We start from the raw sequence: 72,089 nt of genomic DNA on the forward strand, positions 1-72,089 counted from the left end.
CAATGAAGGAGCCACACACGGCGAGCTTTAAGGCATTTAATCCAGGGATTACATCAGCCAGGCACTCTCAGCATAGATGCAAGCCAGACGCGTTTCGGGCATACCACCGCCCTTGGTCACTGGCACAGGAAACAGCAACGAGAGTGAACCACCTACGCGAATTTAAATGTCCCGCCCAAGTGGGCGTCTGCGAAGTGGAATGCTGGTACTTGTGGTTCACTCATAATCCAAACCCAAGTGGGTGCCGCCGTCACTGAAAATGTTCAATCTCACCCCAGTGGGTATGCAGAGAGTAGTCCAGATTGACCTTTTGACACCCTCCATGGATCGCACTCGTCGTTCCTGTAGCGTATCTTTATCCTTCACGCTACGGACCCGCTCAATTAGCAGTGGGGCTCCCTCGCGGCTTGGACGAGCCGCTATATCAAAAAACACAAGTTGCCACAATGAAGGAGCCACACACGGCGAGCTTTAAGGCATTTAATCCAGGGATTACATCAGCCAGGCACTCTCAGCATAGATGCAAGCCAGACGCGTTTCGGGCATACCACCGCCCTTGGTCACTGGCACAGGAAACAGCAACGAGAGTGAACCACCTACGCAAATTTAAATGTCCCGCCCAAGTGGGCGTCTGCGAAGTGGAATGCTGGTACTTGTGGTTCACTCATAATCCAAACCCAAGTGGGTGCCGCCGTCACTGAAAATGTTCAATCTCACCCCAGTGGGTATGCAGAGAGTAGTCCAGATTGACCTTTTGACACCCTCCATGGATCGCACTCGTCGTTCCTGTAGCGTATCTTTATCCTTCACGCTACGGACCCGCTCAATTAGCAGTGGGGCTCCCTCGCGGCTTGGACGAGCCGCTATATCAAAAAACACAAGTTGCCACAATGAAGGAGCCACACACGGCGAGCTTTAAGGCATTTAATCCAGGGATTACATCAGCCAGGCACTCTCAGCATAGATGCAAGCCAGACGCGTTTCGGGCATACCTTTGGATTATGAGTGAACCACAAGTACCAGCATTCCACTTCGCAGACGCCCACTTGGGCGGGACATTTAAATTTGCGTAGGTGGTTCACTCTCGTTGCTGTTTCCTGTGCCAGTGACCAAGGGCGGTGGTATGCCCGAAACGCGTCTGGCTTGCATCTATGCTGAGAGTGCCTGGCTGATGTAATCCCTGGATTAAATGCCTTAAAGCTCGCCGTGTGTGGCTCCTTCATTGTGGCAACTTGTGTTTTTTGATATAGCGGCTCGTCCAAGCCGCGAGGGAGCCCCACTGCTAATTGAGCGGGTCCGTAGCGTGAAGGATAAAGATACGCTACAGGAACGACGAGTGCGATCCATGGAGGGTGTCAAAAGGTCAATCTGGACTACTCTCTGCATACCCACTGGGGTGAGATTGAACATTTTCAGTGACGGCGGCACCCACTTGGGTTTGGATTATGAGTGAACCACAAGTACCAGCATTCCACTTCGCAGACGCCCACTTGGGCGGGACATTTAAATTTGCGTAGGTGGTTCACTCTCGTTGCTGTTTCCTGTGCCAGTGACCAAGGGCGGTGGTATGCCCGAAACGCGTCTGGCTTGCATCTATGCTGAGAGTGCCTGGCTGATGTAATCCCTGGATTAAATGCCTTAAAGCTCGCCGTGTGTGGCTCCTTCATTGTGGCAACTTGTGTTTTTTGATATAGCGGCTCGTCCAAGCCGCGAGGGAGCCCCACTGCTAATTGAGCGGGTCCGTAGCGTGAAGGATAAAGATACGCTACAGGAACGACGAGTGCGATCCATGGAGGGTGTCAAAAGGTCAATCTGGACTACTCTCTGCATACCCACTGGGGTGAGATTGAACATTTTCAGTGACGGCGGCACCCACTTGGGTTTGGATTATGAGTGAACCACAAGTACCAGCATTCCACTTCGCAGACGCCCACTTGGGCGGGACATTTAAATTTGCGTAGGTGGTTCACTCTCGTTGCTGTTTCCTGTGCCAGTGACCAAGGGCGGTGGTATGCCCGAAACGCGTCTGGCTTGCATCTATGCTGAGAGTGCCTGGCTGATGTAATCCCTGGATTAAATGCCTTAAAGCTCGCCGTGTGTGGCTCCTTCATTGTGGCAACTTGTGTTTTTTGATATAGCGGCTCGTCCAAGCCGCGAGGGAGCCCCACTGCTAATTGAGCGGGTCCGTAGCGTGAAGGATAAAGATACGCTACAGGAACGACGAGTGCGATCCATGGAGGGTGTCAAAAGGTCAATCTGGACTACTCTCTGCATACCCACTGGGGTGAGATTGAACATTTTCAGTGACGGCGGCACCCACTTGGGTTTGGATTATGAGTGAACCACAAGTACCAGCATTCCACTTCGCAGACGCCCACTTGGGCGGGACATTTAAATTTGCGTAGGTGGTTCACTCTCGTTGCTGTTTCCTGTGCCAGTGACCAAGGGCGGTGGTATGCCCGAAACGCGTCTGGCTTGCATCTATGCTGAGAGTGCCTGGCTGATGTAATCCCTGGATTAAATGCCTTAAAGCTCGCCGTGTGTGGCTCCTTCATTGTGGCAACTTGTGTTTTTTTATATATATATATATATATATATATATATATATATATATATATATATATATATATATATATATATATATATATATATATATATATATAATTCCAATTGCACGTAAACAAAGCACACTCAGAGTCACGGGTATTCCAAAGTGGCAGTAGTTTATTCTTCGCTACGCGGTTCGACACGCAGAGTGTCTTGATCACACGAATCTACGAACGTTTTGAATAGATTTAAATAAAGTTCATTGAAGTGATTTCACCCAGAGCATGATAATAGAAGTGGGACTATCCCCTCAATTGGTCTTATCAGATGTTCTAGTGCGGCAGACATATTGGAAAGTCCAAAACAACGTTTTCAAAATTAAAAAATATAGTCATACTACATTTGTTTAGCAATTTGCTAAATAGACACCCTATTTGTTTGTGGTCAATGGGAACACAAATTCAATATGCATATAATTACACATTTCCAGTATTTACATTAGCGAATACATTGCTGTATATTCTTTTGGTTCAATTTCATTCTTGTCATATTTCAAGGCTAAATAGCCAATGTCGATCTAGTAATCATTCTGTTTGCCAATATGTAATCGACACATTTTAGTACGAGTGTAAGTTGGCCCCAGTGTGTCTTTGACACGCATTTGTATCCAATCGCTCTAGTGGCAAAACAAAGTAAATAAAGGGTCTATTGTTCATACATTTTATCGGTCTAGTGCCGAAGAGAGACTATATATCTAAACATTACATTGATTTGGCATTGATCAAATACTATTTGCAACATCATACGAGACTAAAATCAGTTTGCAGGTTAATGTCCCAACTCCATCCATGACACCATCAAATGTGCAAAACAAACAAAAACCAAAAACAAAAAAACGAAACCAATTCTATTTCCAAATAGATAGAAATTTGTAAACATTCTCTTATCTGTGTACAGTGTAGTCCCGAGCCCGGGGAAGAAAAGGTTAGGGAACACGTGAGAAGTCAGACACGAAATGGGCCCCTTCCTTTCCTCCTGTAAAAAACACAAATAAGAGATATACAGCCATTAAATTCTTGAAGAGAAAAAAGGACAAAGTATCCAAAAAGAAACAGCACATTCATTAGATTTCTCATAATGCAGTCGTAGTATTAGATATTAACTCTAGTTGTTTATTCTATATGAAGATGTGAGGCTAGTTCCTCGTCCAGATTATGACCTCCCGGGAATCTAGTTTCCAACTCAAGTATCCATTTTGATTCCTGTTGTCTCAATCTGAGGTCTCTGTTACCGCCTCGTGGATTCGAGACTATTTGTTCGATGGCAAAGTACCGTAACAGGGAATTATTAGATTGATGAAATTCCCAAAAATGCCTAGCAATTGGGTATTGTACATTTACGTTGGTAATCGCACGGAGATGTTCCATCACACGTTTCTTTACCATGCAAATCGTACTCCCCACATATCTACGTTTGCAGGGACATTCAAGTACATATACAATACAATTACTGCTACATGTTAGAAATTGGTTGATTCTCCACTTTTTGTTTCTCCCCGGAATGTCAAATTCTTTCACAGAGTGACTGAATTTGCAGGCTCTACAGTGCCCACAGGGGAAGAACCCTTTAAGATCATGGAAATTATGGCTTTTGTGTTCAGTGATATCCCCTCTTACCAATATATCCTTTAGACTTTTGCCCCTCTTATAGGTGATCAGGGGTCTTTTTCCTATTTCTTTCCCTATAATGGCATCAGTCTGGAGAATCTTCCAATTCTCGGTGAGCATTTTACACACTTTTCCTGATCTGTTGTTGTATGTAGTTACAAGTCTGATGTTATTGTCTGTGTCTCCAGGATCATTAGTTCTTTGTTCTAGTGCTTTGGTTCTACTTACACTTTCGATTTTATGTACTGCATTATTGAGGACCCATTCAGGATATCCTCTCTGACGAAATCTTTCAAGCATGTTGTTTTTTTCTTCTGCAAATTTGTTGTCTGTGCTGCAATTTCTCCTTGCCCTAAGTAGTTCCCCATATGGGATACTCCACTTCAAAGGTTCTGGGTGGCCATTTAGGGCATGGAGCAGGCTATTCCCAGCTGTGTCTTTCCTATATAGACTCGTTACAAGTTTCCCATCAATGACCTCAATATGGGTATCTAGGAACTCCACCTCCCTTTTGCTGATGTTAGATGCAAGTCTAATATTGTATGGGTTTGTGTTGAGTTCATTAATGAACTCGACAGCTTCTTGTTTATCACCACTCCATACAATGAATAGATCGTCGATATACCTGAGCCATACAGCTACTGACTCAAAATATTTCGTTAGGGATGGATTTGATCGAATTTCTTCTTCGACCCCCTGGACGTGGTCTATTATAGTATATAATGAGTTCATTATATACTATAATAGACCACGTCCAGGGGGTCGAAGCCTGTATGCACTTTTTAGGCACTAGAGCCATCACTTATCTTGAACATACACGCATGTTGGCTGACATGATGATGATATGTCTAAAAAATAACATCTTCATGTTTGATGGGGTACTCTACAGGCAGGTGCGAGGCACGGCTATGGGAACGTGCTTCGCACCTGGATTTGCAAACCTTTTCCTAGGAAAATGGGAAGAAGAAATTCGATCAAATCCATCCCTAACGAAATATTTTGAGTCAGTAGCTGTATGGCTCAGGTATATCGACGATCTATTCATTGTATGGAGTGGTGATAAACAAGAAGCTGTCGAGTTCATTAATGAACTCAACACAAACCCATACAATATTAGACTTACATCTAACATCAGCAAAAGGGAGGTGGAGTTCCTAGATACCCATATTGAGGTCATTGATGGGAAACTTGTAACGAGTCTATATAGGAAAGACACAGCTGGGAATAGCCTGCTCCATGCCCTAAGTGGCCACCCAGAACCTTTGAAGTGGAGTATCCCATATGGGGAACTACTTAGGGCAAGGAGAAATTGCAGCACAGACAACAAATTTGCAGAAGAAAAAAACAACATGCTTGAAAGATTTCGTCAGAGAGGATATCCTGAATGGGTCCTCAATAATGCAGTACATAAAATCGAAAGTGTAAGTAGAACCAAAGCACTAGAACAAAGAACTAATGATCCTGGAGACACAGACAATAACATCAGACTTGTAACTACATACAACAACAGATCAGGAAAAGTGTGTAAAATGCTCACCGAGAATTGGAAGATTCTCCAGACTGATGCCATTATAGGGAAAGAAATAGGAAAAAGACCCCTGATCACCTATAAGAGGGGCAAAAGTCTAAAGGATATATTGGTAAGAGGGGATATCACTGAAAACAAAAGCCATAATTTCCATGATCTTAAAGGGTTCTTCCCCTGTGGGCACTGTAGAGCCTGCAAATTCAGTCACTCTGTGAAAGAATTTGACATTCCGGGGAGAAACAAAAAGTGGAGAATCAACCAATTTCTAACATGTAGCAGTAATTGTATTGTATATGTACTTGAATGTCCCTGCAAACGTAGATATGTGGGGAGTACGATTTGCATGGTAAAGAAACGTGTGATGGAACATCTCCGTGCGATTACCAACGTAAATGTACAATACCCAATTGCTAGGCATTTTTGGGAATTTCATCAATCTAATAATTCCCTGTTACGGTACTTTGCCATCGAACAAATAGTCTCGAATCCACGAGGCGGTAACAGAGACCTCAGATTGAGACAACAGGAATCAAAAGGGATACTTGAGTTGGAAACTAGATTCCCGGGAGGTCATAATCTGGACGAGGAACTAGCCTCACATCTTCATATAGAATAAACAACTAGAGTTAATATCTAATACTACGACTGCATTATGAGAAATCTAATGAATGTGCTGTTTCTTTTTGGATACTTTGTCCTTTTTTCTCTTCGAGAATTTAATGGCTATATATCTCTTATTTGTGTTTTTTACAGGAGGAAAGGAAGGGGCCCATTTCGTGTCTGACTTCTCACGGGTTCCCTAACCTTTTCTTCCCCGGGCTCGGGACTACACTGTACACAGATAAGAGAATTTTTACAAATTTCTATCTATTTGGAAATAGAATTGGTTTCGTTTTTTTGTTTTTGGTTTTTGTTTGTTTTGCACATTTGATGGTGTCATGGATGGAGTTGGGACATTAACCTGCAAACTGATTTTAGTCTCGTATGATGTTGCAAATAGTATTTGATCAATGCCAAATCAATGTAATGTTTAGATATATAGTCTCTATTCGGCACTAGACCGATAGAATGTATGAACAATAGACCCTTTATTTACTTTGTTTTGCCACTAGAGCGATTGGATACAAATGCGTGTCAAAGACACACTGGGGCCAACTTACACTCGTACTAAAATGTGTCGATTACATATTGGCAAACAGAATGATTACTAGATCGACATTGGCTATTTAGCCTTGAAATATGACAAGAATGAAATTGAACCAAAAGAATATACAGCAATGTATTCGCTAATGTAAATACTGGAAATGTGTAATTATATGCATATTGAATTTGTGTTCCCATTAACCACAAACAAATAGGGTGTCTATTTAGCAAATTGCTAAACAAATGAAGTATGACTATATTTTTTAATTTTGAAAACGTGGTTTTGGACTTTCCAATATGTCTGCCGCACTAGAACATCTGATAAGACCAATTGAGGGGATAGTCCCACTTCTATTATCATGTTCTGGGTGAAATCACTTCAATGAACTTTATTTAAATCTATTCAAAACGTTCGTAGATTCGTGTGATCAAGACACTCTGCGTGTCGAAACGCGTAGCGAAGAATAAACTACTGCCACTTTGGAATACCCGTGACTCTGAGTGTGCTTTGTTTACGTGCAATTGGAATTATACGGATTTGCCGGTTTTCTGGTTTACCGGCATCTGTGCACCAACTGACAACGGGCTCGGATCCTAAACAAACCCGTCTGGAGAAAGGAATATATATATATATATATATATATATATATATATATATATATATATATATATATATATATATATATATATATATATATATTATACATATATACATATATACATATTTATATATGTCACACACCTTCCTGTACCTCCGAACGGCGAACAAGAAATGCAACGTCCCACACGAGAGCTTGTCAATCACAGGTGATTTATTTTCTTATAACATCGCCTATTGTTCCTCACGACACGTTTAGGGCATCCTGTGCCCTTGATCACATTTATATATGTATGTGTGTGTAGGCAGTTATAGTTAGGACCTATTATCCATAGGAAATCTGCAACATTCTATTTGGAATAACTTTGGCACCGGTTGAACAATCTTCGCGTAAGTTTTAAAACTGGTGGGGCGCTCCGGTCCACTCCTATCCGGAAAGTCTCGGGGTGATTTGTCAAGCGGGGGCCGATAAAAAAGGAGGTCCCAAAACGTGTTTTCCCCATGCAATTATCCATAGGAAGCTTTGACGGCAGCTACAGCCCGAACTGCTGAACGGAATTACACCAAATTTGGCAAAAAGGTAGCCCTTGGTTCAGAGTCGTGCCTTTTGGTTAAATGGTGTAAATCCGTTCAGTAGTTCCTGAGAAAATCAAAAGTAAAATCACATATATATCTGGGTGGAGCCTAACCACATATCACATCGTGAGATCTGATTGTCTGTCAGCACTTCATCCAAGAAGTGTTGCCAGCCATCTTGGGATCAATATTTATGATAGCACCTCATTAAAAATCATCGCAGTTAATAGAAGGTTTTACGACTTTAGTTACATTATAAATCATTTGTTGATGGTACCATACTCATTTTAGGAATTGTGGTGTGTTGTAAGGTGATTTTACCATGTGAAAAAGCCTTCTGCTGGGATATCATGAATCATGTTTGAGAGAAAACTATTTTCTCATGCTTTTCCCACAGAGGTTTGGAAGGTGATCTATAAGCTAAACTGAGAGCATATTTTCTGTAAATTCACATTATCTTTCTCAGTCATGTGAGAATGAAGTCTGACATTCTCAGTAAAACATGTACATCTAACAAGGGCAGAGACTGTCAGGTGATACCTTTGTGTTCTACTGCAGCTTCCCAGAGTGTTCTAAAGAACAACTAGAGCACTAACAGTCCTACTTATGACAAACGTATTGCACACCTGAAGCCATCTTGATTGGAATAAAGTGGTAATTCTTAAAACATTTAATTTAAAAAGGAACAAAATGAGGGGGTTCATTTTGCCATAGAAATTATGATTATTGCTGCAGAAAAAAAAATTAGGGCACATTTTGATTGACTTCTCAAATCCTCTACTATTTCATGAAAAAATTCTGACATGCAGACTGAAACATGCACTTTTAATACCAGCAGCAGACTTCCGCGGTGAGCAGTAGCTTTACTACAGTGATCTAATGAGCAACTAGAGTGCTAACATTCAGAATTTATGGCAAATGTGTGACATATCTGAATGCCTTCTTGATGGAATCAAAGAAAAAAACTGAAAGCATTTCCTACTGAGGAGACTGCAGTAAATGAGGAAATTAGTAAACTTCATAACAAATAAATCTCCCAAGATGGCCACCAGAGACAAAAGAGCCCAAATGCAGCACAAATATCACCCAGATGTAGCCCACATGTAGCCCAATGACAGAAGTGTACAAAACACTTTTTATTTTTTGTGTTTTTCCAGTTTTATATAGTTCAGACTTGTCAGGTATTGGAGGGCTTTACATGAGCATTGATCATATCACACAAGAACAAATTCATTTTGGTTGTAGACATGGTGAGATTAAGTGATTGACCAGAATCACAGAATGTCGAGCTGAAGCAGAAACTCCAACCTGGTTCCCCAGTTGCAAAGTCTGCAGCTCTGGAAGTAACAACACATCCTCTCCCCTAAGTGCAACATTTAATCAAGTGGTCAACTAGATAAAAAAACATAAAGATAACAAATAATTTAAAAGTGCCTTGTCGCTATTTGAAAACTCAGAAAATATCTCCTCATTTTAGTTTTTTTGAGCACTAACCATAATTTTGATGCAAATAAGACCCTCTCATATGTGTAATTTCTAAAGGAAATGCTCTAGGTATTACAGTTTTGATTACATCAAGATGACGTCAGGCGTTCCACACTTTTGTAAAAAATATAGAATGTTAGCAATCTAGTTGTTCATTAGGATACTGTTGAGAGGCAGAGGCCAGGGGCACGGACTCTAAAAATTGAAGGCAGGTAGGAGGGTGCATAGGCAACAATTTGACCACACTGGGCAGGCAGGAACGGCAGTGGCAGCACACCAGACTATGGAGGGCAGTGGAAAGAGCGGCAGGGGCAACAAACCAACAATACAGGACTGGCAAGAGAGGCTGTGGCAATATAATAGATCGTTGTGGGCAGAAGGAAGAGGCAGTGGTAGTAGAACCATACATGCCAACAGACCGGATGCAGCCAGGAAACGTCAAATTTTTTTAAGCTCAAATGGGCTTTATTTGATCAGTCTCCTGTCTACAATCTCCTCTTTTTCAATGTAACTCAAAGGGGAAAATCAATACCCCAGTTTTTTTTCAAAATCTCCCTCTTACCAAGTTCAAAATGTTTGCAAGTATGGTACATTGGATAATGGAAGGCAGGAGGAATTGAGGTAGGGACATGGACTCGGATAACAGAGGACAGGAGGGACATGGAGAGGTGCAACAAACTGACCCTACAGGGCAGGCATCAGGGTTTGCAGCAGCACAATACACCACACAGGGCATGCGGGACAGGAGTGCAGCACAACAATCAATAGAAAGCAATAGGGAGGGGAAAGGACCATGCACATGGACAACAGAGAACAGAGGGGAAAGAGGCAATGGTAGATAGCTGACCATAATGGACAGACAGGAGAGAAAGCTGCAGCATAACAGACCATAAAGGGCAGGAGGGACAGATCAGGGGCATTACAACGGAACAGGCAAGCCAGGAGGGAGGGAATAGGGGTCTGCACATGGAAACAGGATGGGCACTATAAGCTAGACACACCATGGAGAGCAACAGTGAGACTATGATGGCAAACACACAGACCATGGAGGGAAGGTGGGAGGGGGGTCAGGGGCAGCTAGCTGACCACACAGGGAAGGTGGGAGGGGCCGTGGCAGCACAGAAGACCATGCATGGCAAGCGGGAGGGTTAGTCGAAGCACAATGGCTATGATGGGCAAGAAGGAGGGTGCAGGGGCATGCACAAAGGACAATGGAGGATAGAAGGGAGGGTCAGGACCTGGGGACAGACAAGAGAGTTTAGGGGAAGGGGCCTAACAACAGACCACACGGGCAGGCAGGAGGAGCAGTTGCAGCACAACAGACCAGGGAGGGCAGAAGGGTGTGGCAGTAAAATGGACCATGGAGGACAGGAGGAAGGGGATAGGGGCATGGAATGTGGACAGGCAGGGTGGAGGTGACAGGGACAGGTTACAGTCATCTGACAATGCTAGGCAGGTGGGAGGGGAGTGGCAGCTCAACAGAACACTCAGAGTAGATAGGAGTGGCAGGTCCATGGAACATGGTGGGCAAAAAGGATGGAGCAGGGGCATGCACAAAGACATCGGAGGGCAGGGGGAAGGAGAATAGGGGCAGCAAGCTAAGCACAGAGGCTAAGCTGGAGGTCAATGATTGGGCATAGAATTGGACAATGGAGTGCAGGAGGAGTGGACTGGTACATCATGCTAAATGGAGGGCAGTGGCAGCACATCAGACCATGCATGGCAGGAGGAAGGAGGCTAGTCCATGGATTCAGACAACAGAGGATAGGGATAGGGAGGAGGTGGATGGGGTAGCAAGCTAACTGTTCAGAGAAGGAGGGTATTAGGAACTTTATTGTTTTTAAAATGTGTGTCTGTGCAAACTACTTAAAATATGAACAAGTATGCATCATGATCTCACTTTTATTCAGGAAGAAGAGGACGTTTGTGACTGTGACTCCGGGCTCACTTGGCAGAAACACCCCCTGACCCTCCACACCCATCACAAAATGTAATGCCCATGAAAAGGGTAGGTGAACGCAGTGTTATATAGAATATAGTCCTGAGAGCACGATTGAAAATGAAAACTAGATATAGTGTATGGTATAAACTATGCACCAAAAAGTGAGATATAAGATGAACCGGGGCGTGAAATATAATATGCAATACAGTGTGCGCAATGACAGATTCATTGGAGAGCGCGAGATAGCACAGGCACTAGCGCGTGCTAAGCGATATGCACCTTGGAGTGTAATATGCACAGGGCAGTGTTGTGTAACCTAACTAGTCTCTAAAGTTGTAATATAAAATATGTGCTGGGGAGTGTAACATTGCATATGCACTGTGACAAAGATATGGATCCCAGATTGTAATATGTATGGCATAGCGCTGTGCATTATAACATAGGCATCGAGGAAGGCACGTTAGATGGGGCAATATAACCTGTGCGAAGGCAAGTGTGGCATGACATATTCACGGGGTGGTGTTACAGTGCACATGGGCTAGAGATTGTCATAGCATACACACTAGCTAGTGGAATACAATACAGAAGTGTGTGGCACTCGGCGGGCACTGGTGGGTGTAACAAAGCATTGGGCTCAGCCAGGAGCGCGCTGTGACCCTTAAGTGAGGTTCGTCTCCTTTCCAGAGAGTAAAATAAAAAGTATTACACATCCGGCGGTGGATGCGTGTTTTCTTAACCGTGAGGAGGGTTTCTTGCATAGTTTGGTCGAATGTTTGTCGAATCCCCTTTGAATGGCTTGGTGTGCGTGTGTATTAAATGTGCCCGTCAATAGCTACCCATGTTTGTATAAATAAACGACAAGGGTGTCTACTTGGAGAGTACCCACCGGCGGGGGCGCCGGGATTAGGCACGGTAGGGCGTCAGACACGTCAGAGCTTCACTAGCGGTGTAAATACATTCCATGTGGATTCATTGTATGCATAGTCGCCTTTTAATGAATATCACGCAAATCGTCATGGTGATAGGTACGTACGGTTTGTCCAGCATGTCCTAGGTGTTTCTATAAATATATATTTTTTTAAATGATAAAAAACAAAGGCCGTCCCCGGGGAATGAGATCCTGAGGAGGGGGGCAACGCAGCCCCCCTCCTAAAGAATTTTTTTAAAAAAGGACATGCCCCGGGGTTTGGGGTCCCCGGGGCCGATTTGAGATGTCATCAGTGATGTCATAAGTGATGTCACTGACCATGTCATGAGTGATTTACTATGTGATGTCATCAGCAGTGCATTGCGGGTGCGTGAGTTATAGTTAGCTCAACTATAATTGGCTGTCAAGTGGTTGTCAACATTCGAAACCAGGAACTGTTGGCAGCCATTTTGTGCCTCGGTAGAAGCGAGGCTGAAGAAGTCTGTGGAATAAGTGAGCAAAACGTATAAAGGGGGCAGGGTAGAAATACCCTGACCCTCTAGACCTGCTTAGGGGGTTGCAGAAGGACTCCCAGGGCCCCCAAAATATATTTTTTTATTTAAACCTGCAAAGTGCGCGCAGGGTGCGCGGATCCTGCCGTAAAAAAAAATGGAGCTTTTTTTATAATTAGCCCCCGGGGGGGCCAAATCCCAAGGGCAAAATTATTCAATTTAAAGGGGGCCCAGAGGGGCCCACAGCCCCAGGGACCTCCACCCCCCCGGGGCTACAAAATAATTTGGGAGGGGCTCAAAAGCCCCTCTCAGTATAATTTGTGGGGGGGCTTAATGGCCCCCCCAAGTCCTTGGCTTTATGTATTGAGGGAGGGGGGCTGCGTGGCCCCCCTCCTGGAGCCCTCGAGGGCCCTGGGGACCGCCACCGCCAGGGCCGGCTCCTGCAGTGTCCTGGGGTGCCCACCCCAGGACACTGTTGTTTGCCGCCCTCCCATAGCAAACTTGGTTTGGATTTTGAAAGACCATAATGCTTTTCCACATGGGGAGCTGCATGTCAGCAGCTCCCCATGTGGAAAAGCAATGCCGGCTCCCGAAGAACGCATGGAGCCAGCTGGGACCGTGGGGGCACTGGGGCTGCCCCCACAGTCCCCAACGTTTTTTATAAGCCCCGGGGGATGGGGTCCCCGGGGATAATAAAAATTAGTGATAGGGGCTATTGTAAAATTAGGAGTCGCGCATCCAGCGCAGCTCTCAAAGCGGCCCCCTGGGGTGCACGCGTTGGATGGACGACTACTAACCTGTAGGGTGCACGACTCCAGCGCGTTTGGTGCATGACTTCTACGCGTCGGATGTACGATTCTAACGCGTTGGGTACGCGACTCTAAAAAAAAAGAAAAATAACAATTAAAAAAAAATAATATAAGTATATTTAAAAGAATATAAAATAATAAAAAAATAGATATATATCTTTAAAATAGTTTTTTAAAAATATGTGTAGTGTAATTAAAAAAAATATATAAAAATTAGTAGATTAAAAAATGTAGTTAAAGAATATAAAAAAAATTAGAACAAGAATACATTCTACAAATATCATTTAAAAAACCTTTGAAATTCACTGAAAAAACCATAAGTTTCAGACATGAATTAACATTTAAAAAGCCTTTCAAAATCCACTGAAAAAACCATAGGTTTCAGTTACGTTAAAGTTAGAAATTAGCATTTAAAAACCTTTGAAATGCACTAATTAAACCATAGGTTTCAGACATGTTATAGTTAGGAATTAGCATTTAAAAAACCTTAGACATTAACTAAAAAAAACCATAGGTTTCAGACATGTTTTAGTTAGGAATTAGCATTTAAAAAACCTTAGAAATTCACTGAAAAAACCATAGGTTTCAGGGGTGTTATAGTTAGCTGGGCATTTCACTCGTACAAAACCATTGAAATTCCTCCGTTGTAGTTAAGTTCTACTATCTATAACTCGCGCGCCCGCAATCCACTGCTTATGATGTCACATATTAAATCATTCATGACATGGTCAGTGACATCACTGATGACATCACTGATGACATCTCAAATGACATCACTGATGACATCCTCTAGTAGATGTTATATGAGACGTCATCAGTAGTTGATTGTGGGAGCGTGAGTTATAGATACTAGAACTAACTATAACGGAGGAATTTCAATGGTTTTGTACAAGTGAAATGTACAGCTAACTATAACACCCCTGAAACCTATGGTTTTTTCAGTGTACATATATATATATATATATATATTATCGACTGGCGGTCGCCAGTAGATGGTTATAGTTAGGACCTATCTTCCATAGGAAATCCGCAACATTCTATTGGAAATATCTTTGGCGCCGATTGACGGATCTTCGCGAAATTCTCCAAACTTTTGGCCAGCTCTGCTCCGCTCCTACCCTGAAAGTTTTGCGGTGATCCGTGAAGCGGGGGCCAAGAAAAAAGGGGGGTCCCAAAACGCGTTTTCCCCATGCAATTTCCCATAGGATCTGTTGTCGCAGCTACAGCCCGAACCGCTGAACGGAATGACACCAAATTTGGCAAAGAGGTAGTCCTCAGTTCGGACTCGTGCCTTTTGCATATTTGGTGTGAATCTGTTCAGTAGTTCCTGAGAAAATTAGGGTAAAAACGTTAGTGATATCTATGGCCGCGGAGGATCCGCGGACCGTACCCGCACCGTAAGTGCATCCTCTCCGAACGGAGCGTGCACCCTTCCGATCGCGCGCTGAATGCTAATTGGCTGTCGAGCGTCTCTCTACATTCGAAACCAGGAACTGTTGGCGGCCATTTTCTGCCTCGGTAGAAGCGAGGCTGAAGATGGAAGGGGAATAAGTGTGTAAAAGATATAAAGGGGGCAGAGTGGAAATACTCTGACCCTCTAGATCTGCTTAGGGGGTCCCAGAAGAACCCCCTGTGGCCCCCCTTTCTACAAAAAAAAAAGAGGCGAAATGCGCGCACGGTGCGCACATCCTATCGCGTTGGATGCACGGATTCTCTCGCGGTGGGTGCGCGGATCCACGGCAACGTTTTTTGAAAAGCGACAAGAAATAGTTGGTTGTATAAAAACTTTCTACACTGAAAGGTAGGGTGTATATTTTTGTTTTTTAAAGGTATGATTGTTATTGGTTAACAAAAACAGATTGTAAGGAATATTATATATGATAAGCTGATATGTTGAAAAGTCAAGCACACTTCCTGTCTTGTGTAGGAACATTGTGTGCTGAACTTGTGACCTGTGAGCTCAGTGCAGTGTTCCATGACCTGTTTCTATGGTAACAGGCAGAAGGCAGATTGGGGGAAGGATTGAAATGTATTTCAGTTGGAAAGGGTTGAAATGTTTAACCAATAGAAATGTGTGTTTGCTTTTGAGTATATGTGTGAAGGATTGTGATTTGATGTTTACATGTTTATGTGTGGAAAATGAAAGGGAAACTTTTCCATTCTTTGCTTTTGCTGAGAGGTGCACAGTGCAGAGATTCTGTAAAAGAAAATATCGTGAGTGATTGATATACTCCTTAATCTACAAAAGAACTTGAAAGATGAGTTATTTAATTGTGAGGGGATGTATGTAGACTATTTTGATTTTAATCAGACTAATGTATTTTTCCTGCTAAAGTGTAGGGAGTACTTTTTTTCTCTACAATGTGTGTGCATGTAGAAATCATTCTGTGATAGGCATGTGTGTTTTTCATGTGTTTGTAGACAGATAACTGTGCAGTTTTTAAATTTAGGTAGAATTAGAAACCAGTCATTGTTTATGAATTTGTGAAATGAGTTATGTTATGTTTCTATACTAAAATGTAGTACTACTTCTAGATGTGTTTTGATATAGTGCAAGGGATAGTGTTGTTTGTCTAGAATCACACAGTGAGTCTGTGTGCATTTGGGAACCACTGTGAGAGAAGCATTTGGTAATATCGTGTATTTGCTGACAGATAACTGTTTTAAAACCAGTCAGGTTGTCAAGTTTTAGTAGCATTAGAAGACAGTTATGGCTTATGCTTTCATTAAATGAGTGAGGCATTGACAGTAAATTGCAGTCATGAAATATGTAGATTGTGTGCAGTTCTCTTACCACTTGTACTGTAGTGAATGAGTTTTGGTAAGCTCATAGGGATAGTGGTGCTTGTCTAGAATCACACTGTGAGTTAGAGTGTATTTGGGATCAGTGTGAGAGAATCATGTGGTAACATCATGTATTTGCTGACAGATAACTGTTTTAAAATCTGTCATGTTGTGAAGTTTTAGTAGCATTAGGATCCAGTCTTTGCTTATATGTTGATTAAATGAGTCATGCTTAGACACTGATGTGCTGTACTTAAATATGTAGATTGTGTGCAGTACCATTAACTCTTCCAGACTAGTGAATGAGTTTTGGTAAACTCCTAGGATAGTGTTGCTTGTCTAAAATCACACTGTGAGTCTGTGTGCATTTGGGTAAGGATTGTGAGAGAAGCATTTGGTAACATTGTGTATTTGCTGACAGATAACTGTTTTAAAATCTGTCATGTTGTGAAGTTTTAGTAGCATTAGGATCCAGTCTTTGCTTATATGTTGATTAAATGAGTCATGCTTAGACAGTGATGTGCTGTACTTAAATATGTAGATTGTGTGCAGTACCATTAACTCTTCCAGACTAGTGAATGAGTTTTGGTAAACTCCTAGGATAGTGTTGCTTGTCTAAAATCACACTGTGAGTCTGTGTGCATTTGGGTAAGGATTGTGAGAGAAGCATTTGGTAACATCGTGTATTTGCTGACAGATAACTGTTTTAAAACCTGTCATGTTGTCAAGTTTTAGTAGCATTAGAAGACAGTCATGGCTTATGCTTTCATTATATGAGTCAGGCATTGACAGTAAATTGCAGTAGTGAAATATGTAGATTGTGTGCAGTTCCCTTATTACTTCCAGTGTAGTGAATGAGTTTTGGTAAACTCCGAGAGATACTGGTGCTTGTCTAGAATCACACTGTGAGTCTTTGTGCATTTGGGAACCACTGTGAAAGAAGCGTTTGGTAACATTGTGTATTTGCTGACAGTAAACTGTTTTAAAACTTGTCATGTTGTCAAGTTTTAGTAGCATTAGAAGCCAGTCTTTGCTTATGTGTTGATTAAATGAGTCAGGCATTGACACTAAAGTGCAGTCGTGAAATATGTAGATTGTGTGCAGTTCCCTTATCACTTCCAGTGTAGTGAATGAGTTTTGGTAAACTCCTAGGGATATTGATGCTTGTCTAGAATCACACTGTGTGTCTTTGTGCATTTGGGAACCACTGTGAAAGAAGCGTTTGGTAACATTGTGTATTTGCTGACAGAAAACTGTTTTAAAACTTGTCATGTTGTCAAGTTTTAGTAGCATTAGAAGCCAGTCATTGCTTATGCGTTGATTAAATGAGTCAGGCATTGACACTAAACTGCAGTCGTGAAATATGTAGATTGTGTGCAGTTCCCTTACCTCTTCCACTGTAGTGAATGAGTTTTGGTAAGCTGCTAGGGATAGTGTTGTTTGTCTAGAATCACACTGTGAGTCTGTGTGTATTTGGGAACCACTGTGAGAGAAGTGTTTGGTATCATCATGTATTTGCTGACAGATAACTGTTTTAAAACCAGTCAGGTTGTCAGGTTTTAGTAGCATTAGAAGACAGTTATGGCTTATGCTTTCATTAAATGAGTGAGGCATTGACAGTAAATTGCAGTCATGAAATATGTAGATTGTGTGCAGTTCTCTTACCACTTGTACTGTAGTGAATGAGTTTTGGTAAGCTCATAGGGATAGTGGTGCTTGTCTAGAATCACACTGTGAGTTAGAGTGTATTTGGGATCAGTGTGAGAGAATCATGTGGTAACATCATGTATTTGCTGACAGATAACTGTTTTAAAATCTGTCATGTTGTGAAGTTTTAGTAGCATTAGGATCCAGTCTTTGCTTATATGTTGATTAAATGAGTCATGCTTAGACACTGATGTGCTGTACTTAAATATGTAGATTGTGTGCAGTACCATTAACTCTTCCAGACTAGTGAATGAGTTTTGGTAAACTCCTAGGATAGTGTTGCTTGTCTAAAATCACACTGTGAGTCTGTGTGCATTTGGGTAAGGATTGTGAGAGAAGCATTTGGTAACATTGTGTATTTGCTGACAGATAACTGTTTTAAAATCTGTCATGTTGTGAAGTTTTAGTAGCATTAGGATCCAGTCTTTGCTTATATGTTGATTAAATGAGTCATGCTTAGACAGTGATGTGCTGTACTTAAATATGTAGATTGTGTGCAGTACCATTAACTCTTCCAGACTAGTGAATGAGTTTTGGTAAACTCCTAGGATAGTGTTGCTTGTCTAAAATCACACTGTGAGTCTGTGTGCATTTGGGTAAGGATTGTGAGAGAAGCATTTGGTAACATCGTGTATTTGCTGACAGATAACTGTTTTAAAACCTGTCATGTTGTCAAGTTTTAGTAGCATTAGAAGACAGTCATGGCTTATGCTTTCATTATATGAGTCAGGCATTGACAGTAAATTGCAGTAGTGAAATATGTAGATTGTGTGCAGTTCCCTTATTACTTCCAGTGTAGTGAATGAGTTTTGGTAAACTCCGAGAGATACTGGTGCTTGTCTAGAATCACACTGTGAGTCTTTGTGCATTTGGGAACCACTGTGAAAGAAGCGTTTGGTAACATTGTGTATTTGCTGACAGATAACTGTTTTAAAACCTGTCATGTTGTCAAGTTTTAGTAGCATTAGAAGACAGTCATGGCTTATGCTTTCATTATATGAGTCAGGCATTGACAGTAAATTGCAGTAGTGAAATATGTAGATTGTGTGCAGTTCCCTTATTACTTCCAGTGTAGTGAATGAGTTTTGGTAAACTCCGAGAGATACTGGTGCTTGTCTAGAATCACACTGTGAGTCTTTGTGCATTTGGGAACCACTGTGAAAGAAGCGTTTGGTAACATTGTGTATTTGCTGACAGTAAACTGTTTTAAAACTTGTCATGTTGTCAAGTTTTAGTAGCATTAGAAGCCAGTCTTTGCTTATGTGTTGATTAAATGAGTCAGGCATTGACACTAAAGTGCAGTCGTGAAATATGTAGATTGTGTGCAGTTCCCTTATCACTTCCAGTGTAGTGAATGAGTTTTGGTAAACTCCTAGGGATATTGATGCTTGTCTAGAATCACACTGTGTGTCTTTGTGCATTTGGGAACCACTGTGAAAGAAGCGTTTGGTAACATTGTGTATTTGCTGACAGAAAACTGTTTTAAAACTTGTCATGTTGTCAAGTTTTAGTAGCATTAGAAGCTAGTCATTGCTTATGCGTTGATTAAATGAGTCAGGCATTGACACTAAACTGCAGTCGTGAAATATGTAGATTGTGTGCAGTTCCCTTACCTCTTCCACTGTAGTGAATGAGTTTTGGTAAGCTGCTAGGGATAGTGTTGTTTGTCTAGAATCACACTGTGAGTCTGTGTGTATTTGGGAACCACTGTGAGAGAAGTGTTTGGTATCATCATGTATTTGCTGACAGATAACTGTTGTAAAACATGTCATGTTGTCAAGTTTTAGTAGCATTAGAAGACAGTTATGGCTTATGCTTTCATTATATGAGTCAGGCATTGACAGTAAATTGTAGTTGTGAAATATGTAGATTGTGTGCAGTTCCCTTACCACTTGCTCTGTAGTGAATGAGTTTTGGTAAACTCATAGGGATAGTGGTGCTTGTCTAGAATCACACTGTGAGTTAGTGTGTATTTGGGATCACTGTGAGAGAAGCATTTGGTATCATGATGTATTTGCTGACAGATAACTGTTTTAAAACCTGTCATGTTGTGAAGTTTTAGTGGGATTAGAATCCAGTCTTTGCTTATGCGTTGATTAAATGAGTCATGCTTTGACACTGATGTGGTGTACTTAAATATGTAGATTGTGTGCAGTACCATTAACTCTTCCAGAGTAGTGAATGAGTTTTGGTAAACTCCTAGGATAGTGTTGCTTGTCTAAAATCACACTGTGAGTCTGTGTGCATTTGGGTAAGGATTGTGAGAGAAGCATTTGGTAACATTGTGTATTTGCTGACATATACCTGTTTTAAAACCGGTCATGTTGTGAAGTTTTAGTAGCATTAGAAGCCAGTCTTTGCTTATGCTTTGATTAAATGAGTCAGGCTTCAACACAAAAGTGTAGTCCTGAAGTGTGAAGATTGTGTGCAGTTCGCTTACCACTTCCACTGTAGTGAATGATTTTTGGTAAACTCCTAGGTATAGTGGTTGTTGTCTAGAATTACACTGTGAGTCTGTGCGCATTTGAGAACCCCTGTGAGAGAAGCATTTGGTAACATTGTGTATTTGCTGACAGATAACTAATTTAAAACCTCTCATGTTGTCAAGTTTTAGTAGCATTAGAAGCTAGTCTTTGCTTATGCATTGATAAAATGAGTCAGGGTTTGACACTAAGGTGCAGTACCATGTACTATTCTGTTCACTGTGGCAGAACTGAAAATTTAAACGTTTTACCTAAGCACTGTCCTAGAAGTAGTCTGATTATTTAGTCAGTTTCTAAGTACCAAATAGATTGCTTCAAATAAAAGTGTTCTGACATACTATACACTTGTCTTTTACACCTTCAATTCCCTAGTCAGTATCCATACACTTCCAGGAAACATCCTGTCACTTCTTTTGCAGTCCTCTAGAGACCCATTCAACAGCACGTACTAATCCATTGACTGTGCCAAAACTCAAACACTTATAAATTCACCTAGACACTCTCTTTCCAGTACTCTAATGATTCAGTCACTGCCTAAGTATTCATGCACTGAGCCAGGTCTTAGCACATGGACTACGTCAAACCCATATCCACTATGCATGCAGTCCTCTAACCACCTACACACTTGTCTTTCACACCTTCAATTCCCCAGTCAGTATCCGTTCACTTCCAGCAAACACCCTGTCACTGCCGTTGCACTCCTCTAGTGACCCATTCAGCATCATGTACTAATCCATTCACAGCGCCAAACCCTAATAAATTCACCCAGACACTCTCCTTGCAGTACTCTAATCATTCAGTCAGTAGCCAAGTACTCATCCAGTGACCCAGGCCTTAGTATATGGACTGCTTCAAACCCTTATCCTCTATGTATGCAGTCCTCTAACCACCTACACAATTGTCTTTTACACCTTCAATTCCCTAGTCAGTATCCATACACTTCCAGGAAATACCCTGTCACTCTCTTTGCAGTCCTATAGTGACCCATTCAGCACCATGTACTAATCCATTCACTGTGCTAAAACCCAAACACTTATAAATTCACCAAGATACTATCTTTGCAGTACTCTAATCATTCAGTCAGTGCCTAAGTATTCATACACTGAGCCAGGCCTTAGCACATGGACTGCTTCAAACCCCTATGCACTATGCATGCAGTCTTCTAACCACCTAGACACTTGTCTTTCACACTTTCAATTTCTAGTCAGTATCCATACAGTCCAGCACTTGTCACTGCCTTTGCACTCCTCTAGTGACCCATTCAGTACCAAGTACTAATCTATTCCCTGTGCGAAAAGCCTAGCACTTAAAAAAATTCACCTAGGCACTCTCCTTGCTGTACGATAATCATTCAGTTAGTACCCAAGTAGTCATGCAGTGAGCCAGGCCTTAGCACATGGACTGCTTTAAATGCCTATGCAGTATGGATGCAGTCCTCTAATCACCTACACAGTTGTGTTTCACACCTTCTATTCCCTAGTTAGTATTCATACTCTTCTAGCAAACACCCTGTGAGTCACCCAGTGTGTCTCCTTATAGTACTGTAATCATTTAGTCAGTTAGCATGTAGTCTTTTAGTGAGGTAGGCTTTAGGGCATGAACTGCTTCAAAGTAGTATGCACTATGCATGTAGTGTTTTAATGATCGTCACACTTGTGGTTCAGGGCTATAGTTTCATAGTCAGTTTTTTATATAAAATGTGTTTGTACAGTAATGGAATAGTATAAATTTGAAAGTTATTAATAAACATTTATTTGTGATTCTTTTTTACAGATACAGAACAAGAGTGTTTTTTCATCTGTTTGCACTCTTCTCGTGCAAGATTGTTTGGATGAAGGGTCCTTAGGTGTTTCATCATAGTTGCTGTGCCGCACGAGTATTTTTTGTTAGGATCTCCTCGTAACAGAACTCTTTGGCAAATCTTGCGATTGACGAAGGTGGCATTGGTCTTTGTTTGCTCCTTGGAAAAAGTAAAAAATTTCCTCACCACTGAAGAAAAACGTTGTTGGTGTGGTGCCTTCTGCAAAACATTTTCTTCAGATTCTGTAAATATTTTAAAGCGGCAACATTTACAGTTTTTGTAAGTTAAACTTATAAAATGTTGTTAGCTGTATGCATTTTATATATCTGTGATTTGTTTCTTGTGGTATTTTGTTGAGAATACCATGTTGTTTTTTTTTTTAACAATCTTTCTTATTTTCCAGGTCTGTCGTCGACATCCATTGTCCCCACAGTAGTGTTCCGCCTTGTTGTTTTTTATTATTGTTGTTACATTTTGTTTATTAGTTTATTGTTCATATATATGTTAATAAAAAAATAAAGTTTGAAAATAGTTTTTCGTTTATATATTTATTATTATAAAAAATAAAGTTTGAAAAAATTTTTTATAATGTTTTTGGTTGTTCTCTTAACTGCTGTGTGACTCTTTCTTCTTCTTATTACTGTTATTTGATGGAGTCCACCATGGTGTTAAATTTTGGGGCACTTATCGCTGGAATACTGGTGATATCTGCAGTTTGCACCAACTTCTGAATAGTGTGTTAGATTTATCTCAAATTTACTTCCGTTAAAGTGCTGACAATGAAATGGAGAGTAGCCGTTCCTGTGCAAAAAGACACGAGGTGCACCTTTCCAATTTATTCTAAATACTAAAATCCTGTATTGAATTGCACTGAGGTATTGGCTGCACTTACAGTGTACACACAAAATCTATTAAGAAATCTCATTGTATTTATATTGATTGGGAATAGTGCGTCAGGTGCTGGATCTTGATGAGATACACTGCTCAGTTCGTATATTGTTCTGCACACGAAAAAAATCACATCACAACTTTCACACCAATTGCAATGCGAAACAAATTCCGGCGATAAGACACGTTAGCACCAGGGATTTTACACCTGCTTTCTGCTGGTGTTAAGCAGGACAACTACCTGCACCATGAAAGGGAACACAGCCAAGAGCCACACCAGAACACCCACAGGTACCATAGAGTCAATGAGCATGATACAGGGATACCCATGAGGGCCAGAAGACTCATCTCAACAACTCCAGGACCGCCAATGCCCCCCAAACCCACATCTTAGTAAGTGTGTCCCTGTGGTCATTGTCTTAGCATGATAGGCACGAGCCCTGCAACATCACAGTGTGCTGTCACCGCAGCGTTGGCAGTGAGCCTGGATGTGTAGCTACGCACACATCCTCCTGCATGCACAACTGGCGTGTGCTGGTCTGGGGTTCACAGGTCAGTGCAGGGGTGTGCCTATCCGGCAAGGGGAACGGGGTGTCTCGGACATGTCCGTGTACAGGAAGTGCGGTAAGTGTGTCTCTGTGTTCTGGTGTGGCCTGCTACAAGAGCCGCAGCAGTTGATGTTGTAAACTGGCATGCACCACCTCCAAATGGCACGTTGATGTTGTAGTTGGAATGTAGCAGGACATGCGCGAATAGGCATTACAATAGTGTGCTGTACGAGTGCATGAGATACAACAGCGCACCGTACAAAAGTGTGGGAGCTCGTGGGAGGGAGGTGCAGCCGTTTGGCAAAATAACACACAGTGAACTCGACCATGTGCCACATGCTGGGCATCTCATCCATGATGACCACGGTCACAGACATCCCACAACACCAACGACTGGCCTTTGTACACATCCTGTATGAATGCAGCATGGTTTTCACTTCTATGCTCGTTCAGTGGTGTGATGTTGGCGGTTGTGTGACTTGTGCTGCTTGTTGGTGTGTTTCATTTTGGCCATTGTTAGTCTATATGTGTGTTGTACTTGATTGTGCATGTGTGCCATTCTGCCCATTTCCCCCCCACGCCCCACTCCCTGCTTCTTCCTCTTCCTAGTGCTGTTGTGTCTATAATTTTGTTGCTGCACACATAAATACATGTAAAGAATAAATTAGAATAGTTCCTTGATTCTTTTAGGTTTCAAAACTTCTCTATTGGTTTCTTTTTAATTTTCCATATGAACCGTTTTTTTAATATTCAACAACACATAGAAGTCAGAAGTGCAACGTATTCTATCAACACACTTTCTAGAACATTCTACAACACGTGCAGGTTAAAAGTTCATCAATTTTTTTAAACTTAACAATATTTTTTTGTAACATTTTCTTGAATATTTAACGACACGTGCAGGTTAAAAGTTGACTATTGTTTTAAGTTCGAACAGTGCCTTCCAAATGCAAGTAGCAGGTGTGGTTGATCTGAGCATATTTTATCCTTTGATATGTACTCCACGTTGAAACTGCTTTTTCTTAACCAATCACAAAGATGCTTTTCCACAAAAATAATGTGCACCCTACTTTTAAAAAAGAATGCTTTTCATGATATCTTCAGAGATAAGTTATAGATAGGAATTAGCATTTAAATAACCTTTGAAATTCACTGAAAAAACCATAGGTTTCATGCACGTTATAGTTAGGAATTGGCATTTAAAAAACCTTTGAAATTCACTGAAAAAACCAAAGGTTTCAGGGGCGTTATAGTTAGGAATTGGCTTTTAAAAAACCTTAGAAATTCACTGAAAAAACCATAGGTTTCAGGGGCGTTATAGTTAGCTGGACATTTCCCTCACACAAAACCCTAGAAATTCCCCTGTTATAGTTAGTTCAGCTAACTATAACTCGCGCCCCCGCAATGCATTGCTGGTGACGTCACATATTACATCGTTCATGAGATGGTCAGTGACATCACTGATGACATCACTGATTACATCTCAAATGACATCACCGATGACAATACTGATGATGTCATCTATGTGATAAATTAGTACACCTTCTCACACCCTAATATAACTTTTGATACACCAACTCAAAATTTCAGACGGCCATTTTGAAGACCATAGATACTCCAATACCAATAACTACATACCCACTCATTGACTCTTAGGTCTACATGCACCTCCACTCACTCACCTGTACAGTCACTCATACTTACAGTCACTTCCGTACAAGACTATCATATGCATTTATACGGATATATAGACACTCACACACTGCCAATCATCCATTGAGGTACTGACACACCTAGTCCGTTGTGCAAATAATTAAACACAGTCCAATTGACTCACCTATACAGTTAAACACACTCAAGTTCACTTACTCATAAAAATACTAAAAAATGTTGACACTCTTATTCAATTACTAGTACAAGCACACACTCATCCATACAGCCAGTCCCGCAATCACACACTCTCACATATAGGTAGTTATTTACTCTTATACACATATACACTGTGTTTCACATATGTAGTTACTGTCACATGTACAACTGAGATATACATTCAATCACTAACACACCCTTACATACACTCACCCAACCATACAGTCCATCACAGTTGCACTCTTAAAACCATGCACCCATAGAATCACCCACTCACACATCCATGCACAGAGTCACACACACCCCACCCACACATACACTCAGGCACCCATACAGATACTCAGACAACCAATCAATAACCCATAGAGACACTCATACTGCTATTCACAAAACCATGCAGCCGTTTATACACCAACAGATAGACAGATACAGACATTCACACAGTTTAGTCACTAGTCTGCAGTAAGATACATTTAATGACTCACTCATAGAGTCAGTTACGCACCTAGAAAATCATCCATTCACACACTTGTACACCCACTCATTCTTCCACCGGCCTTTCCCTATATATATTAAACATATTAAAACTGTTCAGAAACACATACTCAATGGATGACGTCATCAGTGATGTCATCAGTGATGTCATTTGAGATGTCATCAGTGATGTCATCAGTGATGTCACTGACCATGTCATGAGTGATGTAATATGTGACGTCATCAGCAGTGCATTACGGGGGCGCGAGTTATAGTTAGCTGAACTAACTATAACAGGGGAATTTCTAGGGTTTTGTACGAGTGAAATGTCCAGCTAACTATAACGCCCCTGAAACCTATGGTTTTTTCAGTGAATATATATATATATATAAAGTTTTAGTTTTTTACTATATTTACATGGTACTTTGTAGGTACTAGTGCAGTTCTTCGTAAATGTTTTAAAATATTTATAGAAACATATACACACATTTCACTCCCTATTACCACGTTAATAAAGTGATAATAGATAGGAACGGCAATAAAACCTACTGCTTTCCTATATCTAAGGCCCTAATCCAGAACCCAGCCAAAGTGTGCAAAATACTACATGGCTGCCTTTTAGGTCTTGTAAAAACATCCTTTATTGAATAATATACAGCCTTGTTATCAGCATGTACCAACTAAGTACTTTCAGATTTATAACTGTAACACCTTAAACTATTTACACCCATCAACAAAAATTACCATTTGAACCCCATAATCTATATTCCTGTCACATTACATCTACATCCATTCACCCACATTCATGGTATGTCTGTTTAACCTAATACACTCCACTCTACGCCACTCCAGTCTATGCTACTTCACTCTACATCACTCCACTGTATACCACACTACTGTACGATAATCAACTATATGCCACTGCACTCTACACCACTTCACCCTATGCCATTCCACTCTACCATCCTCCACTCTACATCCCTCCACTCTATGCCACTCCACTGTATGCTGTTCCACTCTATGCCACTTCAGTGTACGCTATTCCACTGTATGTCACCCCACTGTACCACACTCCCCTCTATGCCACTCCACTCTACAGCACTCCACTGCAGACTAATCAACTCACTCCACTGTCTTCCTCTCCAGTCTGTCACTCCACTGTATGGCAGTCCACTGTATGCTATTCCAATGTATTTAAACCCACTCTTCTCCACTCCATGCAATTCCACTCTATGCCACTATACTTACGCCACTTCACTCCATACTATTACACTCTATAGCACTCCACTCTACACCACTACACTGTACCCCACTTCATTATACTCTATTCCACTGTACGCCACTCCACTCTTTACTATGCTATTCCACTTTACGGCACTATACTCTACCTCAATCCACTCTACACCACTATACTCTATTCTATTCCGTTCTAAACCACTTTACCCTATGCCACTGCACCCTACACCACTCCATTTTATGCTATACCACTGTATGGCACTCCACTCTACCCCACTCCACTCTACCCCACTCTACTCCACAACATTCCACTGTATGCAATTCCACTCTACGCCATTCCACTCTAGGCCATTCCAGTCTTCACCCCTCCCTTCTAAACCACTTCACTGTACGCCACTGGGCTCTATGCCACTCCACTCAATTCCACTGCAGGCAACTCTACTCTTCGCCACATCGCTTTGTGCTGCTCCAATCTATGCCACTCCACTCTACACCACAACACTGTATGATAATACACTGTATGCCATTCCACTGTATTCCACTCCACTGTATGCTGCACAACTGTACGCCACTGCACTCTACCCCAATCCAATCGACCCCACTCCACTCTACCCCACCCAATGCTACTCCACTCTATACTATTCCACTGTAAGCAGCTCCACTCCATGCCACTCCACTCTGCGCTGTTCCACTTCATACTACACACTAGTGTCTTACAGCAGACCAGAGGAGAATGTTGTATAGTGTGGAGTCATACATTTTAGTGTCGTAGAGTGGAGTATAGTAGAGTGAGGTAGAATGGAGTGACGTAGTGTTCAGTGGAGTAAAATGTCATAGAGTGCAGTAGAGAGCAGCAGAATGGAGAGGCATTACATAAAGTTGAGTAAACTGTCATAAATTGGAGTGGTGTAACAGTTAAAAATGTCCAATGTGTGTCTTTATGTCTTTCAAAGCGGAAAACAGTGATATTGTTTCAGGATTTATATTATTCCCCTGTACCGTCTGCTTCTGTGGATTCTCAAAATTGATGTGACGTACAACGGTCTGCTCCTTCTCCTCCTATGATTTCAGTCTCTAGACGGAGATTGGTCCACCACATTTTGTATTACTTTCATTTTGATGGTCTTATATAAATGCATAAACACATCTCTTAGTGTCACTCAATCTCTTCTTGCAGACCGCCTTAGTACTAGAGCAAATGCACTCATCCTCAGTGCCTGCTTTAGCGCAGGAGGAACTCGGTGCGACAATCTTTTAGGCACCCCCCAATGATCTCCTTCTCCACCAACTCTCTGACAACTACCCTCCAACAGTGGAACACATCTCTCCATAGCTCTTCTCTGACATACATGTACATTTTTAATAGCATTACTCATAGTTCACTCACTTTCCGTTTTGTGATCTGCGTGGTAAATGTTCTTTCCAGTAGGCACATTGACTCTCTGCACTAATTTAGCATGAGTTAAAACTGCCACTAGACAAAACTGGATCTATCTCCAGCAGGAACATTAATCACCAGAGTTATCTTGTCATTTTTATTGTTGCCTGAAAATTGCTAGACACGCAAGGAACTCTGCAGCACATGCTTTTAAACCTATAAGTTATTTTTGACCACAGCACCCCCAGGCCCTCAAAGGTCAGCACCAGGTGGGGCTGCACTGGTCGCTCAGTCCTGAAGCTGGCCCTGCTGATCCTGTCCCTAATGCTATCCCATATGTTGTTTTATAAGATTGTGGATTTATTTCTTGTGTGCTGTATTTTCGAAAGCACAAACAGTTTTGTTGCGCACGTGCAGCATTTCTGAAATGCATGCAATATTAAGACACAGATAGGCAGATTCCCTGGGCATGGTGTCTTACTGCTGCTACCGTTGCCCTCTCGCAAAATTATAAATTTCATTGGGGCCATGTAGAAAACCACTTGGGTTAGTTGAATTTTCAGATCATTGTACACATTGTGATTCACAAAATAAGAGCTTTAGAATTTGACGCTGAATTTCTTTTCAATTTCTTCAAGAATGCTGCTGCAATATAACTGCCTCTATCTTCTACAGTACCGTGAAAACTGGATCATTACAGTCCAGTCTAACAGGCTTTGCTGTCAAAATAACACTGTCCAGAGCAAGGCTTTGGAAACAACATTTGTGACAAACAAGCAGTCATCTTCAATCCCTGGCTTCAGGGAGCTTCGCACGGGATCTTTTACTGACTAGCCACAGCAGGTGCTGTCTTCTCTGCCTCGTAGCACAGACAGGTCAGTAGCCAATGGAATGACATTCACTTCTGCCTAGTTGGCAGCTGGTATGATGTACGTTCTGAGGATAAAATGAAGGATATCGAATCTAGCATCCTTTTGGAGCTGACTGCTTAAAGGAGACTCCTAAGTGAGGTTGCTAACAAAGGCTGCAATCAGTTTGCCTTCACCAAAGAGAAGAATTCTTCACTATGTTTTATGACATGTCAGACGTTGTTAAGCAGGTCTGCTGCACCCAACTGTTGCAAATAAAAGAGCAGAGTTGGAAGGGATAGAAAGGTTTTTTTTAGTGGTACAGGAATTCTACTGCTGCTGTATGGGAAACTTATGATGTGGAAACAATTGGCTGAAATGAAAAGATAAGGAGAACTCACCTCTGAAGAAACCAAGGGGCAGATTTACAGGCCCCCTACGGCACTTTTACGCCGCCGTTGCATCACTTTTGTGATGCAGCCGCATCGTAAACAATGTGCCACGTTGCAACATATTTACAACGTGACGCATCTAGGGATGTGCGTCACGTTGTAAAGCCCTGCGCTACATTATACCTGCTTCACTTCACTGAGTCACTTTGACGACTACACTGCTTCAAAACCTTAAGCCTGCTTGAAGCAGGCGCAAGGAGTGACGCAGCACAATAAGTATAGGCCGCCCCTGAGCATTGCTCGAGTTGTGTTGCGCTTGTGACACGACTCCAGCAATGCGTTGCCTATACGCAAATAGATGCGTTACAAATCTATCAATCCTTGCACCACGGTGCGCCGCATTGTAAATGCGACGCATCCATGGTGGCGCACGAGTTTTTCGGTGACGCAAATTAACTGGCGCATCTCTGCTGATATGCAGAGATGCGTCAGTTCTTGTACATCTGCCCCCATGAGTGTGAACTTTGTCAGAAAGGATGAAGCAGTTTCCACAGACCACTTATGTTTGTGAGCCAAACTGCACGTGGATCTGCACCACTCATCTGGTAATACAGCATCCTTAATTGGACCGCGTTGGCATAGACTCTGAGAGAAACATGCCTTATGCTATGTACAGTGGTTGTGTGAACCCAGGGCCGCAAATGTGTACTAACAGTAGCGTAGAAAGGATGACATGGGCCCTGGTGCAAGCAAAGACATTAACCCCTACGAGTGCTGGTGGGGTTAGTAAAATATATCAATTATCACGATCATTGGGCCCCTCACGGCTTTGGGACCCAATGTTCCTGCAACAGCTGCACCAATATTATCTACACCCCTGTGTGCTAAACCGAGAGATGAAAGGTCTGCAAATATAAGAAATTGAATGTGATGCATGGTGAAATGTTTGTAGTGCTTGGCAGAGGCAACACTGTTGCCTGAAGATGAGACAGGATTGGCGTTGTGGAAGAGATACCCCATTAGGCTGAAACCGTGGGCACTGCAAAGTTATATTATCAGTGTGACAACTGAGACATATGCAAGTGTACAGATGACTGGTGTTCATTCAAAAGACATAGCACCTAGTAAGGAAGGTCACAGTGAAGTCCAGACCATGGGGATAAAAGTGACTCTGGTTTGGCGTCAAAAAAGGTAAATCGAAAAGAGAAAAATCCTGTTTTTACTTTGTGAAAGAAAAAGTCTGGAAACAAAATGCAAGCTAATGCAACCCCTATGTTTTTGTTTAATCTGTGGGAATAGTTATACAATAGAACACCGGGGGCTGTATTATGCATTGTGCACTTGGGGCGCAGAAGGCGTATGCATCCGCTTTGTGCGCCTCTAGGGCACAATGGTATTATAGAAGGGGTCGCAGACGCTCGTTCATCCCCTTCTGTAATACTGACAGCACTGCCGCACATTTTGCACTAGTACTATCATGAAAGGGCGTTCCCTCATTTGCATGGGGCGTGGCCTCATGGGCGTGAAGGAATCCCTTTGCCTTTTCACCTGCGCCGTATTACTGACATTGGCAATCATGCCTTTAGTAGGCACAATGAAGGTGCGCCACAAAAAGATGGAGCACTTTCAGTGTGACTCCTAAAGGTAGCCCTCTGATGGAGAGGAAGGGGATTCCATGGAGGCCCAGGACAATCCTGCAGGCAGGTGCAGTCACCCACTGCGCCGCCTACAAGGTGAACTCTCTCTCCTTTTGAGAGTGCAGGTGACATGCACAAGTTCGCAGCTCCCCTAAGGGCAGGTGACATGCACAAGTTTGCAGCTGCCCTAAGGGAGGCACATTATATGTAATATGACGCACTGTCCCTGTTTGTGCCCGGTGCACGTTTTGAAAGGTGCCCCATGACGCAAACAGGTAAAGTGCACCATATTCATAATACGGCCCCAGGGAGCCTATGACTGCTTCAGGAGGCTAGAGATGATTAAAGACAGTAAACTGACAATGTTATCAAACAGATTGGGAGTAAAAGGGTTAAGACTATCTAGGGTGCTTTCATAAGAAGATCAGATGGAAGCAGGTGGAGATTGAGAATCTACTTTTAGAAAGGTAATAGGATAATTGAATTGATATTTTGGAAAGAAAGTCAATGTTGTTATAGAAAGATTACATTTTTTCTCAAGTGGCCAAAATGCAGGAGAGTCAGTACATCAATATATAAAGGCATTAAGTACTTTTGTAACATACTGAGGCCACATGGGAAAATCATGAATATTTGACATACTAATCTATGCTGAAAATGTGCAACCCAAAGATACTGGAGAGTATGACACTGGCATCTGGTACTGTTTTGAAAGATGCTACAACCATTGCCCAAGACATTATGTGATGTAGAAACAGTGTCACAAAAGTTAAGGGTACTAAAATGGCAGAATTAAGGGGTGAATGCTGTGAATAACAGCCAGGGAATAAAGAAGGAGAAAATGGAACCAAAAGGTATCTGGTATACAGTGGAGTAAAGTAAAATGATAGGGCGCCTATACAAAATGTCATTGGGGCCCTGAAGTCTCCCATATCTAATCGATATTCATTGACCTTGGCCTGAAGGGGTTGGGGTGTGGTAATTGTGATATAACATGCTTCTAGCTCTCCCTCAGCTTGTTTTCATGTAAAGTAAAACACTTAGGTATTCTGGAATGTTCATTGTTAAGAGTCTGTTGGTCAGAACTCCAATGGTCAGTTGCAGCTGGGGTGGCCTGTGGCTAGGACGTTTCTGTATTTAAGAAGCTTTCAATAAAAATGAAATCCTGTTCACACCTATGGGACTATTGTACATCCTCACAGCGGCAACAAGCTGGAAAAACAATGGACCCAATAAAGATAAAGACCTTCACATCTCATCTTCAAGGCGAGAAATCTCTGCAATCAGCGAAACGTCCTAACACAGCTGAGTGTCTATCAAACTCTAGGGTACTGTGTGCGCTACGCTCTTACTGGGTGAACAAGACCTGGTTAGGTCACTGCCACACCTAACACATGGCTTTTTGTTCTTTACAGCACCACACTAAGCTACCCGGCACCTTGCCTTCTCGGCAAAGCTTTCATAACCCAAATACTGCTTATGCTTTAACAGCACTTATATTCTTCTTTGGCTTAAACCAACCTTCTCTTATCTACATCAACAGTCATCTTCATTATTTGACTGTGCACGGTTACCTGCTCGTACCTTCTGCCACCTGCAGTCTCTGTGGTGTACATCCATTTTCCCTGTTGACGTAATTTTCAAGCGTATCGTCGGCAGCCACACGCAAGAGCCTCACGTTTCTGGCTTCCTCATTGTTGCTTGGAGACGTGCGTATGAACGCCAGCCCCGCCTGTACAGATCCATCTGGCTTTCTTTCGTTGCTAAGCGACCCACGTCTGAACACCTGCCCCTTGTCTGAAACTGTACTTTTCACACTTCCTACGGTGGCAAGCACACCTATTTCTAAGTTTCTTTATGATACCTGCGGTGACAGGCACCCCTGCTTGTCTGACAAATGTACTGTTTACACTAACTACGGTGACAATCACACCTATTTCTCAGTTTCTTTACGATACCTGCAGTTACAGACACACCCGTAGCTCAAGTTTGTACCATCTAGGGACTTATTATTCATACACATATATCATCTCTCTGCGTTTGTGTAACTTTGTTCAAAAATGCAAAATGTTACTCCTCCTCCATTCTTTCTCTCTAATCCTGGTGATCCAATCATACGATGGTCAAAATGGAAGAAGGTCTTCCTTAATTACGAAAGAGTTTGTGGGGTCTCACTAAGTGCTGATCAAAAATCAGCTCTACTGTTACACTGTCTGGGTTCTGAAGGACAGGAAGTGTATGAACATCTCCCTAATTTGAGTGAGTGTGAGTCAGATAGCCTCAACGAATTTGAGATTTTTCTAAAAAAACTTGATAAGCATTATCTTCGGAAGGTCAGTACTATTTTAGAGAGGTATCACTTTAGAAGGGGAAACAGCATTTACAACGCTGTCATTACATAGTGCTACTATTACAACACTCTCGTTGCAACGACCGCGTTGTTAGTACATGATGCATTTGCATTGCAAGTCATTACAACGACTTTCACTAGGGGGCGCTGAGGTATTAAATTAATTCCAACACCTTCCCTTCTGTTGCACAAACTGGAGTAGGAATAGTAACTAATACTATTCCTAAGTCCAGCGTGCCCCCTAGTGTAAGTCGTTGTAATGACTTGCGATGTAAATGCATTGCATCCTAACAATGCGGTTGTTGTAACGACCGCGTTGTAAAATCACGCAACATAATACATCGCAATGCAAAGAGCCATATTCCTTTGGAAGACGAGTGCAAAAACCCCAAGAATTTGTTTAGACCTACATAACAGATCTCCGAAAATTGGGTACCACATGCAAGTTTGAAGGGTCACCTGAAGAGCGCATTCGTGATCAATTTATGTTAGGTTGCAATATAGAAAAAATCAAAGATAAATTGTGGCAAAAAGATTAATGGAAATTAGATGAGGTTGTATCCATGGCTAAAATAATAGAACACTCTCTTGCCTGTGTCGAGGCTATAAAGAAAGAGAATGGTGTTTTGAATGACAAAGTGCAAAGTGTGTCAAAAACTTCATTGAAACCTCCTTTAAAACATTCTGAACGTGTAACTCATCGCTCTTCAGTTCTCAACTCAAAAAGAGGCTTTAAAGGAAAGTGTTTCCATTGTGATATGGTTGAACATTTAGCCAACGATAAGTCATGTCCTGCTCTCACGTCCAAATGTCGCAATTGTAGGAAAGATAGGGCATTTTGCTAAAGCTTGAAGAACTCAAGAAAACAGGAAGGGTAAACAAGTGAAAGATTATTCCTTAGAAGAAGAGTGTCGTTCTGATTCTGATGAGGTACACTGTGGGAAGGTGTTACTTCAGGTTGGGCAGAGCAAAGGTAAATGTTCTGTTGATGTTCAAGTGAATAACTGTAATATTAAAATGCTTTTTGATTCTGCAGCAAATATTTTGCTCATCCCCAAAGAGTTCTTTGATAAAATGGGAACAGGGGTGGGAGCACACCGCTTCACCTCCCAGCAAGGTTCGCCCCTGGCAAGATGGTAAGTGCAGTCTCATGTTACTTGCTTTGCTAAAATATTTACGAGTGTTTCGCCAGAGTTGGCGCAGATGGTGCTGGTCTCTAGACACGTGTTTCTGGTTCTTTAACCATCATCAGCAGAGATTACAGGCTTCAAATTTGGGGTTTGCCGAGTAGGCTTCCAAACATCACATCAGGTCAGGTACCTCTCACTGGTGCGCGGGTGCTTCTTCCATGAGCTCGTCAGCTCAATGACTCACGGGAGTGCTTTTAAACAGGAACAGGGGTGGGAGTAAGCCTGGGCAAAGCACTACGCTACGCTCGCGTAGTTTGCGAAGTTCGCGCTACTTCGCACTATGCGAACTGCACGTAGCACAGTGCGAACACGCCTAGCGTAGTGTTGCGTAGTGCTGCGGTCATTTTTTGCTTGCTCGCGGTCCTCAACGTCAAGTTGGCGACCGCGAGCTAGCAAAATGACATCCCGGCGAGACTTTTTTCTTGTTCGCGATCAGCAACATCAAGTTGGCGATCGCGAGCATGGAAAATAAACCTCCTGGCGAGATTCCCAACGCGAGGAGGTCAGGTTTCTCATTGCGAGGGGTCGCGTATGCTCGCGACCGCTCGCGATGAGAAACTACCAGTTCGCGTTGAGAAAGCTGCCGCTCGAGTAAAAATCTACTCGAGCAGCAGAAAACTACAGCTCGCACTGTGCAAGATGCCATTTTCAATGATTGCACAGTGCCGGTTGCTTGTCCGCACTGTGCAATCATTGAAAACAACATCTTGCACAGTGCGAACATGTTACTACGCAGTTCGCAAAGTGCTACGCGTAGCTCGCGTAGTGCGAACTTCACTTTGCGTAGCTTCGCGAAGTACTACGCCCACCCTTAGGTGGGAGCACACTGCTTCACCTCCCAGCAAGGTTCGCCGCTGCCAATATGGTAAATACAGTCTCATGTTGCTTGCTTTGCTAAAATATTTTCAAGTGTTTTGCCAGAGTTGGCGCAGATGGTGCTGATCTCTAGACACGTGTTTCTGGTTCTTTAACTGTCATCAGTGGAGATTACAGGCTTCAAATTTGGGGTTTGCCGAGTAGGCTGCCAAACATCACATCAGGTCAGGTAGGTCTCACTGGCGCACGGGTGCTTCTTCCACGAGCTCGTCAGCTCAATGACTCACGGGATCACTAGAGATACACAGCACTGGCTGCACCAACAAGGGTGAAAAACTAAAGCCTGACATCGAAGAAAGTGTTATCATGCACTGCATTTATTATGATGCATCGGGGCAAACTGAGTGCTGGAGTGTGAGGCAATGTGCGCCCACCCCCCTCCTATTTGAAAAGGCTCCCTTGAGCTACCGAGCTGACGAGCTCTGGTTGATGCACCTGCGCCCAGCGAGACCTGAGAAGACTTTGGGCAGCATCTCCAGCACCCCCCAAAAAAGTGTTGCTCTCTACTGAAGAAGGACAATTATCCTGAAACACGTGTCTAGAGATACACAGCACTGGCTGCACCAACAAGGGTGAAAAACTAAAGCCTGACACCAAAGAAAGTGTTATCATGCACTGCATTTATTATGATGCAACAGGGTAAATGAGTGCTGGAGTGTGAGGCAGTGTGTGCCCACCCCCCTCCTTCTTTGATAACATGTTTAATGGGGATGTGAAGGTTTACTAACCTGACATCAAGCCTCTGGCTATGGTGGTCAGTGCATAGAATTGATTGGTTACTTTATGGGCGACATCAAGTACATAGGGATTAGCGAGCACTCGGGCAGTGTGTCACCCTACTGCTGAATTACTGCGCTAGAGGACAACAGAAAGCCGTTTTTAAGCGAACAAAATCGTTTTAATAATTGAATTGTGTTTATTTGTAATACTGTGTTTTAAACTTAGAATTTTGCAGTCAGCACACTTGGTACTTACCCACATTTTCTCCAGCACACACGCGCTCGATACCTGCCGAATCAGGGCAAGGCACCGAGCACCAGGGATTTAGTGGCGGCCATCTTAGGGCGGGACAGAGCGGTGAGAGCGCTCTAGGCTCAGGGATAGAAGGAGCCCTCTGACAGTGTTTGGCGGATTAGCGAGCACTCGGGCAGTGTGTCACCCTACTGCTCAATTACTGCGCTAGAGGACAACAGAAAGCCGTTTTTAAGCGAACAAAATCGTTTTAATAATTGAATTGTGTTTATTTGTAATACTGTGTTTTAAACTTTGAATTTTGCAGTCAGCACACTTGGTACTTACCCACATTTTCTCCAGCACACACGCGCTCGATACCTGCCGAATCAGGGCAAGGCACCGAGCACCAGGGATTTAGTGGCGGCCATCTTAGGGCAGGACAGAGCGGTGAGAGCGCTCTAGGCTCAGGGATAAAAAGAAACAGTCTTTCTCCGCGATAGCGGACGCGTTTTTAGCGGACGCGCCTCGTCTTCGCCGGAGTCCAGCCAGAGTCAGCCCGTCTGTGCCCGTCCGGGCCAGGCCGGGACATAGGGCAAAATACTCTGCCCCTTCACTATACGGTATGTTAACAGGTGCCACACTTAGGGCGTTACGCCCCATTAACCATGATAACTGTATAACCCTGAATCCGTTATTAGCTGGCTTACAAACATGCCCTGAATGTACCCTTTCTCTGACTAGCTATCAGCCCTATTCTGAAACCCCTCAGGGTACGGTTATTAAACCTTACCAGCAGGGAGAGAGTCCTAACAATTTCATATTCTACTTGGTTAACTGTTGTTCACTACCACAACACAAATTAGACATTTTTCATCTTTTAATGGAAAAAAAGCCCATCGCCATATTCTTAACCGAGACTTGGCTTCATGACGGATCAGGTCCAGACGTTGCTACTGCCCTCCCCCCGAGCTATGCTATTGTAAGGAGGGACCGGGTAGGCCAAACAGGAGGGGGTATCGCCATTATTTACAGTAGAGATTTTGTGTGCAACTTTGAACCTGCAGACATTCCTAACTGCGAAGCGGCATCATTTAAAATTACCCTCAGTCCCAATTTTACCTTCTCTGGCGTATTGATCTATCGACCGACAGTAAATAATCCCTCTTGGTCAGATAATTTGGTAAACTTTATCCTACCCCAACATCTAAATGCTCAAAACTGTACAGTACTTGGAGATCTAAATCTTAATTTAGAAGATGATAACAACATGACCTGCAAAAACTTTATAGACGACTTTATGGTTTTAGATATGACTTTACGTAACAGGGGTCCAACTCATAAAGCTGGACACTTGTTAGACTCTATCATATCAAACATGAAAGAACTCTCATGGCTTAACACTACTCCTGTTCTCTGGTCAGATCATTTCCTATTACGCTTCGCTATCTCACTTAAACCAACTAAATGCCCTGTTACGACTCCTTCAGAATCTTTTAGGAGAAATTGGAAATCTCTAAATTTGGAGGATCTCAATAATGCTTTGAGGAAAGATCACCCATGTTTAGATGGAGATATGGAAAGCATAGCAGAAGCTACACAAAGATGGTTAAATGGTGCAGCGGATTCCTGCCTGCCCCTATCCCGTTGCAAAGGAAAAACACATCGCCCTCCCACCCCCTGGTATACAGAAGCTCTTAAGAAAGAAAAATCCACATGTAAGACCCTGGAGAGGCAGTGGCGCAAAAACTATGAACTCCATCAAAAAGAAGTCTACCGAAAGGCCAGAAATAGCTATCATTCAGCATGCATGAAAGCTAAAGCATCCTATGTTACTACCAGCATTAACATGGCCGTAAATAAATCCCAGACTCTTTTCAATACTGTAAAAGAACTGGCTGGTGAGAATTCAAGAGCGGAACCTACCCCTCTTAATACCCAGCAGTGTCAGGACTTGGCTTCGTTTTTTACCGATAAGATCGAGAACATTGTCTCTAATATCAAAAGGGACAGCACGACCACGCATAAACAATACAACATCCCCCAAGTCCTCAGAGGAAATTATCATCTTGATGCCTGGCCTCCCATTAATCTGGATACACTGAAGGAATTATTGAAATCGATCAAATCGGGTTCCCCACGTGACACTATTCCTATCAGTATCTTAAGTAAATTAGAGGACTCTGCTATGATCTCCATAGCTGAGATATTGAACGCCTCCATTGAGCAGGCCACAGTTCCTGCTCTATGGAAACATGCTATGGTCAGTCCTCTACTCAAAAAGCCGGCCGCAGACCCTATGATATTGGCCAATTACCGTCCAATTTCATTACTGCCTGCCTTCTCAAAAATTCTGGAGAGGCACATCCACAAGGCACTCTCAATCTATGTGGAAAATAACGATCTTCTTCATTCGTCCCAATCTGGGTTTAGGAGTGGTTATTCCACCGAGACGGCCCTACTCGGGGTCACAGAAAAGATCAGGGAGCTCATGGATGATGGCCAAACGGTAGCATTGGTCTTGTTGGACTTAAGTGCGGCCTTCGACACCATTTCTCACTCCATACTGCTTGACAGGTTGGGGGAGAATGGTGTCGAAGACAAAGCACTGGAGTGGATTAGATCATATTTATCCCTCCGCACTTTCCAGATCTCCTCCTCGGAGGCATGCTCTGAGATATTCCACTCTCCTCATGGTGTGCCACAGGGATCGATCTTGAGCCCTTTGTTTTTTAATTTGTACCTACGACCATTAGCCAATCTTGCAGAAAATTTTGGTCTTATTTTAATGACCTATGCAGATGATTCTCAAATCCTTTTTTCACTTTCCAAATCTGACTCATCTGCTCCTTCTGCATTGAAAATAGGCCTTCAGGAAATATTTAATTGGATGTCAGCTAATCAACTTAAATTAAATGGGGAGAAAACAGAGGTCCTCCTCTTAGGGAATAGTAAAGATCTCTGGAGTGATCCCCATTGGCCATCATCATTTGGTAAATTTCCACCTCCAGCTTCTCAGGTCAGAAACCTTGGGGTCATCATAGATGACAGTCTATCTATGACTCAGCAAGCCAACAAAGTGGCAGGCATATGTTTTGCCATCCTTAAATGGCTTCGCAAAATTGTCTGGATGTTACCACCTACTACCCAGAAGACCGTAGTCAATGCCTTAGTGACATCTCGGCTTGATTACGGCAACATCTTGTACCTGGGCTCAAACAAAGCAGTAATAAGACGTCTGCAATTGGTGCAAAACGCTGCTGCCAGACTGCTTTGCAGAATCCCTAGATCCGCTAGGATCACCAAACATCTTAGGGACCTGCATTGGCTCAGGGTTGAAAACCGGATCCGTTTCAAAACCCTGACCTACCTATTTAAAATCAAAACTGGTACTGCCCCCAAATACCTACAGGACCTTGCTAAGCCCTACCTCCCCAATCGCAGTCTTTGTTCTTGCACTGCTGCGAACTTTGTGGTACCAAGGTTCAAACGGGCTAGAATAGGCGGGAGATCATTTTCCTATTTGGGCCCTACTCTGTGGAACACTTTACCCATTCATATACGCAAGGAGGAAAACTACATGATTTTTAGAAAAAGTGTAAAAACCTGGTTGTTCGATAAATAATTGCCTTAATTGCTCTCTATCCAGTTGTGTTTTGTGATTCGCTGGTCCGGCGCCGGGAAACCCTTTGTGGGTAGCTGTGCGCCTTACAAGTGTTATAAAATAAAAATAAAATATAAAATAGGGAGGCTAAATACAGGGAAGTTCTGTATAGGAGATAGCATCATTAGTTGGAATAACCAAGCAGATCTGGGTGTGTCTTTTGCCCCTAGTGGTGATCCCTGTATTATTCTCAGAGACATCTCTACATGTTGCTGTTTCCAATAATCCTGTGGAGGTCAATCAAGGGTGTGACATACGTATTGAGTTCAAAAATGTTTTCAGTGAGAAGTTGGAATGTGTCTCAGGATACACACATAGAATCATACCTAAGAATAATGCTGTTCCTGTGACATGTAAGGTGTGCAGTGTACCACTGACTTTGAGAGAGTCTATGGGCACTGAACTTGAAAAGTTGAAGAGAGAGGGCATCATTGTGGAGACAAAAGCAAGTGATTGGTTGGCTCCAGTTGTTCTTGCATGCAAGGCTTCTGGAGAGGTGAGGCTGTGTGTGAATCTTCAAGCTCTTATTCGAGCATTTAATTCTAATAAGTATCCCCTCCATAATATCACGGATATGCTGACTCAATGCTGTAGTTTTCTCCACACTAGATCTTAAAGCCGCCTATCATCAGGTCAAAATTGATGATGATTCCATGAACTTAACAGCCTTCATAACCCTGTTCGGAACGTATAAATTCACTTGTCTTCCCTTTGGTTTGAACTCCGCAGCCTCCGTGTTGGTTTAGGTGGGGTTAACATATACCAAGATGATGTCTTAGTTCATGGATCATCTCAACGGGAGCATGATGAATCGATGATAGGCTTAGGGCAGTTCTTTAGAGGTTTAGAGCGCGAGGTTCAATCTTGTGAGAAAACAAGTGCAAGTTCAATCTCACAGATATTGACTATCTGTGTCACAATTTGACAAAAGAAGGAGTTAGACCCAGAGATCACCTTGTAAAGACCATTGAAGAGCTCCCTGTCCCACAATCTAGAGATGATTTAGTCACATTTTTGGGAATGGCGGAATACTATAATACATTTGTTCCCCAGTTTGACTTTTGTACTTTCACGTTAAGGTCTCTCTTGAAAAAAAGGGTGACGTTTATTTGGTCCCCTCAATGTCAAACAGAATTTGAAGATCTCAAGAAAGCCCTGAGTTGTGCAACCTCTCTCCAGAGCTTCTACACCTCTTCCTGCTCCATCTGAATTACTGATCCCAGCTCAAAAGGATTGGGTGCAGTGCTCAAACAAGTGAATGGTTGTGAGGAGGTAACCATCATGTTTCTTTCCAGAGCGCTTGTTGCAAGAAAAGCCTAGATGCAGCCTCTTTCAGGATATGTAGGTGGGTGGGCACTCTACATGATTACGACTTTGTAGTAAATTATACACCTGGCACATAGAATACCTTTGCAGACTGTCTGTCCTGCATTGTCTCCAAACAGAGTGAGTGTGTGCCTACCGACCAAAAAGGTTCATGAGAAGATGATAAGATTACAAAGTGTGTGAGGTCATGGAGGAAGTGATTAGTGAGGTAGGATGGAGAGACAAAATTAAGACTGATATGGTGATATGTGGGGTATGTAGGTTGGTGACTGAAGGTTGGGCAGGCATAAGGAACTTGAGTGAGGAGGTCCACAAATTCTGGAACATTCAAGATGAACTTTCAGTGAGTGCTGGCTTTCTTTGGAGGGGCACCAGACTTGTTCCTCCATCACTAGTTAGGATGAAAATTATTCAATTGGTCCATCAGGAACACCAAGGAATTTCAAAAACTAAGGAGAGAATTTGTTTATACTTCTGGTGGCCAGGTATTGATGTTCTTGTGGAACATGTGGTAAGAGAGTGCAATGCCTGTGATAAGGTATACAAGACAAGGGTACAACCGATGGTCATACGTGAAGCTCCCAAATGTTGTTGGCAAGAGGTAGCCTTTGATCTTTTGGGGCCTGTGACAAGAAAGACTGGTCAATCTTATGTTCTTGAGTTGATGGACATGCATTCAAGATGGCCTGTAGTTAAAGTAACACAAAGTATTGAGACTAGAGATATTGTTAGGTTCTTAGAGGACATCTTCTGCAGAGAAGGTCTCCCAGAATCCCTCTTGACGGACAATGGCATCCAACTAGTCTCAAAAGAAATGGAGGAATTCTTGGCAAGGAGAGGTATTAAGCACAAGCCTTGTGTTCACTATCATCCCTAAACTAAGGGAATGGTGGATATGTTCAACCGTGTGCTAAAAGTGTCTATTCAGCTGGCTAAGGACCAAGGCAGAGACTGGAGGTCTGGAATAGTTTAGAGGGTAATGGTTTACCATCTAACTGCTCACTCTACCATGGGGAAAATCCCCTTCTAATTGTTTAGGGGCCAGACTCCTAAAACTTACATGTTTCAATCTTGGATGAGAGGAAAAGGTGTGGACATTGAGGAGCATAAGGTAGTTCCATGGCAGGCAATTCGGGACCTCACGTCCGTCAAGAGAAAAGAAAACTTAAATACTGAACATGCTGTTTCTCACACGGATGTATGTGTGGGTGATTGGATGAAAGTACGTTATCCCCAGAAATCTGCTGGTGCTAAATTCTCTCCACCCTTTAAGGCGACAAAGCTGTTTCGTAATGCTGTGAAACTGGACGATGGGCTCATATGGAATTTGGGCAGGATTGCCCTCATGCTTTCTAGTGGTTGTGCCAAACAAGATACCCTTGCGGTTCCCCCTGAGATTGCCTCAAATTTGCCCAAGAGCGCTCACACACGTAAAGTTCCTGAGGCGCTACGTGAGTTTGTTTTATTGTGTTTCTTATGTTCTTGTGTTCCTTTTAAATTAAAGGGGGAAGGTGTGTGGTAATTTTGATATAACATGCTGCTAGGTCTCCCTCAGCTTGTTTACATGTAAAGTAGAACACTTAGGTATTCTGGAGTGTTTGTTCTTAAGACTCTGGGGCATATTCACGAGGACTTATCTCCGATTTATCTCCACCTTAACACATCAAAAGTGGAGATAGATCTAACACCCCATTCACAAGCTGGTGCAAACTGCAGACATCACCAGTATTCCTGCGATAACTGTCCCAAAATTTATCTCCACGGTGGACACCACCAACTAGCACTAATGAGATGCAGAGTAGGCGTTCCCGTGCAAAAACACACAAGAAAACCACAACACCACTTTCACTACGAACTGCCAGATCTGCGAAGCAAACCAAAAACAGGCGATAAGCTGTGGTAGCCGCAGGTATTTAACACCTGCCTCAAGCAGGTGTAAAGACGGACGACTACCTGCAGTGGGCAACGGAGCCCCGCACACAGCCACACCCGAAGAACAAATGACACCATGGAGCTACTCATCATGCAGCTCGGATCCCCAACAGGGCCACAACACCCACCGCCACCACCCCCAGGACTGTCACCACCCCCAGGATCCGGACCTAACGCCCAAGTAATTGCCCACTACAGGCTCAAAAGGACAACCATCCTCCGCATCATAACCCACATCGCCCACAGGCTGACGGTCCCAACACAGTGGAGAACCAACATCCCTCTGCAGACAAAGCTGCTGACAATGCTGCACCCGTTGGCCTCTGGTACCTTCCAACCAACAACTGCCAGAGTCGTAGGGGTCTCACAGCCAGCCCTATCAAAGTTCATCACACCTGTCCTGGATGCCATCCTCAGCTTCATACCCCAGTACCATCACTTATCCAGCACTGTGCAGGAACAGCTGGAGACAAAGCAAGGCTTCTGCGCCATAGCCAGATTCCTGGCCATGTTGGGGGCAATCGACTGCACACATGTCCCACTTGTGCTCCCTGCAGATACTGCACACCACTACCACAACAGAAAGCACACGCATTTCATCAATGTGCAGGCAATAGTGAACCACCGGGGACTCTTCACCAATGTCGTCGCCAACTACCCAGGCAGTGTGCATGATTCCTTCATCTTCCGTCAGTCCATCATCAACCAGCGCTTCCAGGATGGCACACATGGAACTGGACTGCTCGTGGGTAAGTGCCAAATCAACACATCACACACCCCAAAGCCACCAACACACAATGCACAACTGTGGGAATGCACACGTGACCAAACCACTTACAACATGTCAAACTACAAGACCACCTACCAGACACGACAACACCACTCCATGGTCATCCTGGGCTACCCCTGCACCCAATACAGAGATATCATGGCACCACAGCCACACAACAGCTGAACGTGTGGAGATGCAGAATGCAGCCATGTGTGAAGGATGCAAGTGACTCGTGAATGGTAATGCACACAACGAGAAGTGAGGCATGGATGTGTGGGACAGACATGGGTATGCAAACCACAGACATGTCCATGCAGACCACAACTGCTGATTACTGGAGAGTAGTGAGCAGTGGACGCAACCATTTCACCCCAGGCCGTGGGTCAGATAGCGGAAGTGTCACACGCTGCATCCCCTTGTGCGTGAGCATAGTGAGTTGGCCCTGAGTACGCCAGGGCTGCGCAGGGCTGTGGTCAAAACCCCGTTGCGCAGAGCGTGGTTCACTCGCGGGAAGGTCAATGTCACTGACAGTGCGGCGGTGCGCGGCCCACCACGAGGCTGGCGCAGTGAGCAGCGGGGCCTGCAACCCTGTGTGCTTGCTGCACCTCAGGATGCTGATGCACAGACCAGGCCTGCCTGCCCCAGCACACCCTGCTCACCTGCTGACACCGTCGTGTGTCAAAGAGGGCCTACCACATGCCGGTGCAAGCTCCAAGTCCCAGTCCCACAACCTCTGCAGCCTCCGCAGACCATCGCTGGCCCCCCGATGCTGGCCCACATTACTCCTTACTTATTAACAAACTCCACTAGCGTCCTCTTAAGCCCAGTAGGTCCCACATGTAGAATTGTGTCCTGAGTCCTGCATGGCAGTGACCCCAAGTCTGTGGCAGCGGCCACAGCACCAGACTCCCTTCGATCAGTGAGGCATAATTCCATATCGCAGGCCTGCGACACGTGGTGCCACTAACCCTGTTCAACGCAAGCCGGCGACACATGGTGCCACTAACCCTGTTCAACGCAAGCCGGCGACACGTGGTGCCACTAACCCTGTTCAATGCAAGCCGGCGACACGTGGTGCCACCAACCCTGTTCAATGCAAGCCGACAACACGTGGTGCCACTAACCCTGTTCAACGCAAGCCGGTGACACATGGTGCCACTAACCCTGTGTGCCATGAGTGACCATCATCCTCCGGCGGACATTGTTGGTGTCTGAGCCTGTGACCTGGGGGTTGTCATCAGCAATGGGCAGGTACGGACTTGGTGTCTGGCATGGGTCTGTGGCATTCATATCCGCCATGTTGCTGGACACAGCTGGCATCTGCCCTCTGCATCATGCCCTGGGGGTAGACCTCCCATTCTCTCCCGTGACACTCCACTGAAGGCAGCTATGACACATGCGAGGCCCTGCTCTGCCCTCATGTCCCTGCCCCAGTCTTCCACCGGTGAGCATCCCATGGCGGTGGGCCCATTTTGGCCGCTGTGCATCCAGGGCCACTAGCCCTATGCGACTTGAGTCATTCCCCCTTGTTGTTCTGACATTGCATTTCTGAGTGCCTGATGACTGTTGGAGTTGTTGCCAGCACAAGGTACTCCCTGAGGGCTGACTTACACTCACCCCACACCCAGCCAGCACAGGCATCACTGGATTATTGGGCCTGCCATCACATCCTGCCAAATCAAGCATTGACTCTTTTCTCCCTGCACTGTCACAGGTGATCAAGGATATGCACTCTGCCCTTGGATGATGACACCATTCCGAGACCCAGACACACCCACCAAGAGGCAGTACAATGCAGCCCACATACGCACCAGGGGCATCGTTGAACGCACATTTGGCGTGTCGAAGTCACGTTTCAGGTGCCTGGATGGACATCGTGTGCAAGAGGATCGCTGCATGTTGTGTGTTGCACATCATCTGTGTTCGCACCAATGCCCCATGGATCCCAGTTCCAGAGGTACCGGGCGATGATGGTGATGATGGGGCAGGTGGCCCACATCCCACTGCAGCTGCGGTAGGAATGACCCATAGGAACACCATCATTGACACTTACTTCTCATGAGCACGTCACATTGTGGCCATCCATGGCAATCATGGGACAATACAAGATGTCCAATTGCACAGCATGTGTGATTAAAACATATTTGCAGGTTACAGGTTGTACTTGTACATTGTCATGTTACATTTTCCTGTGGTTTCAGATGTGATTTGCCATGTTGTGCACATTTGCGGAACCAGTTGTGTCCTGTGTTCTGTTGTGGAGGTGTTGCTGTTTGTACCAGGATGTTGTCAATGTAAAGGTGCACTTATGCTTATGTGCGTATGCTGCACGGTGGTCGAGTCGCTCCTGCGGCTCTGATTTGTCTGCCACTGGTCTCTGTCATGCGGTGTGCCTGTCGGTTCTGTTCTTCCACGGTGCTTGGATGTTGTGGGGTACATGTTGTCCTCTGCAGTCGGTCAGGGTGCATCCGTGGTACTCTGCAGTTGATGTATTGTTTCTGTGGCATTTTCCGTATGCTGTTCTTGTGCTTTTTCCCGCATTACGCGTGAGTATTGCTGCCATTGCGCTGGTTGTCACTGTTTTCTTATCGCGCTTTTGCCCATTGCAGGTTTTTTTGTGTTGTGGTTTGTGTTTTTATCTCCATCGAGGTGGTTGTATCGCGGACATTGTCCGCTGTGCCGGCAGACTATCGCATGGTACCACCTTGTTGTGAATTCCACGTTGAAACAGGGTTATTTTCCCAACATTTGTTGGTGCTGTTAATCACACGTTCTTGTGAATGTATCCCTCTGTTGGTCAGAACTCCAATGGTCAGTCGCTGCTGGGGTGTCTTTTTGATAGGACGTTTCTGTATATGAGAAGCTTTCAATAAAGAAGAAATCCTGTTACCACCTATAGGACTATTGTACCTCTTCACAGGGGGCCTGAAGGATCGAGGGGCCCTTGAAGGGGTTGGGCCACCCTGCACCACAGGGGCTGCAGGGACATGTGTTACGCCCCATACTGGTATAAAGATCAAGTTGTGTGTGAGGCTGAATAGGTGGCTCTTCTGGTGGTTCAAAATTGTTACATTTTAGATGCAGAAATATGATACAAAGAAGAAAAGATAAATACCATCCATGATAGAAAGAAGAATGTTGCAAATGTGGGTGTGAAAGTTATTTCAGTAAGAGTATGCCACACTTCAAAAAATGATGAGTTACATGAGGTGTGGTAATAATCAGGGTGTATATGCTGGTAAGGACATTGAACTTTTAGGGGCTCATTATGATGTCGGTCGAAAAGCCTCCCACCGACACAGTCTCGGATTCGGGACCGATAGACAGGTGGTCTGCGGTTCCGACTGTCGGATTCCGATGCAAATGAACACTGTTCGGTTGGATTCCCATTGTTCCCTATGGGAGCTTGTGTTACGGTCGTAAACTGGCCCTAACACTAGCTTCTATGGGAAAATGGGGTGTGCGTGCAAACCCTGCACCTTGTCGCAGGCACCAAATGGTGACTGCCAACCAATGCAGGATTTTAAAGGGGGGTACCCTAGAAACCCCATCGGTCAGCAACTGCCGGCCGTGGGGGTAAGGGGGCCCTGCCAGGGGCCCCCAAGTCACTATCCAACAGCCTTTCCATGTCAGAAAGGCTGGCACGGAAAGGCTGTTGGATTCCGACATCCTATTCCCGATGGCGGAAATGCAGTATATAGGGGCTTACAGTGTGGTTCTGAACAACAGGAATACTCTGAGAGCCAGTCAGAACCGAGTTGGAATGACTGGATGGTGTATGTTCTGACCACAAACATTGTAATCGAGCGGTCGGACCATATTCAGACCAAGTCGGTTCAAAGGACCCCGACACGGTCACAAAGCTTCCGACTGTCGGTCGGAGTCTTTCCGACTGACATCGTAATGAACCCCTTAGTATTACCAGTGGCGAAGCAGCATGATGTGGAAAATAATCTGTCTCTTTGAGACCAGTTTTGGTATGGTACCAGTGCAAGTACTGTCAGATTCACGTTCACCATATACCATTGTGCCCAAGGATATATATATTACAAAATGTAAGGGGATACCAGGGATTTTGCAGAAAGTAGAAGACTTAAAGGGATCTATTTACTAAGATGTAACACTGTGTTTGCGTCATAAAAGTGATGCATAACAAGGCTAAATCTTTGGTTACCTATTTACTTTCCAGCTTAAAACCCTGTTTTATGCTGGAAACTCACTTGAAAGTAATGAAAAGCAGCACATAGGTGTGGCATGGGCATCCCCATGAAACCACCCAAGCTTTCTGATGTTAAATCCGATTTCCTTATAAAAGTAGACAAGGTTTAGAGTCAGAAAAAAACACCCATTTCAGATAGGCGCTATGAAGCAGAAATGCTTTTATTCCCCTTTATTTTACGACTTTGCATTTGTGTTGCACTATACAGCACACATACAAAGTGGGAAAATGTTTAAAGTTAGTCTTAGCATGGTATTTTCTACTGCAAAACTTTTGTACACTCTTGGAGATGCACCCTTGCACTATAGTGCAAAGGTGTGTACAGCTGCACAGATGTACAGCTGCACATTTCTGTGCCGGCATGAGGGAGAGGGGATGAGATTGCCTTAATTCTGTAACTATGGCGTTCTCCTGCTCTCTCCTTCGTAGATAGCGCAGTGCAGCATTTGTGGCTGCTTCACTGCGCTGCATGAGAAACTGTTAAATTTGGCCCTAGGTGCCGACTTCCATGCTGAGATATAAGGAGGGAAGACTAGAGTTTATCAATTGAGAGACTAAATAAAAATTGTATGTTGTGAAAGATACTTTTTTTGAGTTGGCAACATCAGGTAAAGTTTCAGAGTAGTAAATCCAGGCAGCAGGGAGTCAGTAATGAAAGGTGACAGACAACATTATGGCACAAAATGTACCAAGAATAGGAGCCAATTAGCGTTCACGTTTCAGTGTTTCAAAGCATTGTTTACTGCTGTGAGAAGCAGAACTTGCTTCATGGTTGACACGTGTGAGCAGGAGGAGCTTAATTTGTTGTTACAATTATGTTTGGAATAAATTGAAAGCAAAATAGCTGACTATAAAGAGGTCAAAGAGAGAAATTTGCATCTCTTCTGTAACACTGTTGGGTGAAGAGATTAAGTTAGTCAAAGCAGTGGTGGAGTCAGAACCACCAGTAAATAAAGAGCAATTAAATTACTTTTTCACCTTCATGGGGCATGATTTTTCAGATTAAGTATTGCAAAATTCAAGGAATTATCAAAGAAGGGTACTGTGTGGATATGAAGCAATACATTTAAAACGAAAATTATATCGTTCATTAAATATTGCATGCTAAATGGAATACTTATGACAGTCTTGGAAAAAGAAGAAAAGCAATGAGTGAGACTTCCAAGTAAGGAAACACTGTAACTCTTATCAAGCAAAAGAGCAAATACATGAGTCAAAATCTAAGTAAAACTACAAGGAGCTGGAGAAAAACAAAAGAAGATACATGAAACTATAATGAGTTGCTCCCACAGCAAACCTCAGGTAACTTTGAAAACTTGAGTGGTTTGATATGAGAAAATGCACATTCTTCACATCCAATGGCACCAATAAAGCTTCAGGTTGAATGCAAGGAAGAATAGGTTGGAACGCTGCCGTTTCGAGAGTCTGGTGTTGAATGAACTTGTTTAGAACTTTGAAGTTCAGGATAGCCAATAGCCTCCTTTTTATTTTCTTTTTTACCTTATAAAGTTTTGAATATATGCCCTTTTCCTGCTCTGGGACCAGTCTGGTAGCTTCAGCTGCAACAAGCATTTGATTTTTCTGGAGAACCAGGAGTAGCTGTGGAGTGCAAAAAGGTTTTGATTTGGAGTGGCTGTGAACACCAAGTTACAACCCTGCTACAACTCTTGAAGAACTCATCTGACTGAGATTAACTGCTTCTGTCAATCTGAAAAAATAGGGGCATATTATCAAGACAGGCGATAAAATTATCGCCGCTTTAGCGGCAGAAAACTGACGCTAAAACGGCGATAATGAGCTTGGTAATATGCTCTGTGGAATTCCAATTGAAGCTCAGGTTAGATGTCCTTCACATCTAACATGGGCTTCAATTGGAATTCCACAGAGCATATTATTAAGCCCATTATCGCCGTTTTAGCGGCAGTTTTCTGCCGCTAAAGCGGCGATAATTTTATCGCAGTGCTTGATAATATGCCCCCATATTTGTTCTTCAATTAATACTAAAATAGGGACTGAAACCTCGCCCTTCTCCACAGTATCAAAAAGACTCTAGTAGTCCCTAATTAATTAAATGCATGTGTTTCTTTTACTCATAGGGCAAAATTAGCGCCTGATAAGGCCCTCTTTGAGCCTTCGCATCTGTGCAATCGGCCGGCTGGGCATCCTCAAATGCCAGAGCTGACTGAGATGATTGACTGGTCAGTAGAGATCAACACTGGTTACAACAGGACAGGAGCCTCTTTTTTAAACCCATCCAGTTGCTCTTGAAGACTAGAAGCTTTGGAAAGGCAGGTTTCCCAGTGTTTCACTATTACTTCTCCATATGTAACAGATGGAAACATGCACTTGTAAAGTCTAAAAATCGTTTGAGGAAAATCTGGCAAACAATTCTCCTTCTGGACCAATTCTGGGGCTGCAAGCTCTAAATTATCTCTAATATGCTGGAGGAGTTCATCCAAATGGGACCCTTGAACATGGCGGCCTCTATGTTCATCTTCCACTATTCTCATTAGGAGGAAGGCAATAGTCTGGGAGGCCGCTCCATCTACAGTGGCCCCCAACTCTACAGCTCCACAGGGTTCATAGAAAGTGAGGCCCTGGAGCTTCAGCTTCTTTCTGCTGCTCTCCCAAATGACTCTGCTTTGGGTCGTGCTGACATGTCTTATTTCTTTGTAGGATCTCAATGCCCACCAGCAGACTAACTATTTGGGCCACAAACCGAAAATCAAGCATCAAAACAACTGTGAAAACGCTGATAAATTAGCGCGGGGCCTTCATGGGGAAACATTGATAAGAACAGTCCATTTCCTAGAAGTAGCTTAAGTCTTATGAGCTCAAAAGATGAAAGAACAGGAATGGTGACACTAAGATGAGAATTCAATACCCGTCTATGAAAGGGTCCATTGGAAGAAAGAGCATCTGAGCAAAACACAATCAATAAAGTATCCCCCCTGTGTGCACAGACTCTTGCAGGCAGCTTGACTCGAGGCATGCCATGCAACACAGCCTCACAAATGAAACTGCCCAGGCTGACAGGCTGGTATCTCAAACAGCTGCTGAATCGGACACATCTTACCTCCCTGTTTTAATGTCCCTTAGTACAACCCCCAGCTCAAGACTCTTTCTACCTCTTCTCTTTGTCTGCCTTCATTTAATCCATACGTATCCACGAAAGGCCGCTACTAATTTTAACCAACATCCTAACAGGGAACACGCAACAATTCTGCAAACTTCAGCCTAAAGCCAAATCCTATCACACCCTTTGGTTTTACCTCTCTGTCTTTGTTTCCTTTTTTCTTACCCTCAATTTTCACCTTCCCTCAGTCAACACCTATATCTAAATGTATTTTACTTAATATGTATGCGTTTACAAAAGGCTGCAAAACGAAAGGGACAGTCAAATTTGAAAGAGGGTTTATTATTACCCCCACACATAAGCAGGGTCCTTTGCCTGAACAACAATGCAAGTGACGCTGAGCTGCATCACAGCCACACTAGGTTAAAAGATGGGAATAAAAGATCTCGACTTCTGCAGCTCGCTTCCATTGACAGCTTTCCTTGCACAGTGTTACAATAGGTAAAGCTGCAACTGGAGATCTAAATAAAGAGGCAGATTCACAAGCCCCTTGCGTGACTTTTGCGCTGCAGTTGCGTCACTTTTTTGACGCAACAGCGGCGAATGCAGCCTATTTACAACGTGACGCATCTAGGGAGATGCCTCACGTTGTAAAGCCCTGCGTCACATTATACCTGCGTCAGGTACAATGTATGCAGGGTGGGCGTTCCCGCGCAGGAAGGCCTCGTAAAAGTAACTCAGTGAAATCTACAAGATTTCACTGCGCCACTTTTAGGACTCCACTTTTCAGAACCTTACGCCTGCTTCAAGCAGGCGTAAGTAATGACGCAGTGTAGTGGGAATAGGGCTCAACACGCATTGCTGGAGTTGCGTCGTGCTTGCGACAGAGATTTAATGATGCCGATCAATTTGATTGTGTTCTGAATGGATTTATTATTGTATTCACTTCCTTCTAAATCCCACACTCAATCACTTACCTTCCTACTCCTCCTCTTCTGGGCACTTTTATGATTTTTAAATTGTTGCCTTAACTATGGACCTCAGTAAAACAATCATAATTGTTCAATGTGATTAAAATGGCATTTGAACTTCTTTGAATTTTTTGGTTAATTGTTTTTTAACGTTTTGTTTTGAATGATTCTGTATGCTGGGACCACTTCTCTCATACTGCTCTATACCCAGGTCCCAGTGACTTTGTATGGGTTTACCCTTTCTTTAACAACTGCGACACAACTCCAGCAATGCGTGACTTTTCCGCCAACAGATGCGTCACCATTTTCTGACGCATCTGTCAATCCTTGCGCCATAGTGCGCCGTATTGTAAATACGGCACATCCATGGTGGCGCAAGGGTTTCTAAGGGTGGCGCAGGCAAAATGACGCATCTGTACATATGCGTCACTTTCTTGTAAATCTGCCCCCTAGTGTTTTATTTTATGTATGTTTTTGAAATCATCATGAAAGTGTTTCCTGATTTATTTCTTACACATCTCCTCTTATTTTGTCAGCAACAGGAGACCATAATTAGTCAAGAGCATATTATATGTGTGCAACAGTAATTTCATAAAAACACGCGGCTCCTTTTGTCAATAGGGAGGTGAATGGAACTGGTTTAAATTCTAATTTGGCCACTTTCTTGACATTTTCGTCAAATGACTCGTTTTTAGTTGAGTTTGCTTTAGATTCCATCTTTTGATTTATGCAATGCTGTGTGAGATATGGTCTTTAACACAGTGATGTTTCAGAGACTGTTGGGTAAAGTGCTGCGATAGGGAGATATGAATGGGAAAGTACGCCTCTATCCCCGGGCACTTCCTGTCCAAGTCCGGGGGCACCCAGCACTGCTGCACTTGTGTGTGTTATCTCATCGAGGTACATTAGGTTTGTTTTGAAAAGAAGCATATTAATCCATTTTTAAAACCACGGAGGGAGTGGGAAAGTGCCTCACAGGAATCGATTTTAGATGCTGGCAGTTACAATTCTCCATATAGATCTACGACGCCTGAGAAGACGAGCGCGGGAAACCAAGAGATGGTGTTTCCACGGTTCAATATTGCGTTAGTGTGAGTGCCCATTGCTACATACACTACAGCAGCCATGTGTAATGCTGATCGCATCGATGACATCAGAGATGCTCGCTATGCATTTGGCGCAAGGCTCGGCCTTCATAGGTAGGAATGCATATAACGATCAATCCTTTTGCCAACATTATATCAGTCCATGTTAAACAAGCATTGGCATAGCCAACAGTTCTCACCTTTGGGACCTTATGAGTGTTTAGTCAGAGCTAATAGCTTTGCCAATGTCTTATGCTGTGCAGCATGTCGAAAAGTTATAATATAAAACTGTTATGAGCATTTGTGTTACCTTATCTTTAAGCAAGAAGACATTATGTACAACTAAACGACCCTATTAAAAATAGAATTAACATACAATGTATTCGAGTTTTTTTTGTCCAATGCTGGCAACTTCTTCCAGCCTGTTCTAATGCTTGTTTGTTATTATAGCTTAAGAAGTGTCTGAAGGTGATTCTCTCCACAGCTTACTATACAAAAAGAAAACAACCTTTTTAGCAGTCTACCTGTGGATACTTTGATCTAAAATGGAGCGTTTTCGTATTTAAAACTGTTAATGAAAACAATTCTTGGTCCATGCTTAATCACCATATGAACCTATATTTTGTTTTTTTTCCTGCCGCACAGACACACTTAATAACCATCTTTACTAGTCCTAATAGTGGGTGGGCCGCTCCAGGGTCACAGTGTTCACATTCCTGAATGGCCACTTATTTGGCAGTGATGCAGAATGTTTGGAGGACGCAGCCCAAGACACAGTTGTCTTGTAATTCCTGCTATCATACAAATTATCATTCTACAATCCTAACCGCCAGCTTTGCTCTGCCGACCTCACCCTTGGCACCGTCCCACGCATCCACAGGACCTCCACCGGCAGCAGATCCTTCTCCTACCTCGCTTCCAAGACATGGAACACCCTCCTCACACAGCTGTGACAGACCCAGGACCTGCTGGCCTTCAGGAGACTTTTCAAGACCTGGCTGTTCGAGCAGAAGCTGCACCCACATCCCCCGTGTGTCGGTTCCAAGATGTTGATGTCAAACCTCTGGGCTCTAGGCAATGCGTTGGCGTGAATTCGTGCAGGGCCAGGATGCATCGGGGGTGGTGCGTCGAAAGAGTCAGCGATGCAGTATCCGAGACTCATGCAGCAGCAGTGATTCAGAAGCACTGTATCGGCAAAGTCAGGGCTGTGTTGTAAGTTGAGGTTGTTGCATCATGCAGTTGGCTAGCGGTGTCCATGGCTTTGGTGAAGTGTTGATATCACAGAGAAATGCACCAATTCCGAATGACACTTTGGTGTCTATACCTTGGTTTCATGGGTTGCAGCACCAACCACTCACTTCCAAGGGCACATGACTGGATCTGGTGCTACTTGGCAGAGCAGAACCCACAGCAGAGGTGCCCAGGTGCTAGTAGCAAGATGCCGGTGAAGTCTTTGATATCCCTGAACCTTTAGAAACAGGAGGCAAGCCCAGCAAGCTCCTTGGGGATGTAGAGAGTCAAGTCCAGTCCTCTCACTCCCAGGCAAGAAGTAGCAAGCCAACACAGCAAAGCAAGCGACAAAGTGGCACTCCTTTCTGGCAGCGCAACAGCACTTCTTCCTGGAAAATTTTTCTAAGTTCCATAAGTGTTCTGAGTTTATGGTGTCAGAGGTCCAGTACTTATACCTAGTTTATACTTTGATGTAGGGAGACTTCAAAGAAAGGTCTTTGTAGTGCACAAGACCCTGCCCTTTCTTTCCCTGGCTCCAGACACATTACAGGGTATATGCAACTCTTTGTGTGGTGATAGGCCTAACCGTATTCAGGTGAAAGTGTCAGCTCCTCCCTCTCACTCTAGCTCAAGAAAACCCATCAGCTTGTTGATGGGCCATCAGGATATGGAGGACACACCTCATGCTCCCTTTGTGTGTGACTGTCTAAAGGGAATGCACAAAGCCCAGCTGTCAACCAACTCAGACATGTATTCCAGAGACAGGCAGTGGCACAGAATGGTTAAAGTAAGAAAATGCCTACTTTCTAAAAGTGGCATTTTCAGACCTGCAATTTAAAAACCAACATCCCTAAAAAATATGTTTTTAAATTATGAGGCCAGAGATACCAAAATAACCTATGGGAGAGATAGGCCTTGCTGTAGTGAAAAATGAATTTAGCAGTTTTTCACTACCAGTACCTGTAAAACTCCAATGTGCATGTCCTACCTTTTAAATGCACCACACCCTGCCCATTGGGCTACCTAGGGCCTACCTTTGGGGTGACATATGTAATAAAGGTAAGGGTGACCTGTCAAGTAAGTGAACTTGTCAGTTCGAAATGGAAGTTTAAAATGGCACACACTGGCAGCTCTGCAGTGGCAGGCTTGAGACATGTTTAAAAGGCTACTCATGTGGGTGTCACACTCATTGCTGCAGGCCCACTAGTTGCATTTGATATACAGACCATGGGCCCATGTAGTGCACTGTACTAGGGACTTATCAAAAAATCAGTAATGCCAGTCATGGAGAAGTGAAATGCCATCACATTTTAGATACAATGCACAAGCACTTTACTACTGGTCAGCAGCAAAAAAGTGCACTGAGACCTAAAGCCAGCAAAAACAAAGTTCAGCTCAAAGTCAAAACAGGAGGTCAGAAGGCAAAACAGGGGGAAATATGCCAAAAGAGGCCAGGTCTAACAATCGGAATCCATGTTATTGCTCATTGGCCAAATCATTCAGCATTACAGCAAGCGAATGAAAAATCCCTGGTAAAAATCACTTGTGGGGAGGGAGGGGAGGACAGAGAGGATTTGATAAAGGAGGGACTGGATGCTGAACCGATAACAAGCACTCAATGTTCTAGAAGGCTACCAGCAACAGCCAACTGCACTACAGAAAGAAGTGCCAACCCCCCCCCCCATTGTTACAGCTAGTCAAAAGACACCATTGATGCCACCTAGCCTGCAAGACTGCTGAGACGATCCGATTTTGTGATGGCAGAGTAATAGATGGACTCTGGATCATGAGTCAAAAAAATGTTGCCACATTTTTATAGAAAAAAACCTGAGATACTTGATGAGTAACCACAAGGCACCCTAGGCTACTTCAAAAGTGGATAGGCTAATCCTGAAATATCGATTTTCCTATGCCCTAGAACAATGATTGATAAGCAATCACAACATCCAGGTGGAATAAATAATATCCAGGGCACGTCCACTTACTAGCTAGTCATAAATCTGTCTAGAGATGAAAATACAAGAAGTCTAAAACTACACGCCTTCTGCAAAAAGATGCTTATCTGAAAGTACCATCACATGGACCAATAGGAGACATTACATTGCATAAAAACAGGCCACTCATAATCATGTCAGACACATACTGAGAGGTGACGACAGGGCCTTACTGCAACAAATCAGTCTTTTTGGTGCTGTCTGAGACTGTCAATTTACTAGAAAGCTGTCTCATTAAAAGTACTTTATCACCAAGAGTGTCAGAATTAAATAAAGGTTATACTGATTTCGGAAAATCACCTGTTTCTATACCTTGAATTTCACAGAGTGCCCGTGTCATGCTATTAGACACACAGTGTCTCATACTCTGCAATCTCAGAAACACTACCAGCTTTTTACACCTAACACTATGGGCTTTGGTGATTCGCTTATCAAAGAATGTTAAAAAAGGAACTTTTGTGAAGGGAGTTAGTTGCCAGACCTCAAGAATCCTTTACATGGAGAAGGCACGTGAGAGTTATTAGAGAGGTGGAGCATCAATGGAATTATGAAAAACAACATGACCGTCCCAAGAGTGAGCTCAAGCTAGCTTACCCTCGCAGATGTTCACATATCTGAAGAAAACTGTAGACCTCTATGGGATGGGGGCATTACTGAATCGATCAGTCCTTGTGCATCGTCTATAGTTGCAGTGCTCAAAAAAACATGGATGCTTGGAAATGATCTCAAGGTCAATAACTAGATCATGCTACACAATTCCACTGTAACTCAGATTAAGAAGCCCTGGGCTGCTTAATCAGAAGTGTACACTGCCAAAGTGGATTCTATCAAATACCAGTAGGAGCTACTTAGAGCGCAATAACTGTTTCAGCTGCTTGTTGGGATTTCTTGACTTGCAGAAAGCACATGGTGTCTCTGCCTATCTCCTTCCTGAGGCTCATGATATGTACACTGGTGGACACAAGCTTAATGAACATCCAGTTCTTCATTGATCACATAATAATCTGGTGAAAAATCTTGGAAGAACATCAACACAGACTGTTGCTTGTACTGGACAGATGGTGCGAGCAGGGAGCCTAATTGTCACAACAAAAATGTCAATTCTTTCAAAATTGTGGGCGGTAAATTGAAGATATCACCTCTAAAGTTGAAAATGAAATAGATACTTTAAGGATTGAGGCTTACAAGGTGTGGCTTTTTCCAATAACCTACAGGAATGTAAGAGTTTCTTGGGTTTTTCCAACATCTCTTGGTATATTATGGCAGGCTTTGGGATTCTTAGCAGACCACTTCCAGAATTTTTCAAAGTCTTCCCTGCATCAATCAAGAACAGAAAGAAGTCAGAACAAATTGCCCACCGTGCCATCAGAGGATCAAAGCCTTTGAGCTTTGTTAGACATCAGTCCGAAAAAAATATTTCAAGCGACATTTCTAATCCAGATAGACTATTCTCTTCTGTTGTGCAGTAAGTAATACAACATATGGAACTTTTTATGGAGCCCAGCATTTAGAAGAAAAAAGTAGTCTAATATGTATACAAATAGTCTTTGAATTATAAACTGCATTTAGGATCCTACTTATCCACTCCAAATAGACTCAGAGCAAGTGCCTGCATTTCCTTAAGTTTAATGTTGAATGAAATGGCATCTATATAGTAGTAGTATCTTTATTCGATTTTCATTATAAAAACCATAAAAGCACATAATTTACAAACATTTAGGCAATGTATTTTCAGGAAGGTAGTGGTCAAGAGGGAGGAGAGAAACACGTTCCACAACAAATGTTCCTTAGTTGATGTGGGGTCAGATTATGATTGGCACCTTTTCATTGTCCCTCAGTCATAAAACAATCCCTACTATCTGTTTCTTAGTATGTAGCTGTAAGCCATGCTGTAGCTCTCTATATTTGCTATAGAACTTGCAGAGTTATTAATAAAGTGCCTGGTGCCGTGAAAAAATCGCACTTAAAGTTGATATTTCCTTTGCAAATACATAAACCATCAAGATTAAGATTAATATTCCCTTCACAGACACATAAACGTCAAAGTGGTCATCAAGGACAAAATAGCAGCATAATTATTTGAGCCGTCACATGCTAAGATCACATTGTGGCATGTCTGAAGTATATAGACTGGGTGGTAGGAGCCTAGTATATTTCACAATAAAATCACTACCCTGACCCTAATTGTTCAGTGATTTTTAATGCTGTACTTCGGGCTATCCATGCGTAGAGCAAATATCCGGAGAAGCCAACAACTAGATGTTCTGTGCTGTCGCTTTTCAAGATTCTGAAAATCTCTACTAAGGGGTTGGCTGCCAGAATTTGACAGATTGAGATTAGCCAGGTCTTTCTTGTTTGCCTAGATGGGACAGAAAAACAAGAAGTGGACTTCTGTTTCGAGAACACCTTTGCAACCAGGACAACTGGTTGAGACATCAACACCCTGCCAGCATCCAACTAAACAGTTAACTGGAAGGATGCCAAAATAAAGTGATCTTGCGAATGGTGACTATTCTGTCCAAGAATTCTTCTTGCTGCATTTTGTCTTTTATATTTAAGAATGAGATTGTTAATGCCCCTGCGTTATTCCCTTTTAACCAAGGGTCGTCTACAGAATTTTTCTGGATATTTCCAGGGGATAGTCATAGGTCGCTCATGCCCAACCATTTCTTAATGTGTGTTAGCCATTGGATGCTACCTTTGGTTTTTCAGCAGTAATATTTCTTGCAGTAATTCTTTCATTAGCAGTGGGGACTTATTTGACCAAATGCGCTTCCAAAAGATTAAAGGCCGTAAGTGGATTGCATAGGCAACGCTCTTCATGCCCAAACCTAAGCGCATTGGTGTTAGTGGGGTGTTTCGAGGAAGTTCCAAAACAGATCTGATAAAATTATTTTCTGCGCTGGTGCAAGGCAGCTTTTTTGCGCCAGCGCTTGGGGAAACCCAGAGGTGTGCCATGCTCTTGTGAGTATGGCGCATACCCGCGTTTAAAACATGTTGAAGCGCGGAGTGTCCAAATTTACTGTAGCACCACGCTCTGACATTTTTTTGTAAATATGCCCCTAGTGTCTCTTTAATAGTCATCAAGGAGCTGCTGTTTTGGAGGACCTCCCTAAAATCTAGGAGGGTATAATCCACACTTGTTAGGTAGTAGTTCATGTTGCTGGCCACTCAATATATGATTTATGTAGATCTATAAGTATGGATACTAGACCATTCTCATCTACATTCAATGTTTCTGCGTATGTTAGTAAATGATCTGATTAAATGAGAGGATTTTATGTACTTTTTGCTGTAGTAGCAAACATTACTGCTTCAGGTTTTGATGTAGGAGCCTTGGATTGCGAAACAGTGCATGTGCCTCTTGACACCAAAACAGCCGCCATACTGTTGTCAATTTCCTGTATCACATTCTCAACAACAGCACAATGTTTCCATCATCTGACAATGACATTGGAGTATCTGATGTGTTGGGACAATCCATTTGTTGGATGGCATCTTCACCTGTTCATATAAAGGATAGATATGTAAATGTGAATGGTAAAGGCATATTGAGCACCTCATGTTTAGGTGTCAGCACTTTTAGATGTGTTCTATTTCTTCATTTGTTGAACATACAGCCTTAGGCATGATGGACAATTGAATTGTCAGTGGCCAAGGATTAACTGTAAAGGCTGGAAGACAGTACTTCATAATCGAGTGAAAGGCATTTATTTGACATATAATTTGACTCACTCTTGTTTAGCTCTAAGTGGCTGTACCATGTTCAGGTCTGGTAACTCCTTTAATGATTTGACATATAATGCAACTGTGTCTTCATGCACAGGTATGTCTGTTGTTGTACGTACTTTGCAATGACATGCACAGCAATTAAACATGTGTCAGACGTGAATGTGACAGTATGTCACAATACCCATGCCTTTACTTCCTATGTAATGGTAAAAGGTGACTCTCCTGCACCTACACGCCACCCCCCCACTTCACTGTGATACATGGTAACTATGTTAGGAATGCATTTTATGATGTCGGGCAGAAAGCCTCTGACTAGTGGTCGGAGGCTTTCCATTAGACATCGTAGTTTTCATTCCTACCGCCATCTTAGGATGACGGTGATCGTAATGAAAACAGTTGGGGGATTCTGACACGGCTCCGCCGGGAGCCCGTAGGTGTGTCAGACAGACCATATAATCCCTTAATGACGGCAGCTCCACGATTGGCATTATGATGTCGGTTTCTGACAGCCATTCCATGTTGGCCTTTCCGACATGGAATGGCTGTCGTAAAACAAAATTGGGGGTCCCTCACAGGGTCCCCTTCCCCTCTGGCCCTCTGCAATGGCCACCATGTGGCAGGCACTATGAGGTGCCTGCCACACGGTGCAGGGATATTAACAAAGCTCCATTTGTCAATGGAAGCTTGCGCTGAGGGCCTTTTCCATCCTTTGCACAAGCTTCCATTGACAGATTGAGGATTGTGACCTCTCTATGGGCGGTCGCATCGTAATACTGCGGTTGGAACCGCTCACCTAAGGTTGGGCGGTTCCTTTGCGCAACAGTGCTGACATTGTAATTAGGCCCCCAGTGTTTAATTTGTAGAAGAATAAGTGCTGGTGCCCAATGCCTGAACAAAATTCCAAGGCTTGTACCTGCTCGCCAAATACCAAGTCTGCAGAGCCTAAAATTCACCTCATAGCTCTTTAATCGACTGTCAGACTCTTGCTGCCCTTTTATATTACTCTTGCAGGTTCCTACTTTCTTCCTTTGTGACGGTTTTCTATTTGTCCCTTTGTTCTTTCCCCTTTGTGTGTTTCCCTCTCTTGCGCTGGGGAAATGTCTGATGAGGAAAAATAAGCACTGGTCCCCACAAATGAGTGCCGGTGCCCCCTACCGGAAACCACCGGCTCCAATTCTGCATTTGTGAGGATATGCAATTGCACATAGGTATTAAGTGTGCTTTATGCCTGTGCTTAGAAAGACTACTGCTTATATTTTGTGGTGTTATTGCATTACTTACCTGGGGTAGACAGATCTATGTGTGCAGTGTCCTGGCCTTCCAATTCACTGACCAGTCAATAGGAAATCAATGAGGCCACTTCTTCCTTCGAGGGAGAGAACTGTTTGCGGTCTCAGGACCACCACCTGTCGCCATGGTAGTCCTGTAATTTTATACCAGTTTTTTTTCATGGTGCACCACTCAAAGTTTTGGCTCCTATATTTGCAGCCCCTACTCTGTCCTGCCAGTTAGTGCCACTGCGTTCACTTTGCCCAGAATTGCCGTCCATAATGCCGCCCTCTTCATATGCCGTAGCTTGGAGAATATACAGAATTACCCATAGTATTTTCTGACCTTTGTTATTAGGACCACTGCTTCCTTCGTGAATTTTATTTTGTGCTTCCCTCCTTCCGAGCTATGTAGTCTCTTCTGGTTCTTTGCTGTGTCCTATTTCTGTCTACCAGAATCTTTACCAATACAACCAGAAGTCCTGTACCATAGCACCTCTTTCGTACTATATTATGGTGCATTGCATGATTGTGCAACACTATTTGTTGTTAGTGGGACACAACCGCTGCCTGGGCTACTTTTTTAGCATCTGCTTGAGTGATATCAACATTGCCCCATGACACCTTATTACTTAGATGCAGCAGTATTTTTTCCACCACAGCAATACAGCACTATTGATTTTCCTGGAATACTGCACTCCACAGAGTTTTCTAAATCAAGACCCTTGACTCCAAAATATCTACTACTAAAAAAATTAGCATACCGATATATCTACCTTCACAAAGTTCTAAGTAAAAAAATCAATATTAATTATTATATTTTGTTTTAGATTGTGCTCCTTGCTGTACTCCTGCCATTTCCGCAGAATGTAGATAAAAGGATTATTGGTCACATCTACAAGAGGTTTTAGCTGTCGCAAATGGACTAACTTTTGGCATGTACTAACCCTATTTTGCGAGCCGGTAACCTATTAGCGACTCTCAAAATAGGGTTTGTGATTCGGTATTAGGAAGGGGCATGTCAAGGGCATCCTTTCCTAATAGCGAGTAGCAGAGGGCTGTATGAATGTTATGCGGTTGCAGAACATTTGCAGTTTACCACCTACTTCAAATAGGTGGTAAGTGAGCCACAAACAGGAAGGGGTCCCATGGCACTTCACCTTTGTGAATGGTAATGAATTCTCTTTTTAAGAGCAGGTAGGGGGACCACTGCCTACTCTTAAAAAATGTAACTAAAACGTTTCATTTTTCTTTTTGAACTGCATCCTGTTTTCCTTTAAAAAAGAAGTTGCTTTGTTGAAAAGCAAACAAAGACAAGGTGGTCTGCTGTCCACAGCAGGCCACCATTCCGGTATTTTTAGAGATTCCCAATGGGTCACAAATTGTGACTTACCTCATGAATACTGATGAGGTAGGTCAATTGCAACCCCATTAATAATCGCTAAATCTGTCTGACACACATTGGTACATCGCATTATGTGCCATCCTATTTGCGAGTCGCAAAAAGTGACAATTAGCAAAAATCTGGCGGTCGTACATGTGGCCCTTAGTCACTCTCCGTCAATTGTTGATCTGGGCTAATTTATCATTCTAGCGTCAGTCCTAGCATCCTTGGAGTGTTTGACAGTGGGATTAGGTTTTCTTCTTATTTAACTCTTGTTATCACTCGATTAACACGTACTAAATGCACTTATTCATATGTGTGGCGTTAGACATGGGTCTTCGATTTCACTAAAATTATATTAGTTATATTCTTATTATAGCAGATTTGAGCCAGTCGTCTTTATCCGCTGGCCTACTAGAGCACGAGGCAACACCTTGGCCCTCTTCAGGCATTGGCTTACATGACTGTGAGTGACACATTAAATTCTGCCCTTTCACAGGGAGCACAGCCACACACAAAGCAGTTTCCTTTTCTGCCAGGTCCTACTATAGCAATGAGTTATTTTTTTGAAATAAAAAAATAGTTTTTGCTTTTTATTTTTATCCCAGCACCTTTCCCAACAGCAAAGAATTGTAAAACGCAAGACAAAACTAGGATTGATAATGCCTAAAGGCTGCCAGCCAAACGCAGAACTATTGACTTTGCCAGTGCTTGTTTCACATGTTACTTGCTACACCTGTGGTTTAGCTGTCTGAGGAGACCTTGGCACATGTGGCGCACTATCATACCACAATGTTGCATTTTTAAATGTCACCAAATAACATAGGTCTTGATACACGTACTTTGTGTCATGCAAATATTCCAAATTTGTCCGTAGGAGAAATTAGTAATTTAATGTCCAATGCTGCCATCTTGTGGATTTGTTGTTTCTTACAGATTTAAGGCTTCATTCACTTCATACAACAGTTTATTTAAATAGATCTTTATAATTTCGTTCACAAAATAAAATTGAAAAATAAGCAGCAATAGTCAACAGAGATGTAGGACACGCTGTAAATTACTGCATAGAAATTAAAGGGAAGTACCACAAATCATAAAAGATCTATAGAAAGAAGCGAACGTTAATTTTAATGACTTGGAAACAACCAATGCACCAGTAGCGGAGCTCTACATATAGATCTATAGAGCATACCATAGTTACATTATAGGCACAAGACCCCACCCACACCACAGCAGAATAGGCATGCATGAATAAATACACAACACAACTTTTGTTTGGAGAAAATATTGCTGCAGGTTTATTCCATACAAAAGTATGCAAATACAGTGGGTTATATTACGGGCAATCCAAGGGCAGGCAGCTGTACCAACCTATGCTGCCCTGCCCGCCTGATGAGCCAAGCACTGTGGAAAAACCAATCAGCGCTACCCTTATAGGGGTGATCCCCTTACTGGATCACGTGACACATCGGTCCCTTATTACTCACGCCCCTTTCAGGACGGAGCGTAGCAAGGCAAGCCCCCGGTTGTTCAGGCCCACAACCGCCCGAAGGACTAACGGGGCACCGACGTCATTGTTCCAGGACCCTCCCATGAGACTCCTGGGATTTGGCTCTGGCACCCCTATTGTGCTCTTGCAGAGGTATCCTTCTGTACCCAAGCTGCTTCCAGATCGCCCTGTAACTCCGCCTGCAACAACAAAGAAAACATTACAACATCCTCTGCAGTTCGCCTGCCTGTCGCATGCCGGGTACGCGGTAGGGTGGGAGACGGCGTGCCAGGGAACAAAGAGGACCCAAAATGGAGGGGGAAGGCCTAAATACCCTCCCCACCCCACGGCGCGCCAGACGTGACGTGTCTGGTGTGCCCTGTAAGGGAACTCCTCCTGGAGTCCCGCAGTAGTGAGTGGGGGTGGGGAAGTGCCCAAATGGAACTAAAGGGGGCCCCCCTCTGAGGTGGCCCCCTGCGGGGGCCGTAGGTAGCCTCATAGTTCCAGCTCCTGGGATTTAGCTCTGGCACCCCTATTGTGATCTTGCAGAGGTATCCTTCTATACCCAAGCTGCTTCCAGGTCGCCCTGTAACTCTGCCACAGCTCTGGAGGCGGCCCCCCTCACCAACCAAACAGCACTTTCTTCACTTGCACCCGGCTCCTTCCAGTGCACCTTGCATGTCCAAGAGGAACAGGTCCATTCCAACCTGTGACAAGTGAACCTCATCAGCATCAAACTAGCCTCTCACCTTCATTTGGATCAGCTCATGTCTGATTAACCCAAAACCCCTTTGGTCTGTGAACTTGCGCATGGAGCGGGTTATCCTTCTCTGGGAATGTACTAGTGCCTCACATGACCTGCAAGACGGTGATGGCTTCCCAGGAGGGAGCTCTCTCTTAAACATCGCTATATTACCCTGCAAGCTGATGTGGCTCCCACCTCCTGCAACCTGTAGTTGCAGCCCTTCTAGCATTTTGTGCTCCTAACGCCGGTTTCCCCAATTTATGGAACAGCAGCACACTTGCTAAGAAGACCGCTTTCACAACCAGCCTATATACTCTGGCTATGCGGTCAAGGCATGTCATGCATCACTGAAGCAGCCCGTAACCTGCCCTGGGAGCAGAGTGCACCTACTTTGTTGGGGTTGGCCAGACATGTGCACAGACCTTTGCGATTAATAAACCATGGCGAACAAGAATGTTCGCATAGTGCACACTATTGCAGTCACAGCAACCATATGGAGTGACCACTTATGCCAATTACCAGGCTTGCTTAACTAAAGCTTGATCACAGATACCCACATACCTGCTAACCAGCTGTGACCCTTGATGCTCTATAGGTCATGCCCCCACACTAATTATGGAGATTCCTGCAATGTACCCGTCTGCCCCTGTATGGGCGGGAAAATACCTGTAACATTGCAAATCCCACTGCACTCACATTCTCAGGCAGTCCAGTGGGGGGGGGGGGGTCCTTAGCATTGTTTCTACTACATTGCCTGGGCTCCTAGCCCGCAAGCACCCTCGTTTGACAGCAGACAATCTGCTGTGTTGCCCGTGCGAAGACCGCACCCTGGTGCAAAATGTCCTGCTCTACACCTCTGCTAACAGACTTCCTTCCGTGGGGCTGGAGTGAACGGTTGTATGTTGTGCATCTGACCCTAAGAACTTTGGTTTGCTTTAGCAGGGATAAAATTGTTGCATCTGTCACACTCAACATAGTGGCAATGTGCAGTTCTCTTGCATTCTACACTTCAGAGTGGGACTACATGCCCCACGAGACCACGGAGTCGTGTGCATCTTACCAATGATACTATTAGAATCTAAGGTTCCCAGTGTCAAGTGGTGGCTATCCCGCCATGGAATATGTGACTTAAGCAAGGGGGTCTTCATGTACTTGCCATTATCCCTCCTGTCGTACGGAAATGTTGCCTTTATAGTTTAATCTGTGGTATTCGCCCCCAGACTTCCCAGGCTGCGTACTGCTGGCCACGTGCGCATCTGCTGGCGTAATAAGGGAATCTCCCGTTGCAACTTGCAATAAAACAACGCCCGCTTGAATGTGCTACGTTGTAAGCAATTAAGTGCCTAACATATCTCTTCCCTTTGAAAAGATACCACAAACCGCACTGGTCATTAGAACCTTAAGCAGCACACAATTTTCACCTGGGCATACTCTACACCGCCGTAAGACCAGAAACACCTATCTTTTACACCAAGCTGTTGCCTGGTCAGTTTAATCTGTGGTGACTGCACCCAGACCACCCCCCAGGCAGCTTTGTTGCTGACAATGTGACCAGTCGCTGAAATTGAGGGAATCTCACGCTTACCACTTGCAACTAAAGCAATTATTTAAATTAATATGATACGGTGTATCTGCAAGAACTATGCACAGGTAACTGACACTCCCACGTGCAGTTGCTGTGAAACCTTTTGGACTAGTCCATCACATTCAGCCAGCCACTCCCCTAGGTGGAGTTTTGCACTCCCAAGCTTCTGCTAGTGTAAACCATGGTCACGCCTCTTGTTCAGTTGAATTTAGTGATTCATGACGCTGACAGACCCAGGGGTCTAATATTGGGCTGTGAATTATGAGGCACAAGATGACCTTAAATAATCGGCTTGGAGTGGCTGGGTGTTAACATTGCCTGGCTGAAGTGCAATACCTTTGACTCCTGACAAGATGTGCCAATGCAGGGAGAAGTAAAAATTATCCAGCCCGCCTTACTTCCTTTCCCAGCTATCTGCGTATAGCGCTTGTTGGAGCATGACTCTAAGTGCAAGTGTTCCCGCAGGCATGTTGCAGCTGGATCAGAGATCTTTCTTACCCCGCTACTGATATTAATTTTAACAACCACAGAGGAAGGAAGGTTGATGAAACCCAAAAGTGGCCAATTGGCTGACACCCCAGCGGGACCTGGCAGTCGTATTTAAACTTTATATCCTTACAGCATGGCAACACTCACCGCAGCACTATGCCTTGGTGCGTAAACGCCTGGTAGTTGCACTACTCCGTACAGCGATCAATTAAATTAATAATACTGTGCATATGAATAAAACTATGCACCAGCAGCTGAAAAGTTTCACACATTAGTAAATGAGAAACATATTGGATTTGTCCATCACATTAAGCCAGTCACCTCCCTAGTGAGGTCTTGCCCTACAAAACTTCTGCTAGTATACCAGGGAGCAGACAAGACAATGGGAACATGAGGGGAACAATATGTATCAATACTTGCCCTTTCTTGAATACTGGAAATGCCAAATGTTCTTCAATACATTGTGGCCTTTTTTTGCCTTAACTTATTGCCCCTACAGCTTGACCAAAGAAACTTTGGGACAACTTTAGTAGCAACATGCCCTTAATGGTATGTGACATTCTACAAGCACTGCGCATAAATCCCCCTTTGACCAGCTCGAGCCTGTGGCCATTCTGCTGAAAGGCCTGTGGGCCTGTGGGAGGGGAGTGCTACTAACCCTTAAGTCCTAGGCAATCAGGAAGCATCCCTCACTGCTGCAGGTGCCCCAAAGCATTTATTATTGGTAACCGACCGCCAAAAGACAGAACCTGGGCCTGGGATCTTTGTATCCTAAGTAAAACCATAATCATCCTGTACCATTAACAGATGTGCCACATGCACCCATGCCCTAGCTACCTATTGCTGCAATGGGCAGCCACCCCCCTGGGGGCAGTGGTCTGTCCAATTATCCTCTGAATTCTCAGCTATGGAGGCTCCAGATAATCTCAGGTGTGAGAAAAGGCTTTCTAACGTAGCCAACCGATGGTTTATACGTTACGCAAGTGCAGCCCCCCTTATAGCACGACCAAGGCTGAAGCAATGGGAGCATGAAGCCTTAAGCAACGGGTGTCTTTGTGGACTGGAAACATTAATTCACCACACAAAGAAACATGGACATCCCCTTAAATGCCAGTAACCAGAATGTCAATGAAATATTGATGGATTCAAGACATAGGCGCCATCCAAACTACTGAATTAAAATTGGCAAGAAAAGTTCCTTGAAAGAAAGGCATTGAATGAATAGCTCCTCAAAGTCAAAGGACATATCAACCGCTTTAGTCTACGTTGCTGACAAGGATGAAGCAATGGCCAATATTGGTATTGGTGAATGCAGACATTCTCCATTCATGTACAGCCAAGTGAGAAACACTGTCCCCAAATGACCTTCCCCTTTTATGGCACCCTGGCTGTGCAAATTAGTCTAACACACCAATAATCAACCCCAAAATGATTTACTGTTTTGCCCGACCCAGGGCACCCTGTCCGGTTACCGCCAAGGCAGACGAACCGCAACCCCAAATGAAGGCAGGGTAAAACACAAGTTTAGACCTAGAGCTGTTCACGGCGGGACATACATCGAGACACCCAACATTGCGCAAACCTAGAATCAGCATACGCCCGCGCCACATACAGCAAGGCAGTTCGACGGAAAAACCTGACACTTGTGCCACTATATGCCAAGACTCACGTCAGGCGGCCACTTCCTTTTGCACCACACCTTGCTCCTGCCATGCTGCCAACCATAGTAACACCACAACTACTAACCCTGACACGCGTGCAAGCGTGACACTTGCGCCTATTCCAAGCCCTCAAAGCTATAAGAATGGCTTGGGCAGCAGGCAATAGTGATTTAATGTAAAATGAATTAATCAATGTGGTCATCTCTAAATAGACAGACAGCGCCAACTCCTGGCAGACTGTCACAGGTGCCGGTGTGACAATTAAGTGACATGCAGCGCACCAGAAACCACCCGGTCAACTTACACAGATAACTTGATGCTGTAATTTTATCATTAGTGACCCATTGCCACACTTTCCCACCTGTAATGTTACCCCTAGAGCAAGCCGTAAACCAAAGCTGCCTTCAGCCACCGGAGCTGTTTTATGGTAGCAGGCACACTTCCTCCGGTGCCCATGCCCCAGAGCAAGCTTACGTCTTCAATACACTCAAAACGGTGGGGGGGCTCCTTCTACTCTCTAATAGAGACCACCTCAAAAGGGCATCTCTAATTCTTGAACCAGAAATCCACTGTTTAGTAGTCCATGCAAGAACGGAACGCTCAGCGAGGCCTTCTCAGAGTTTGACTCCTTTACACGGGCAGTTCCAATACTGACACCTCTCGCCCCTCCACGTAAGCAGCATCTGCCTCCATAGCAGAAGGTGTGAATTCTTAAAGACAATCAATTCCGTGTACCAGCGGGGTCTAGTGCGAGTCATGGCGGGCGCTATTACATGTCAGCGCACCAAATATCAAAGCTGCATAGTCTGGAATTCACGTTAGGCCTCTTTAATCCACCACTAGGCACTCTCTGCACTTTAACTCAATCTTGCAGGCTCCTGCTTTTTCCTTTTGTGAAGTTTTTTGTCTTTCTCCTTTGTTTAATTGTTCCCCTCTTGCTCTCAGGAAATGCCAGAAGAGGAGAAATTAGAGTTGATCCCCAAAAATGAGTGCAAGGGGCCCACCGACAACCACTGGCTCAAATTAAGCACTGGGTATCATTGCAACCTGGCTAATACATTGTATCCCAAACTGTGAGTTAGGACCTACTGGTGGATCGCAAGTCCTTTTTTGGTGGATTGCGAAAGTCCTGATCTATATGTAACTTATATTTAAAATGATTAGTCCTGCTTGTGCACCAGCGCAAAGGTGCTACATAAAGTCCAGGTTTAAAATGAACCCTTAGAGATATTACCAAGAAAGACCCCCAGGTAAATCTTCTAGCATTTGTTGCTGCTGTTGTTTTACTTCCTAAAGACATTTAACCAAAGAATATGCTCCTTATATGTCATCATAAACAGCCATACCATTTGTGTATGACTATTACATATAAATTGAGAAATATGGAGGTGGCTAAACAGCCAGAGCTACCAACTTTGGTACTGGGGGACACATTTTGAGTCCCGGCATGAGTTCATCCTCTGCTTCCGACAAATCCCTTAGTCTACTGTGTTTGTAATTAAATGAATCTGACCTTGTGTAATGTAATCTGGTGCTCATGTAAAGTACTCCAATGCCCTTGTGCTGTGTCAGTATGTAGTTAGGACCTGGTTTTCATAAGAAAATCAATTTTTATTTTGCTAATAACTTTTGCACCTTTTCATGAATCTTCAAAAAAATTTCAAACTAGTTTGTGGCTCACTGCAGCTGCTGTCATAAACGTTTTGGAGTGAAGATTTCGCGAAGATTTGTCAAACGACGCTAAAGTTATTGGCAAAACAAAAAATGCTTTTTGAATAGAAACGAGGTCCTAACTATAACTAGCCAATAACTTTGGCTACATTTTCAAAACTAATGGTCCTCTCTGGACAGCTCCTGTCTTGACAGTTTCGGGGTGATTCGTCAAGTGGGGCCGAGAAAAAAGGGGGGTCCCAAAATGCGTTTTCCCCCGTGTTAATTACCATAGGAATTTTAGACAAAGCTACAGCCCAAAACTGCTGAACGGAATTACACCAAATTTGGCAAAAAGGTAGGTCTTAGTCCAGAAAGTGACCTTTTTTTTAAATGTTGTAAATCCGTTGAGTAGTTCCTGAGAAAACAGAAAAATAAGAATATCGATATATGAGCACCTAGGAGAAGTCGCGACTCCTCCCGGGCACGAGCTTCACTCTGATTGGCTGCCAACACTCCAAACCAGGAAGTCTTGGCAGCCATCTTGTGACTCGGTAACCAAGTCACAAGAAAAGAGTTAAAAAATAAAAGGTGAAAAACAAGAAAAGGGGGCAGGGTACAAACACTCTGACCCCCGAGGCCTGCCAAAGAAAGGTTTTTTTTTTTAATCGGCCGAATTCGCATTGGGGTC

Source organism: Triturus cristatus, chromosome 6, assembly GCF_964204655.1.
Source record: "Triturus cristatus chromosome 6, aTriCri1.1, whole genome shotgun sequence".
NCBI lineage: Eukaryota > Metazoa > Chordata > Amphibia > Caudata > Salamandridae > Triturus > Triturus cristatus.